Here is a 60,948-nt window from a genome sequence, read left to right as displayed (position 1 = left end):
TGACACTCACTGCATCGCCCTCTTCTCACTTCACCACAGCTCCTCTAACTCTTCCTGCAAAGACATTTCCTTAAGCACTTCCATGAAGAACATTGGTATAGAAGATTTTTTCCTTGTCAACTCAAGTGTTCACACTGTAGTTTGATCATTTAACAACACACTGAAGGCTTGCTCCTTGACACTCCTTAAAAACAAGATTTACAGTTAAGAAACTACTTTCTCATGCAGCCTACTTTACAATCAGTTTTACACTGGCTGTGTTAGTCTCTACGTTTGTTGCTGATATAACTTTTTTGTGAAGGCTTTCTCTAGATAAAAGCAGCCTCCCACCTTTCTTTGTCAAAGACCTTTTTTTTTTTCTTTAAATATAAAAAGACTGATAAACATTTATTCAGAAAACAAAATCATTGCTCTAAAACATTTTTCAAGATATCTGGAAAATTCCTAATTTTGGCTGCACCTACCAATTTTCTTTGGAGTACTCAAATTTTTCAGAATGTTAGATTCACCTTGCATGGATTCTTCAACAACACTATATTGTATAAACATCTACCGTCATCACACGTTAGGATACATGGGGATAACTACAGATTTTCATTATTATTTGGCTTTCTGCCTTTGCCATGCAGTAAGATCTCCCTTTGTGATGCTAAGGCAAAAGTTAATCAGCTAAGCAGGGTAGGTAATTGGTGACAGTGCCTGGAGATACATTATTCTTCTTATGAGAGGCTTACAGTGTCAAAAGATTTTTGTGCTTGTTACTGCAAGAGTTAGTTTAATTTTCTTTTAGCTTTGTTTTTATGCATATGCCATAACCTCCCCACCAGCAGAACTTACAGTCACTCCTGTATAACTGCACCTGGAATAACACGGTTCTATCTGCCAAGTACTTAAACATGTATTTTCTTTACATACACACAAACACACACATCTACATAGACAAACTGCACAAATGGAAGATACACATATTTACACACTGTACTTTATATAATACGTGTCTATACATATATATGTATACACACTTTATGATCTCCTCTTAAAGAGATTTCCCATTGGTTAAGCCTGTCGCTGGCTCTAAACTGCTTGAAAGTTTATATTCTATCCTAAAACGCTATGCAATTCTGAAGTATCCCATTCTTAAGTGATCTTTTGCCTGTCCACCTAGGTAAAAGTATTATCTGGCCTCCTTCATTCTGTTCTTACCCTCCAAGCGTAAGTGTGGAATTAACTATACTCCCCATTACAAAGAATTAATTTAAAATGCCTCTGGAGAATCCTTCATAATCTAGTGGATAGCAGTGATCATTGCCTTGGAAAATGATCAATGCATAGCTGTTATACAAATTTAGAAGTATGGATGTTTATCTCCTTATCAATAAATGAGACACTGTAATTTAAAATAAAACAACAAAAAAAGACAACCTGGATATTCTGATTTAAGCAGAAGAAATGCAGCACTATACATTTAACACCATCATTTTAAGGAAGAAAAAGATTGCACAGGTTTTTAGAGCTCCAAAACTATTAACAGTAGATACCTCTTCAATTTAATACACTTTTATTACAAGTAGGTAAAATTTATTTCTAGAAGAAAAAGTTTATATATAAAAATCCAGTGCAAAATGGAAGCACCCTACAAAATCTGCATCTCTGTTCCCACTGACAGGCACTTAGACCCTGCAAGAAGAACTGTGATCTCAGTGACTTCAAAGAAGTTACTCAACAACAAAAAGATTAGATGGGATTTGCTGAAGTTGTAGCAGTTGACTTCAAAGAAAAGAAAAAAAGACTCATTGTTTGACAGGTGCAAAAAAAAAAAAAATAATACAAAATGTATTAAACACAATATGAAACAAACATACATTAAATAGTTTGGTTTCCTGGTAGATACTTCAGATTTTCAAATGAATTTTTATAAAATTTACATATTTAACGAAATGATTTATCATTGTGAAAAACAGGTCTCTATTTCAAGTTTATATTAACTATAAATATCTAAGGACAGGAAAGGCGCTCTTCAGGTTGCTATGCTTTACTTCCCCATCATTTATGTCTTCTGCTCTTTGCCTTTTGGAGAGAACATTACAGCATAAGGCTGCCGTCTTTTTGGACGTTGGCAGGGCGCGACATCCTCTTTAATATACCCTTAAAAGAATAAGAACAAGTCTGAAGTGATAAATATAATACAACAACAAGCTTCTGTTTTTGCTTACCCTCAAAAAAAATCCTCTGACTATTTTCCCCCTCCCTCCCCTGTAACAAAAGTTACAGATCCCAGGGTGCTGTACTGATAATGAAAACACTCAATTGCGTTCTGGTGGGTGACCACACAGTAATGCAGGACTGACAGGTAAGGCTGAAGAGAAGAACGAAGGCTATGAACTGTTCATTTAAATACAAAACTGCATTTCTCATCATCTGTTCTGCAGACGATTTTACAGAGGAGTAACAAAGTACTTGTTAGTACTGCAAGTTCAGTTGTCTGACAAAATTAACTTCTTAAAATGTATTCCGGTCATATACAGGAAAAATTTAGGCACATGTGTTTTGTGAATTTAGAGTACATCCCTCTGTCTTGAGAGCATTCCCTTTTATTAAAGAGCAACTGGAAAAAAGCCAAACCTACAGATCAAACACACTTTGACAGCTTTCTGATAAGGAAAGTGCATAGGAAATTTCTGTAACACGCTCAACTTTGCTAGCAATGACAATAAGCAGGCACTTCATGCAAACCAGTTACAGCATCTGGCTTGTGTCAAACCTTTACTGTTTATCAGCAGTAACATCTGTTGAGGTGAGAGTAGTAGATTCCTACTTCATAGTTGGAAAATGCTTTCTATACAGTCCTCAGTTATTTTAAAAATCCAATTGGTTCAAGATACCAGGAAGAAATAGAAAATACATCCTACATACATGCACAACTTCTGATAACTACAGTTGTTCATCATCACTGGAACCCTTCCCAGTGTTCCTGCTGCACTGTCACTTTTATAAAGGAAGAACAGATCAGAAGTCTGCCTTTCACATGCTGCTGAGGACCATTAAGAACTGACCAGCTCTTGCTCTAGCAGAGCTAGGAGATTGCTAAGAATCTAAGAAACAGGAGGGCAAGTAGATTCTAAATGAGTAGTAATAGACAACCTCTGTAACAGGATATCTTGTTATAACACAGGATACCTGTGTTATAAAATGGACACTGCTTAGTCTGGATCAGCTTTCTCCTCAGTTGGAACAGGTAAAAGGCAACCAAGGTTGGAAGAGGAAGGACAATGATTTGTTCACCTTAAGAAGATAATCATCTCAAACCATGGAAGAATTCTTGCCACTGTAGAGCCTATCTCATAAACTAAGGTATAGAAGGAATGATTTAGCCACAGCCAAGCCATAGCTAGCTGGATACAGAAGGGAGGAAAGAGATAACTCACAAAGGAAGTGGTGATTCAGCAGTGTTACTGTGGTATAGGCTAGCTGCACTGAAGGATTCACCATTCCATACATAGTAACAGAGACAAATTTATGGGAAAAGGACGGAACATTTTCCTGAAGTCTGATGGCTGGCAAATTTTATAACTAGCTTAACGTCTCACAGCAGATCTTTAAGAAGGGGGAACCTTCAAAGGAAACTTCAAAGAACTTCAAAGGGAAATCTCACATTTGACACCCATGATGTGCAGGGAAACTTACAGTTCTGAATGTTATGCTTGAAATGCACACATTCCTTACAAATTCAGCTTCAAATTTATATGAACTCAGCTCAGTACGTCTTGATTAAGCAGCATGATTTGCACTAATAAAGTTATCTTAAGGATCTGAAAATCAATGCTATTTGTTCTGACAGATTAAGAACGATTTGGTAACCACCACTCAAGAACACGTTCATACCCCTAGCTGTTTTCCTACACCTGCTCTGAAACTGCTGAGAACAGACAAAATCAGTTGAGATTAACATTTTGAGTCACTTAATTCATATTAGTTGCAAAGAGTTCATACAGGACTCCTTATCTCATAGTTTCACCGTTGTGAAGAAACATACATACAGTACAGCACAAACTTAGGTTTTAAAGTCCTTTGCAAAAACTAGTTCTTGTTCTTATATCAACATTCAGGATTTACAGAAATTATTCAGAAAGAACAATCTTCTGTGTGAAGACAAGTCAGAAAAACAGCTTTCGAGTTTCATCGGTGAACAGGGAATGTGTATTAAGAGCTACCTAAACACATCTGACCCTCAACTTTTCCATTTTTGTTTTGTTATAAGGAACTCCCAAGATACACACAAAGGAGATCAGTGGTGCTGCCTGTCTGTCCTCAGCGAGTACAATCTCTCAGCCTTTGCCTCTGAAAACACTGAGTTCTTGCTCTGGTTGAAAGACAAGTAGGGTTTCAACCAAATTCTACGACAACACCATTTACTTCAGCATTCTCTATCTAGTTTATGACAAAGTTTCCCTATATTTAATTCTTCCTAGTAGTATAGCAGCTGTTAAAAACAGGCAATATTCATTCAAAATAACAGTTGCTATTAAGTAAAAGGATCTCAGAAAGGCTAGGTGAAGAAGGCTGCCTGACAGACTAGAAACAAAGCACTTTTTAATGTCCATTTTTTTTCTAAAATGGTTTCCTGGATTTATGAGCCATTTTTTGCACTAACCTCTTTCCATACAAGTTTGAGTGGAAGGAAATCCAACCTCCCAGAAATTTTCAGGTGTGTTTGGTGGAATATAACGAAATCTGTGTCTTGAACAGGCAGCTAGCTTCTTTTCTCTCTCCTCTTCTGGAATATCTGCATAATACTGTATGTGAGATAAAAAAAAAAAATTCTAGTTAACAGATTTATTATGTATAGAGGTACTGCTTTACACAGCGACATTGTCAATGAGTGTTTATTAACACAGTTATCTAGAAGTAATGGTGCGGGTAGCCAAGAGTAAAGATTTGTCATCCAAACGACAAATATCTGGCTGTTATCCTAGAAGTTTACAGAATTTACAGATTAAGCATAGCCTTACAGTGGCACATTTGTTAGCTTTATATCTTTTAGCATACCACAGGTAAAAGGTTTAGCAATGTGTATAATTACTTATGTCAACAGTTTTACTGGCTGATTTTGTGAAACTGGCACAGGTGTCAAGGTAGATATGAGTTTCCTAGTAAACAAAAGTTTCAATTTGCAAATAAAAAAAAAGAAGTAAACATTATGCTACAAAATTCATGCTTCAAAATTATTTCCAGAATCTAAATTTAAAGCTTACAGCAACTTCAAGTCAAAATCCTTCCTGCTTTATTATCTTCAAACTAGGGGCACATAAATAGAGGGCTGGAGCACCTCTCCTATGAGGAAAGGTTGAGAACTGGGCTTGTTTAGCTTGGAGAAGGCTGTGGGGAGACCTCAATGGCCTTCCAATACTTGAAGGGAGCATAAAAACAGGAGAGGGAACGGCTGTTTACGAGGGTGGACAGTGATAGGACAAAGGGGGAATGGTTTTAAATTGAGACAGGGGAGATTTAGGTTAAACAGGAGGAAGTTTTTCACACAGAGGGTGGTGACACACTGGAACAGGTTGCCCAAGGAGGCTGTGGATGCCCCATCCCTGGAGGCATTCAAGGCCAGGCTGGATGTGGCTCTGGGCAGCCTGGTCTGCTGGCTGGTGACCCTGCACATAGCAGGGGATTGAAACTGGATGATCATCGTGGTCCTTTTCAACCCAGGCCAATCTATGAAAGAGCTCGTTTAACACATTGATTGACCACTGAGACTCTAGAAACTACTTAACAGTTGTACTTTGCTTAAAGTAATTAGCACACTGACTAACTACTTTTTATTTAAATTAATAAATACATCTGTCAACTGTGCTAGGGACTGTACTGCGAAAAGTACACACATCCTCCAAGCTTCTTTGCTGCATGTTCCCTTAAGTATAATGAAACAAACATTAACTTTCTAGTGCTTTGACTTGTGATTGTAGTTTAACATCTTCTAAAACAGCAACTGGGCACTTAGCTATCACAAGGTACTACAGCATTTTCAAAGCTGAAAGCATTATATGATTTAAGTGGAAACACTAAGTTTGGACTGCACAAGAAGCCTGCTCCTCATGAAAGTGGTAAAACAATTTCATCAAAATTATAATTCAAAAAATGCAGAATTAAAACCTCATTAAGTCAGCTGGAAAGTAATCTAGAGTGGGAAACGGGAAAAGAACAGAGTATTTCTGTCAATAGAGATTACTTTACTTCCTGTCTCCATCTAATGGCAGCATTTCAAAAAAATCTACTTATTTAGAACAGTAAAGTACACAGATAAATTCCTTTTTTCCTAATAGATAGCAGGCAAAACATAACATACACATAAACATCTGCCTGTTTCCAAACTGCTAACAGCAGAACTCCTTTCAGTACCTGAATCTGGAGAAATTTAGTCTGCTGCTGTCTTATCCATGGTTCCCTTCAAAGCAAAAAGCCTATGGCCAAGGCCAGAACTTGAGTGGGTATCAACAATTCAGGGACTGAGTCAGATCAAGTGGTCTTCAGGGATACAGCTGAGAAAATGTCTCTGGTTGGACTACAGAAGTAGAGACTAATGAAAGAAGAGGAACGGCATCTAGTATGTATATCAGTATTTGCTAATAAAAGTTAAGGAATGATGTGGAGTCAGAGTCCACAAAATTAATTATAAAAATTCTAGAGTATCTGTGTGATTATTAGCTGAGTCTTTTTCAAGGAGAAGTGGTACATATTATGTTTGCCCTTTAAACAGTTGGAATTTTAGAAAGTAGCCTACTGAAAATCTGCAATGTACTGCATTTTGGTGGAGGGGCTAAACAGATCATGACTGGTGGGGAGTATTTATGTATCAAATGATGACAAATACCGTGCAGTTCTGGAGGAACAGAGAACTAAAAAAACCAAATCAATCAAGCTAATCAATCTAAAGAAATTAAAAGTAACTTCCTTATTTTAGCTTGTTTAGAAATGTTTTGAGTTGGTCAAGACTGAAAAAGTGACACATGGCTGCTATTAAGAAAAAATAACTCAGCTGTCTTCTAGATGGACATATTCACAGCGTCCTCAACCCCCACAGAACACTACAGCAAGGTTTTCCTGTGTGGGAAAAGATACACCTGCAGTACATTCATCGTAAAATAACTGTTTACAGAACTTTTATTTGCAGTCTTAAGAGAACAAATCTTTCAAATGCTCTTCCTGTTAGTTCAGCACAGTTGCTTAGTCAGTTCTGTAATCTAAATGTATATAAAAACACCTGACTCTGATTAGTGAAGTGTAGTGAGACTGAATCACACTAACAAGCATTTTATTTTACAAACTCTCTCTGATCTCATTGCAAAGCCATCATAACAGAAGACATCTTACCACATTTTACACTGTGAGATGGGTGAGATCCTTGAAAAAGTCCTATGACCAGGACATAAAGGACTTCAGTTTGCCAGAGCACGTGCAGAAGTCAGATCTCTCACATCAGCTTGCAATGAACAGGCAACCCCTCTGATACTGCTTGCAGCACTTAGCCAGAAACTATTTACTGATTTCAATCCACTCCTTAAGCATTTTCTCAGACTTAAGAAACGTTTCAAAATCTTCTGACTAATAAGCCAAGACTTTTAAAGTATTACTTATGCTTTGTCTAATACTCCTTTTTTTTTTTCCATAGGCATTTCATTGAAAGGTAGCTTTATCATGCATGTTGCAATGCTGTAGCCAAGCATTCCACACATTCTAAGACATTCATCTTGAATGGCCTAGACTTTAAAAAGAATATATACATATTTTTAAAAGTTTAATGTGGAGACTTAATACTGTAAAAATCAAAGCTGTTAAGTTTCCAGAATTACCACTCTAATTAAGTTGTCAGGAAGTAACAAGAACTGGATTGACTGATCCATAGCTTACAGATGCAGGAAACTGAAAGTTAGCATGTAGCTCCTGGGCCAAGAAATAGACTGAAGGTTTTGGTTTTTCTTTCCTTCCCTTCAAACTATCTGAATTAAGCACCTTTTTGAAAGTGGTATTTACAGTTGATGTAAAAATTACTTTAATTTAATGAGTTTTATGAAGGATATTTTTCAGGAACATGTTTTCGACCAAAATATAATCCAATATATTTCTTTAGCTAAGTAGACGCAATTTAGCTGTAGAATGCCCAGCAGCAGAATCTATGAACAGCATTGGTTCCATACCAATACATATTTGTGTGGAAATGATGTGAAAAGACTTCTGAGATAATCCATCATTATTCAGCCATTACTCAACACTCCTGGCACATTTACTTATTAGATCATTGCCTAATTAACTCAGCCTACTCAGAATCAAATTAAATATGTCCTTATTATGCATATAACTATGTCAATACTTTATCTTTCTTCAACTTACATGTAAGCAGTTCAGTAATTTTAAAGGAAGGAAAAACTTGTAGCCCAAAATCCCATACTTTTCTCCTGGTCATATAAATTTTTGTGTACATTTACACATACATTTACATTAGTGCATTTGTTGGTGTAACAATCTGAAAATACAGATGCCTCAGAAAAAAAAAGAAGACACAGAGGTACAACAGGAAACAAAACACACTTATTCAAGTACCCATGAATAACAGTAGAGTGTAGAACTAAAATTTAGAAGCTTACAATTCTTTGATTAGCTAACGCTTCTTTTATTAACAAAAACCATACTGGAATCATACTGCCAGAGGCTTTTGCCTTCATACATAGAAGGTAAAGGCATAGAAAAAAGAATAAAAGTTACATGTGGTTACTATAGATCTAAAAAAAAAAAAAGTAACTTTTGTGAACAGCTTTGGTGAACAACTCTTGACTCCTGTATATACTGAAGATGATGTGACCAGACTCCATTTCAACAGCACTTCAGAATGTAGATAGTAGAAGAGTCAGAAGACCAAAACTACCAATGCTACTTACGATTTCACATTCCTTACAAGTATGGCCAGGCAATTTTCTTCTTTCTTCTTTCTTTCGAATCACCTCAATATGAGGAAAGTCTAACACAGTATTCTTTCTGAAAAGCAAAAGTGTTTTCATATGATAGAACATTTATTTCCTCTACATGTCTGAGTATTTTCTTTTTTGTAAGGATACAATAATGGATAGCTTCAAAAAAAGAAGTCACAGCATCGACAAAACCCAAACATACTGCATTTCATATTCAAATATGATTACTGTCGTAATTGAAACAGTTTCAGAGTTTTAAAAATACAATAAAATCCTTAAAAAAAAGCCCCACACATATACATGTCACGTGTTTATGGCTTTTCATCATAGGAAAGTGACTTGATCTGAATTACTCAAAAATATGAGTTCTGAAGAACACATTCTGGGACTCAGAAGTTCCCACGCTGATATCTGCAGGAGGAATGTCATGCTGCCATTTAAACACTAAGATTTTTTTCAACTAACATGCTCTTTTTTGAAACCACTAAACAAATTTTCATCTACAAAGCAAACAGGCCAATGTAAAAAAAAGACAGTAATTATTTAAGTGAAGAGCTTGGTATCATTATGAAAGGAAGACCCAGACTATCAATGATGATCAGGCAGAAAGGCAACAAAGGAAGCCCTAAGGCACACAGTTATTTCACATTCCTCATTTATTGCCTAGAGGAAGGGAAAAAAGCCATGAAAGATAACTTTTTTCTTATTTATACAAGCAACCCATCGGCTCTTTGACGATAAACTCATGCATGGCTACATGCCCGTAAGAAACCGCACGGATTACAAAACACTTCATTCAACAGGATTATAAAAAGCAGAAACATCATTCCTTACTTTGCAACAAATGTGACTGATGTACCTTAATGTGTGTTTTTTTCCTCCCTCTACTTCAGGTTTTATCTAATTCACAGTATCTTTTTACCTGCGCATTTTCAGATGCTAATAAGTTGCAAATGAACAGGTTTGCTTTATGGCAGAACAAGTTCTCTTCAAGGAGGAAATACCCTCAGAATACCTGTGTTAAACAACTACTTTTATTACTATTTATATTAAGCAAATTACCTTTCATCGCTTTTGAAATATGGCTCCACAAAAGCTTTCTGTTTGGCTTTATCTTGTTTATCCTCATGTTCTGTAAACACACAGAACAAAAAGTCACATGTCACATAAGGTTAAAAGACTGCCTGCAGAAACGTCTCTAAAACGATTAGTAGGCTATTAGATACAAAAAAAGCCACGTTCATGCTGCTCTGAGGTAGAAGATACAAATAGAAAGTAAAAATAATACAGAATTGGTTGACCAGTGATTGCAAAGCATTAGGAGGGAAGAAGAAAAAGAGCAGTGAGATAAGATGAGCAGAATAGGAATGGAAAGGTTACTTAAAATACAAAATATTGAGAAATCTCAATATAACTGGGGAACACAGAAAGCAAGTAAATCACAGTCCTAACCTACAGCCAAAAACTGGTGTGTTTTCCTTAGGAGTGACTCTGTTGTACAGCTTCTATGTCAACTTCCATTACAGGTCCATATTTGTATGCATGTAATATAAATGAACCAACAGAACAATTTTCATATCTGTTTATATTATGTCATGACAATGAATGAATCATCCTATGAACTTATGAACAATGAACTCACAGTTTATTTGGCATATTTGTTCCTATGGAACAGACCCTGACTCCAACTTTTGCAGTCTGACCAGACTAACAAAGAAAGAATAAAATAAATATATATATACACATATATATATATATATCTCACTGTTTGGTTTCTTGCTTGCTACTGCTATTCCTTTGTCCTGCTCTTCACCATGCACAGTTTCTTTTTCATCGCATGCAGAAAGACTATCTTCAGGTAGGCATGATTCATATTCTCCATCAGCTGTCCGATCAAACATTTCTGTTATGGTATCATTCATTTTTTTTTCTCTTCCTATTACAGCAAAAACAAACAAACAAACAACAACAACAAACACTCAAGCAATGACCATTCCAAATCTCTCTCAACAATTTAAGTAAAGAAGGCATGCTTTGACTGAATGTATATTATGAACGGACATCTACTTCCAGCTCTAGTACTGATTAACTCATTAACAGTACGTTTATTCTTTCTGCAACTAATCCAGTGACCTTTAGAATGTGAACAACACTCATATTTTTCATAAAGACATCTTGTTCCTATTTCTAAACTTCAATTAACTCCTGAATCACTTTGATATCCCTTTAAACTTCAACAGTGTGTGCATAAGATTTTGGTTGTTGCAATAATGGACTCTTTCAAGCAGAAGGAAATGCTTTTCTTTGTGTAGGAAACAAACTACAGAAACGTGATCAAGCTGCAAAATCTTGAAACAAAAATAAAGCAACAATAGCAAACATCCCCAAGCAAGCAAAAAAGAGAACTAAAACAACAGAAAGTGACCACCACCACACTCAAAGCAAAAACCAGAATGCAATCACTGTTAGAAGTCGTGGCCCTGCAACCACAGTTCACCACATATCATATGTTAGATGTGATATAAACACATCTGGAGTCATTTTAACTACACTAGTTCTAATTATATGCTATTAAAAATGAGATTGGTCTTCCATAGGAACTCTGATATGATTACCTATCAGCCTTTCAAAGCACCTAGTTGCAAGTGTGCTCATTACAGGCTAGAGCATGGAAAAAAAGTATTCAACTTCTTAAGCACTGTAAAAGCACAGTTCTGGCTTTGTCTTGCAACAAACCTTGTTTAAACCATGTAAGTTTAAATAAAGAAACAACCACCATCCATTGTACTAGTAGACAGGCTGATCTTTATAACCACAAAAAAATAAATGTGTTTTTTGCTGCAAGCCAGTTTATGTTATCTAATCACATATGGGAAAAAACTATCCTTTGTTTTCTCCTCCCCCCAAAAAATAAATAATAATAAAAAAATAAATCCAAAGAGGGTAAAAAGAAGTCTTACTTGGACTGCTTTCCTGGCTTAGCTCTGGATTTTTCATTTTCAGTAGCACACTTTCACTAACGTATGTATAATCCATATCAACAGCTTCCCCTCCAATTCTTGACTGAGAATCATCCTGAATAAAAAAGGAAATTTGACAATCACACTCAGAAACAATTGGTGTAATCAATATTACTATTATCTAAAACCATTTTGTCACTGTTCCTGGAAAATCTCTGGACATTTATCTGGTGAATTACATTATTTGCTAGACAAAAAATTCCTTAAAGTTTTCATGTTAAAATTCCACAAAGAGAAAAAAATTAATCATACAGAAATTCAAAAGCAGTCAGTCTCAATTCAAAACACATCAAGATAGATCTTATTTGAGAGAAAGCCAACAAATTTCAGGAAAATTCTCATAGGCAATTTCTAATTTCTAGTAGGCAACCTGTAATCAAGTGTAAGAGGGATAATTGTCATGATCTGCCCATCTTCCATTACTTAAAGAAAGATGTCTTCATGAAGGCTTTCACAGGAAAACATGAGATTTGAAGCATTTTTGTTTTCAGCAAAATCCCAAGATACCATCAAGTCCTGAATACCCACATGGCAAAGTTGATCAAATACAACAAGACAGCTGAAATGTTACAGGATAACTGAACTACGCTGTAAATAAACATTATACAGAAATGGGAAAAAGCATCAAGTGAGTGAAATTGATTTTAGTTAGCAAGTAGGTTTGGTCTGCCTGGAATAAAGTTCATGAGATGACTTCTAAAGGCTTTTTTCCCAACGCTATGGAACACGCCAACCTGTTGCAACGCGATGGCTCACCTTCGTATCAATCACAGTTACGTCCATTTTGTACTGCGCAAGGTCAGCTCCTGGGTCTATGCTCCACTGAAAGTTTTCTAAAGGTTTTTCTTTCAGGTCTGGATATAGAGAATATGGCAAAAAAAAAAAAACAAAAAACAAATTAGAATCAAATTCTGTAAGTTGCATCCGATATGTGCCATTTAAGTTCAATTTCTGTTCATCTTTGGTTTTAAGGATTGACTTTTCTCAAAAATACAATAAACGTAAATCATGAATTTCTGAATCTGTAAAGAAAACATTTCAAGGTTTGCTATTTTGGTGGGGTTTTTTTTTGGTTTTTTGTTTGTTTGTTTTTTGCTATATTCAGGCAGCACACCACACCTATACATTTCTACAAGGTATTTAATACATAAATAATCTTGCTGATAAAAATCTCTGTACTGTTCAAATCAAGTAATATTAAAATTGCATAGGAGAGACACATCAGATTAATAAGAATACAGCAGTTAATTCGTAGGACACACGAGTACAGTAGTGTCTGGTCATTGTTCTAGGGATGGCTCCCAATGCAGCTGTGAACTAGAAGTTTAGATTTCAAGCTACATGCAACACCAAACACTTTTTTTTTTTTAACTTATAATGTAAACTTTTAAGGATTTCTCCATCAAGTATGCAGTGCAACAACATAGCTAAGGAATATAGGTAATATTACAATCCCAGTTATAAAAATAAAAAAGAAATTAAGACTGGGATCACCTACAGGAAAGAATATACAACTTCCAAGGAAAGTATTTCATGGAATCTGCTTCTCTAATAGATTGTAAGGCATTAACAAAATGGCTTATTTTTTACACCTGAAAACAGTTTTCAAGCATTTGATGTAGACAGTGAAATAAAATTTTAGGAAGCTTGAGTTTAAACTGTCTGTAATTCATGTGCTGCAGTAAGGCATTGTGCAGAAAAACATCCTAAATAAATGAGATATAAGATCATTCATTATTTATTGAGTTTACAGCTGAATGCCAATGATACATTCATTATATAGAGGCAAAAGAATACAGGGAGATACTACTAAAGGAAAGCCTAATGAAATACAGCAGATTATAACTGAAAATCTAAATGTGATCTAGAGAAGCATAGAACAGAAAGAGACTAAATATAAAGCAGAAAAGTGATAATGTGGGAGAAGACAGGATATAAAGAATTCTACTCATCTGTAGCATGAACTCCGAGGATATGGTACTAAAATGAACAATTTCTTTAAGTTACCTTGCTCATTTGGCAGTACTTTATTTTTTGATAGTCTACAAGGGTTTGGTTGAAGTACAGACGCTGGTTCAGACTCTCCATGCCCTGTCCTTGTTTTCTTTCTGTTTGGTACATGGTCACTGGCAACCTAACAACATATTGCAATTTTATTGTTTCCCACGACTTAAATTTGGCATTTCAAGAGAAGAAAAACTGAGAAAAAACATACCTTCACATCATTAAAAAGTTGCTCTGTGTCTACAGTACTTGGCAATGGTGTTATTTTTAAGGGAGGGACTTCTTCTTTCATTTGGATCTGTTTTTTTGTATCTGCAAATGTTTTTGCCAGCACTGCCTCTTGTACATAGGGCTCCCCTTGCATCTCTCCGCCAAATAAGCTCCTCTCGTTGTTGGCATTCTGAACTGACGATGAACCCTCATGAATGGGCTTCCCTAGTTGCAGAAAAACGTCATACAGAGTCACCTGCTTCAGTTTATTCTTACAGGTCTCCTCACTTCCTTGTTTTTTCTCTTGACAACGAACTCCACAGACGCGGTCAGACAGATCCAAGGGCTTATCACCCGTGTGTTCCCCATTAACGTGCTGAATATCTGAACGAAAGGGTGCAGAGTTCTCTTTGTTGAAGGATGCATTTTCACAGCTAATTACATGCTCATCTTCAGCTATCTTTCTCTTAGCACCCCGTCCCTCTGGCTGCTTCTGGTGTATGAGAAGGAAATCGCTCTTGATCACCTCATTTTTAGCTGCACAGGTGTTTCCAACAGAAGTTACAACCTCATTACTATTCTTTTTCAAAACCATTTGCCTGTTGCTAGAGACCTGGCTGATAACTGAATTGATTTCAGTTCCAAGATTCAGTGGTGCGACAAAAGCAACATCTTCAGATTTTGACCTAATTTTATGAGATCTGGAACCGGAAGGATTGTTAAAGAGGTTGATTTTGACATTAGGCTTCGAATCAGAATCTAAAATACAAGATGCATGACTTGTACTTGAGGTGTTCCGCGTATTGCTAGAAGCTCCAAAAACAGGAGAAACTACTTGAGAATCCCAGTCAACACGTGGCGGAGTGTTTTGAGATGGACCTGAAAGGCTGAATACAGTGAGAGATTAAATCATTTTTTGGTGTCTGGGAAAAGAAAGTGGAAAAAAAACCTAAACAATTCCCATCAATGATCTGCAAGAAGCTGTCAGAATATTAACTAAAATGAACTAAAAAACAGAAAAAAAATAAGAACAGGGAAACTTATGGTCTGGGAAGTAAGGAATCTCTCCTACTGAAGGACTGCCTACCTTTAAGTGCTGTGAAATGGTAGAAAGTGGGAAGGATTGAGAAAATAATCTATGTAGGCTCTTGAAAAGATTCTATAACCATGACTGTAGAATCTCAAAGCTTCTGCAAATGAAGGAAAAGCGTGCAAGTTTTGTTTTCGGTTTCTCATGGGCTTTTTGTTTCTTTTTTTGTTTGTTTTGTTTTTTTTTTTGGAACTGCTCTGGTTTTCACTTGTGATCAATAAAACATATAAAAAGTCATTTAGGGAAGGACTGCATACATCAAAAACTCATGCATCACAACTCTGAAAGGGAAGTAAAAGTCCACAGCTTTGCATTTTATCAGCTCCTTTTCTTCTAGTGGTGACTTACGTCGAAGAAAACGGGATAATATGAAAATAGTTTTATTTCTGTGTCTGTACCTTTAATGGAAGACACTGTTTAAAACATTATTTTAATGAGTGGAAACAAACCCTAAACTGTTGTCTTCATTTCTTGATTCAGAAGCTGAATGTTTTTTCGAGTCTTCAGAACGTATGCCCTCTGGAGCCTGGTTCATAGCAGCATGAGTGTGGGAAGAACTCAGTACGCTCTGGGACTCCTTGCAAGTCATGAAGTAAAACAAAGAATGAAAATGTTAAAAGCTGTTCAAGCTTATAAGCATGCTAGAATTACATATAAATACTCCAAAGCCCCATTCAAATATGACCATTCACTCTGAAAAGTAACAAACTAAAAGAAAGATGATCTTTTCACCAGCAGCTTTTAAAAAAAAATCTTACAGAAACTTAAAAATTCCTTCAAGACACATACATATAAACATAGGTACTATTTCTATTTAAAGGAAAAAATTACTATCAACTGTACTTACAAAGCAAAAACATGGAATGCATCAAGAACCTCATCACCAAGTAAGCTTTTTCAGTGTGTTATGACATGATTACTGCACAAGCAGATCCTGAGGTTTATGCCACTACCGTAGTTAAACTTGAAATACGTGTTCATAGCAAGAACCATGGCCCTCCTGCCTCCACTGTGTGCAGACAAGTCAGCTCAGTTATCTCCCCTCTTGCTATAGAAATCCTTTATTACATCAGAAAAAGTAAGCTAGAGTGAGCTTACTGGAACTTTAAATAAGTTCTGAGGAATTTCAATGCCAAATTAAAAAACACTGCTTTCCAAAACAGTTGGCAAAAAAAGTTATGTGAGAAATCTGTAACACTTACGGATTCATCCTGAACAGCAAGTCCAATTGTTTCTGCAACAACCGCAGCCAAGTTAAAAGATGGCTTTGGAACAGGATAACCTCCCATCCTCGGTTTATCTTTATGAATATAAAGAAATTCACTTACTAAATTACATATATAAATATAATATCTTAGTCTACTTACACAAGGAATACAAACTCCAAACTAAAACAAAATAATAGCACAAACTGAAATCTAATTATTATGGAAATAGTATCAGATCAGACCTGTATCAGATAGAATCACATATGGAAGCAATGAGTGGAGTGAAGGGAAAGAAGAACTTCTGATGAGAGGAAATTGCTGTACTATCACAGAAACATATGATTCCTGTGTAAAATTCCCCAGAATTAAAATACAAATCTATGCAGAAGTTATATTTCAAACTCCCAGCCCATGGCATGAGCAACCCGAGAACAACATGTAGAACAGGAAGAGTGAATATTTGCAGAAAAATGATTGTGTTGTTTATTTCCTAGGTGACACTTCTATTATTCTTGTGTTCTTATTATGAAAGCCAAGAAGTGAGTTTCCCCTCTTTCAAGGGGGTAATGTTATTCCATTTATTAAACTGAGACAAAGTGATACTATGATGGGAAAGTAAAAGAACCACAATCCATAATCCTGACCTGCAACGAGTAATTCCAACACCGACTCTCACAATCATTCAAATATAAATACTTCAGAGGAAAAAAAAAATCAGGGGCACAAAATTCTTGTCAAAGAATTGTTTATGCAGAAAGATTTAAGATTTAAAGACTTATAATCAATGCACAAGTACAAAGGGATAATTACTAGAAGCACTTATAAATGTTACATACTCACTTCAGAATAAGTACAATGCTTTGAGTCTTTTATCTCATGTTACAGTTGAAAACTCAGACGTAACTCAATTAAGCAAGTTGACCAAAACAAATCAGCTGTAAGAGCTGGACTGAGGTTCTTTTCACTTCTTGACTCAAAGCCCTACTGCTAAGCTACCAGATCACATTATTCACTGGCATCGAGGTAGGCACTTCAGAAGTAGTTCTGTGATTAAATGTGATTTCCTTTTTCTGGATCCTTTGTTTAAAGAGAAGGATCACAAACTGAACCTCGGTTGTTTCTAACTCCTCAGCTGTAGTAAGATTTCCCTTGTTTCAAACAGAATTAGAACTAAAACTATTAATGCACTTACTTGGTACAGGGGACAGTTGTGGATCACAGGTGTCTGCCACTAGTATCTCCTCTTCATGATGACTGCTTGCTTGTGTGGAATACAGAGGAATTTGAAACTCTAGGAAAAGTTGTATAAACATTATCATGTGACAAAACTACATAGCCTAGTGTCACAGACATGTGCAGACAGAACCAATGTCCTAGTCCTAACACCTAATATGAATTTTGGAGTGTTAGTAGATCCATTCACCTAAGGGCATCTGATTATTTTTAATATTTCATGTTAATTCTCTGTCTCTCAGATATATCCCCTGCTAGTCAGCCATAAAATAATGCTGACACAAAACTATATCACTTTCTACACTGATTGCATAAGCAGTAGGTATCCAATCAATATTTCATTTCTTCATACAGCACTGAAAGTATTAAAGAGTAAATTGTCAAAGAGAATTAATTTCTGCACCAGCTAAGTTAATGAAAAAGCAAAAAAAAACCTGTGATTTGAATAATGACCAACCTTCTGTGTGCCATGCAGCCCTGGACACCAATTGCTTTTCTTAACCATTAACCAAGACAGGCATTACGTAATTTCTTTTACATATATATAGATAGATAAGAATCTTATATATAGAGAGAGAGAGATAAGAATCTTATATACATATATAGATAGATAAAGAATCTTTTATATATATAGATAGATAAGATATATATAAATATATAAAACTTTGCTTTAATCTGATAGCTCAAGTTTTTTATTCAGAAAATTGAGAGAAGTGTATTTAGAAAAGATTAGCTGCTCACAACACCAAAATCAGATGCTTAAAATAAAGGGCATGAATAACCAACTCACCCTATTCCCCCATATTTGTTCTGCTTTTATTCTTAGAAAGCTTTTAGTCAAGACTTATATTTAGATCCAATCACACATGTTTTTAAAATACTTTCAAAAATTATTATTATTTCAGAAGATAAATTAATGCATTAAAAGCACCTGGATTGTTTATTATATTTCTTGTGTATCATTAGAATACTAACCAAAAGTTCCTTACCTCAAAAACATCTGTTATGGTTAAAACACATTAGAGCTATCTGTATGACATTACAGAAGCAACTCTGGAAACCAAATTTGCAAAGTATCTCCAGACTTTGACACACACATGCAAAAAAGCAAAGATTGTATTGGGGCTTAAAAAAAAAAAAAAAAGACTGTATAGCTACTAGAATTAAGATATCTATGGGGTTTAGAAATATTACTGTAAGCGCAGAACAATTGCAGAAAGTGGCTAAATAATTGTTTCACTCTCCACTAGATGGTGATAGAGCTGTACACACAAGTCAAACTCTTTTGGTCAGCCTGGAGTTACAGCAGATTTTAGGGTCAGGAACCTGTTGCATTATAAGGAGGTTAAGACAAGCTTTGAGCTGTGATACAGCAGTTGCTGCTAAAGCTATTTTTCCACTCAACATATTCATATATATATACACATTCATATATTATTGAATAGATTGGAAAAAAAAACTACAAACCAAAAAACAGGCAGAAGAACAGCTGAGACTTTTTTTTTGTTGCTTTTGTTTTCACTCTTTGCAATCAAACTTACGTTTTTTAGTCTTCAATCCTTTAAATTTTTGAAGCAGAGTTAAAAAAAAAAACCCAACCAAACAATACCATCTCTTACCACTGCTGCTCTTTGTCAGTTCCAAATCTGGCTGCGTATGCTCTGTGTATCGGATATGCCTATTCTCTTTTTTCCTCCTCATACGATTTACCATAGAAAATGAAGAAATAAGAACTGGAGAATCTGGAATGACGCCTTCTTCTACATCCATTGCTTGTTGCTTTTGCTCCCTGGAGACCAAATTAGGTGGTCAAATAAATCTTTGAGTTCACAAAATGCAGAGTTTTAGCATGCAGGACAATCACGTGGTTTAAGAAAACAAGAATTTAGCAGATACAGACATCTCAATAATACCACTGTAAAATAAATATACATATACTACTACTACCACCAAGCTTTTTAACAACAAATTCATAATTGCCCCAAGAATTTGCCATAATTTGCCCATAATAAATCCAAGAAGAGCATACAACCCCAGCTCTTCACATCAGAAGTGAGCATCTTACTATTGTACCACAGAAAATGTTTTCCTTGGGAGGGGACGAAGGTGGCAGAAAACACCAGCCAACAAAAAACACCAAACAAGAATTGTGTCATTTGTGACCCATCCTCTGAAGTATATTCTTTAATGAAACATGCTTGAATGGATGCACTCTTCCTGGGTGGAATTTCATGCATACTCTTAAAGAGAGCACTTCCAACGTAGAATGAAGCTTTCAGACAACTTCAAACTGTAATAAACAGTGTTATACCAAAAGCAACCCCTCTCCAGACCATTTGATGTTACCTCTTATTCACCTCACAGAAGCTGTCACAGAGTAGCACAAAAAGCAATGCAAATCACTCATAACAGCAGTGTAAACAGTGCGAAACATGAGTTACCTAACATTATTTTCTCTCACAGTCATCTCTAACAATATATTTTAGAGTCAGTATACAAAAATTTGCTTAACAAATAAGTAGAACTTTCTTTCCAAGAACTCTTATCTAGCCGTGTAAAGAAAGCAAAAACAAAGTTAATTCCAATTCCTTTAACTTTAATTGAGTTTGTTTAGTAGCTAATGAGGGCCCTGCTCCCCGTAATACAGTGGTGGTAGTAGAAAATGGAAGAAGCAGTGAAAGATAAACATAAGGAAATCTAACCCTGCCTGTTTGGTCATCTTTAGTAGCACTCTTCCTTATGACTCTCAGGAGAAAACATGGGCAAAAAGATAATTTCTAAACTATAAAGAGGAAAACGTAAGGTTTTGATCTAGAGGAGGAAGAGGAAACAGAGAGATATTTCTGTTTGCATCAAAATGAATCGTGGTAGCTCACATAAAATAAGTTCATAATATGAGGGAAAACTATCGGAATCTGTCTGGCTTCAGAGGAGAATTTTTTCCAAAGCTTTGCTTTTTACCATGACTAACTGTGAACATTTAACAACAAACATCAATTCATCCATTCCCTTCTCTGACATCTCAATGAATACTATTGTATGATTCTGTAATTCCTCTTTTCTAGCACATTCACTGAGAAAAATCCTGTAACTGGAATGCTGTGCCATCTACTAGGAATATCTTAAATCAGAACATACAGAAAAACAATGTACTCATCTAGTCACAGCACAAATTTATGTCGGCTGATGGAGCACTCATTACATTTGCTGGCACAGCCCTGTACAAACAATTGGCCTGCTATAAATATTTTCCCCATATCTTAGCTCTGTGCAAGTCAAAATGTAGTTCCTAAATGCCATCACAAAAAAAAAAGTTGCTGCCAGAGACATCAAACATTCTCGAAAATGAATTATACAGTAGAAAACAGAAATGTGCTACTAGTAGGTCTTGAAAATGGATACTTCTAAGTGTCATGAATTAAGTTATTCTGAAGAGATGAAATAAACAAGGTGCAGAGATGGGAGACAAACTGAAAAATACAAAAGGAATAGAATCACAGGCCTTTTGATATGAGCTCTGAGTTGTTTGAGTCCTATAACAAAATTACTTTGAGATGAAGATAAGAAAAAAAATGGCATTTTCTGCTGCCTTTTCACAGTCTATTAAGAACACCCTCAAGTTTAAAAGACTTACCAGTCAGCATTTATATTCCCAGACACTACTATCAAGATTCAATAAAGACTAGAGACTCTCAAAACTTACTCCAATTCCTTCTGCAGTTGCTGGAACTGTTCAGATATCTTTTTATTTTCATCCTGCAAGCTGTTTTTCTCGTTCACTGCAATTAATAGAGAACAACAAAATCAACTCACACCCGCTATTGTTGTGTTATATGTGATTTTAACAGGTGTTCTAAGGAACCGAATCAATTCTTAAATCTTAATACCACACACCCTCTATGCCTTACCAAAATGAATTTTCAAGCTAGCCATTAGAAGTGTTATAAAGTGATTGTTAGAAAAGGCAAAGGTGTTGCAATTACTACATCACCACATTACGGAATCACAGAATGGCCAGCATTGGAAGGGACCTCAAGGCTCATGAATCTCCAGCCCCTCTGCCACATGCAGGACCACCAACCTCCCCATTTATACTAGACCAGGCTGCCCGGGGTCCCATGCAATCTGGCCTTGAACACCTCCAGGGACGGGGCATCCACAACCTCTCTGGGCAGCCTGTTTCAGCACCTCACCACTCTCATAGTAAAGAGCTTAAAGAACACATTAGTTCCACAGAATCATTAATTACTCTCATCTGTGTGCACATAAGTGAGCCAGTGTTGTAAAGAGGAGTTAACTGCTCTCTCAGATCCATGGACAAAAATGCCACAGGACACAAGCTTGGCTCAGGCAACTTTTGAACTTGCTACTTTCTGATCACTAGTTACTTCTGATGTCAAGGCTGCCTTTGGAAATCATGTTATCTGTCATTTTATGCTTTAACTCAAGGAACAAACAAAAGCAGTCAGGTTAGCTCCACTACCTCATGCTGTAAGATTTTCTACATCAATACAATTGCAGCATTAGCACTTCAATCTACATGAAGGTGATTCAAATGACAAGTAATTGCCATGTGTTCATATTTTCAGACTGCTGAATCTCCTGACAGAACTCCTTGAACTTACAAATACACACCACATGTACATTCTACAAAGTTACAGGAATTCACATAGTACCAGTTTATAAAACACATCGCTTTTGTTTGCAGACTTGTGGATAAAACTCACTAAGCTCGGTGATGAGTTTAAGATTCTGCTGTCGGATGTTCTCAAACTCCAGCTGTTTCTTTCTCATATGTTCTTCAGTTACAGCACAACGATCACATAATCCTGCTCTTAACCTTCAGTAAAATTAAGAGAATAAAACTTTATAAGAATAATGCCACACATAAAGCAGCTATCCACACTTAACTGAATGAACAGCACAACTACCAAACTGGTAAAATAAAAAGGTCAAATACACAGCTCCACCTGTAACAAAAATAAATGTGAAAACCTTTAACTTGACACCAAATACTTAGAAGTGGAACTAAAAAGGTTCCATGAGGCATTGCCTCCATGTTCTCTGATGGTCTAGATTAGTTGTTTGAAGCTCATCTATGATCAGAAAAAGACACAATTTTTAATACACTTTATCTGACATATTCATTTATGCTGGGAAACGTGTGCTCAGTTTACAGATAATAACTACAAGTATTTTATTTCTGGTATACAACAACAATCTAAGCAAAAGACAGATTATTTTGATTGCTAAATAAGATACCAGTTGGTTAAGAGTTGTGCTTTGCTGCTGTTAGCAGATGAAAAAAAAAAAAAGTTAAATTTCCAATTCTGCAGTTTAATATTGGAAGTAAAAGCTTGATTTATAAGTATTTCCAATATTCCACAATATTAAAAAAGTAAAATACTGAAGATGCCTCTTCATACTAGCTTTTGTCATCTTCCTGAATTCAACTATTTTAAATATTATTTATTTTTTTGTTTGTTTTCCAGTATATATTTCATCTCCAAGGGATTAGAGAACTCTGCTCTCCACACAAATCTCTCTCTACTTAGGTGTCGTGAAGGTTTAATACCTGCCTGGCTACAAGTTTATGCCTAATGCATTTTACAGAGAATCAGAGCTGAAAGCAAGTTTTGAGTACTGCAGCTCTAAGATTTGATGTAACATGGGAATGTGAGAAAATAATTTCATATGAAATGATCTGTTCACAGAAAACTTCTGAGAGCCTTTTAGCAACAAATTCAAACACACACTCACCAGAACAGATACATACATATATATACATATACATATATATATATATATATTTTTTTTTTTTTTAAGAGGATGAAAAAAGGACTGTAATCTCACATCTATTGGTTTTGGTTTGCTGTAACAACAAACTGTTGCTGCAGCAACAGAAGCGGAAAAGCAAAAGACAAAACAGATCAAAAGGTGATCAGAGTGGCTGAATCAGAGTGGCAAGAGACAGAACAACTGATGAAATTTACACAGAACAGGCCTGCAAAACTGAAAGATTTCTTAATGAATCAGTCCATTTGTTTCAAAATACATTACAGAGCTTACCCAAGGGTTTTGTATTTGTATTATTCTATGACTGATAGAAAATTTAACTCAAAAAATGTTTAACTCAAAAACTTGTTAAACTTCAATTTGCCTTTACCAAGCTAAGCATGTAGAAAATAATCTGATTCGCTCATAAGAATTTGAATTCTGTGCTTCTTTAAAACACACTACCTGGCCTGCATTAGAAAAGGACTGGCTTACAAACAAGCAACACCGCAAAATAAACAGAGCTACTCTGAAACAAACCCCCAAACTATAACAAAAAAATACCCTAGTTCACCTGTCTTCTAGAACCTTGATTGTGTCATGAAGTGCCTTTTGCTGCTCTCTGAGCTGTTGGTTCTTGGTGTAAAACTCTTCAAGCCTCTCCGCATCCCTAAAATCAAAAGAAAATAGGAAGTTACTTCCAACTTTAAGTTACAGCTTTTATCTTTTCAATAGAGAATTATCTCTGGTATATTTTTCATATTATTGGGTAAGGCAATAAATGCCCAGTAAGAAAAACTAAGCTGAAGATAAACAAAGTGTTTCCAATGAATGGTAATTTAGTTGAGCCTGAGTTTGAAAAGGAGTCAGCTAGTTTCTAATCCTATCACTGCAGTTGAACTTCTGTTGTTATACCTGTTTTTGGCAGAAGACAAAATTCAATTAACAACAGTGAAGACACAAAATCTAATAGCATTCAAGTAATGAGGTCAGGGAATGAAAGCTTGAGCACTTCCTACATCAGTGTCTTGCTGAGAAGCTAAATGGGGACTTTCACAACCAGGGCATTTTGCTTTTTGTTTGTTTTTGTTGTTGTTTTGGGGTTGGTTTGTTTGTTTTTTTTTAAGCAGTTCAAACTTGTAGCACAGCAAGCCACATTAGCTTAGTAAATCTTCAAATCTGTTAAAGGTTGAATTCCTCAGGCAGCAAATCCAGTACCAAATCTGTACAACACGGATCTCCAGAACACAAATGGGAAGTGAACTCTCTTCCCAAACACTTCAGAAATGGAAGAGCTTGGGGAAAAAAAAAAAAGATTCTCTCTCTACAGAACAGAACTGTTAAAATAAGAAAGACTATTTCCTCCTCAAAAAAGCTAAGGAAAACCAGTAAATTCCCAACTTTAGCTCCCCTTGACTTTTATTATCCGACCATAGCATCCCTAGGATTCAAACGAAGTATGAGCACTTGGCATGATTTTTCTATAAGCTTTCAGAAGAAGTGAAGCAACTGAATGTATGCAAGATGACAATTTCTAACTTCTGAGAACTCATTCCTAGCTCTTCTTTTTAACACTGAATCTTCTGAGTATTGCAAGAAAACAGGTGTTTGTTCTCAGCACCTCGAGATGAATTATTTAAGAAAGCCAGGAAATGGGCTGAGCCAAAAAGATGACAAGAACAAACACAACAGGTAAAGAAAACATATTTACTGACTTGTTTATACAATTCTTTTACACAGATACACTTTTAAATCAGCACTTCCTTTAGGATACATTAACCAAACACATTAGCATACTGCTGGTCACATGATTAGAAAAATAAAAGAAATTAACCATAATGAGTCATAAAGTGAATGGGACAGCAGGAGCCTCTGAAGCATATAGTCCAGACATATGTTATTAAGTCTGAAACTTTTAAAGGAGCTCTTTTATTTTTGCACTACCATCCAGACTTTATTGTCCTTTTCAACTGCATATAACATAAAATGGTTAAATGATAACAGTAAGATGGACTCCTGGACTTGTACTTTGATATAGAGAAGGCAAAGGTCTGTTACTTCAGTTCATTAACAAAGCTGGGCCATGGAAAATGAAACGTGCAGAAAGCAGACTATTTTCTGATGCCTGTGACAAAAAATACCCGATACTTTTTCAGTTTATGAAACTTACAGAAATCTGTAAAAATACTCAGTAATAACTAATACTCAACCTCTTCCACTGAAATCCTACAAGATGTCACAGTAAGATATTGAAACGACAGGAGGAACAAAGCTTTTTGTCTTTCATTCCAGTGCAGTCGATAAACTTAACAGACATTTTTGGCTATGAGGCACTCATAATGAATGGCCCCTCACCCAGCATTTACGAGTCAGCAGACCAACACTGAGGTGGGGTGCAATATAAGGCACTCATTGTCAGCCGATTACAAAGTCTGAAACTTTAAACCACAGGTATTCAGATGCATCAAGGAGAACAAGATCTCCTACATAAGAGTACTGTATCTACAATGCGGCAATCGGATTCCAACAAACAATAATTAAAGCATTCGATGCACATTCAGTCACACTGCTGATAACAGGCAGCATCTTGAGAAATAATTGATTAATTTCAGATTTTCAGGATGTGGAAGCAACTGATGATATACCAGATCAAATTAACAATAACAACAAGAGACCATTTCACCCTTTCAGATTAGAAACAAAACAATGACTTCAATTTGTGAACTGGGACATAATAACAAGTTATTAAACTCTTCTCCCCTCAGTAAAGCACACATAGCCTGTAAGCATAAAACATAACAGCAAATACGTGCTAACTGAAAAGAATCTAATAACTGCAATAGCTCATCCATATGTAGTAACATAAATAGATTTATTGTGATACTGCAGAAAAGTTGACCAACCTTGATCCCGAGGAGCAGGTGCACATGTGGGGGAACTGGCAGTTAGCAATGTGAGTATTCTTGGGAATGTAAGCACTGCTGTGGGTTTGGGATATTGCTGTGCAAATGCAGGAGATGTCTCATGGTGCTGGAATAGGATGAATGCTGTTCTGGGAGTGCTTGTTAACCCTTCCTTTTGTGATCCTGTCCTGCACTGTTCTTTCAGCTGCCACCTCTATCTCCTAGCAGCTTCTCTGCAGCATTTATAAGCCCACTCACTGGTCAAACATCACAGATTTTTGTCTAGCTATCTACTGGAAGTTATCTAGGGAAGGGAACAACACAGGCGTAACACAACCAAGGCCAATTTCTTCCAAAAGCTAAATGAGAGGAAGCAAGGACACTTTTTCTGGAAGTAAGGCATAGATATAATTACTGAAGAATAGTAATAATGGCAGACAACAAACTGAATGTGTCCAGTAGCAGAATAAACAAGCATGGAAAAGGTAGCATTATTTCACATTGCCATAATTTTGCTTCAAAAAACGTAGCCAGGAAAATACAAATATGTATTAATATGTATTAAATACAGATATCTAGTTTAAAAAAAGTCTAAAAAAAAAAAAAAAAAACCATTTGTCTTGCCACTTCTCTTTCACAGATCCCACCTAAATTTTCAAATATCTTCTTAATTAGAAATGTTAATAAACTCAGTGGGCACTCTAGAAATAGGAAAATTTTAGCAGTCTCTGTTCAAGGAAAACAAATGCAGTTTTCAGGTGCTATAAAGGTCCTATTGAGGTCCTATAAAGAGTAACATACATTTTTATACGACTTTAACTGAACTATTAAAGTGAGCAGAATTTTCTGTGTCTGAAAGAAGCCTCCCCGATACCTTAATTGAACCTTACAGGAATAACAGGTCATTATTTGTACTTAGACCCTCCTTTAACAAGTTTGATCATCAGTATGACTACTTACAAGCATCTTTCCTTTTTCAGCTTGGATATTTTCAGTTGTAAGCCTGAAAAGTGGAAAGAAAAAAAATATTACACGTTATACAACACTCTTAGAGGATAAGTCTTGTTTTGCCAATGACATATGTACAAGAGAGAAAGCAGTGACTAATTTGGAGAGAAAAGGGGCAATTCTTGGCTATGTTCTGCAATATCCTGGAAACAAATAAAGCTATTACAATTTCCAGGAAGTGGGGACTTCTTAAACACTCAGGTTTGCACATAACAGCACCCTTTTGGAAAAAGAAGGGAAAAAAAAACCCTAAAACAACAAACCACAAAACCACATACGTGTGAATACCAACTACAGTCAATGTATTTTCAACGCCTCTGCACACATGACACAAAATACATGCTGTGCATATATATATATGCATGATACCACACTTGAAATCTAGCCTGCAATCAATGACTCAAAGAATGTACTACACTAGATATACATAAGGGAAGCTTACTAAAAGTATGTTTCAGAGCTTTAAAGTACCAAAGGACAGTGCACTCTATTAGAGGTATTGCCCAGCTTAAGAGAGATGCAGTGACATTTGTGATACTATCCATATGCAAGCTGGCCATTCCCGTTTTGAATAAATAGCTGTTAGCATCAGACCCTAGCTATTTAACATTTTCTTAATTATAAATGCCATAGTAAATTTAGGAAAACATCAGAAGGCTATGAACAATTTGAGTTTGAGCACCAGGTTTCTTGTGAACTTTCTTGCAAACGCATTAGTCTTCTGGGAAGATGTAATGGCACCAGAATACTTCTAGAACCTCTGGCAATTTTAAATTTAAATCAAGTAACATATCCAATGCGTTCTTACCGTAGGAAAAGCAGGTTAAAGCTGCTGGTAGACTTCTTTTTTCTCCCTTTCACCTTATCACACTTGACTGGGATCAACTCAAAGAGAAAACTACTTGCTTGAGAATGTTCACTTTTCAGGACACTTAAAACATAATGGCCAGGCCAGCCAAAAGCTTGATGAACCCACATCACTGCTACACGACACTACTGAGACATGGAGATCAAGAAATACTTACTGCTTAAAACAAACAAAAAAGTATTAAGAAATATGGCAAGATTTCTTTTATCTCTATATCTCTAGGTGTCCAACACCTGTGAGATGTTAGGTTCTGTCAAGCATATCAGCACAGAAAGAGGGTTTGGGTTTTTGCTTTTTTTTTTTTTTTTTTTTAAAGTAGTTGCTCTTCATTAAGTCAATTAGGCATCTGCAATTAGAACCCCTATAAAGGGTGCTTTAATGCTGCTCCACACCCATCGGAAGGAATGAAGCTGCACAACAATGCATCTCCTGTATGAACAGGTAGTTCGTTCAGCAAGTATTCAGGATTGTAACACTGGCAATCTGAGCCACAAATTGAAGAGGCAGCACTCAAAAGGCTCAGTACTGTGCTGCAGGTAACACAATCTCACCTCTCACCTGAATGCAAGAGGAACTAAAGTAGCTCCTTCGAGGTTGTGTTCTTTCTTAATTCAAATGATTGCAATGAGAAGGCAGGAAACCAGCTTGTTACATTACTCCGAGAACACTGAATTACTACATTTGTTGTAATCTCTTAATTTTGCTTTTCCAGAGTGTTGGACACTTTAACCAAGGTAATTAAGACAGCTTTCCTTTATCTGTTAAGCAACACAAACAAACTTTCACATTTCCTTATTTAACCATCCACTAAGCATATAGTAGATGTAGTAGTAAAAGCATATAGTAGATGGTAATAAAAAAAACCACGCTATCTACATTCCAAATTCAATTTTCTCTTACACAATGCTCCCATGAAAGACAAGCTACAGACTATAGTAAGTTCATGTTACCTAAAGCTCATTAGTGCTTTAGCAAATGACACTCTTTCTACTAAGATGATGGAAACTTTCTTTAAACTGTTATTAAAAAGATTAAATACACAACACTGTCTTTAAAAAAGTTGCAAGTTGACTAAATTATGTACCTGCAAGGTTTCAATTAGCAGACATGACAAATACTGTTCTAGAGAATTTTCAAATGCAATAATTCTATCTTCTTAAAATTACAGTGCTTTGGAAGCCTCCAGAATCTGACTTCTAGGAATGGGTTGGACAAGCTTCTGTCAGCACGGACACAGATAAAATCCTACCTTCAGGGTATAGAAATTGACTGGATGACCTCCTGTGTTCCCTTCTAGCTCTGTTTTCTATGATTATTTAAAGAGCCTTTAGCCATCTCCTTACTGATGACAATCAATTAGATTGCCTTCCTCATAGTTCTCCCACCTTCAAGGAATACAGTTTCCCCCCTATTCCTCCATTATCAGTTTCAGATAAGGAAAAATTGAAAAGAATTAAGCTACATCTTGTACGCATAACTCCTCACATTTGTATGAGAAAAGAGGAAAGATAAAGCTTATACTACAAAGAACAATATCTGAATTCATCCACAGGAACCATGCTGATAAGACATGAGCAGAAAGCATCCATATGATTATTTTGAGCTAGATTTAAGTGTTAGACATCTGCAAAACTTAATCACCGTAGGCATTGGAATGGGCTGCCCAGGGAGGTGGTGGTGGAGTCACCGACCCTGGAGGTGTTCAAGGAATGTTTGGATTTTGTGTTGAGGGACATGGTTTAGTGAGAGCTATTGTGATGGGTGGATGCTTGGACTGGGTGATCCTGTGGGTCTTTTCCAACCTTGGTGATTCTATGATAACACACCATTACCATGCTGCTTTCTAATTTGCATGAGCTATGCTAGTGTTTCACAGGTTCTATAGGTAGGAATAAAAGCAAGCACAGCTTTAATAACCATTATTCCAAGTTGCTGAGCCTGCTCGAAGTCCACGGAAGTCAATCATCTCTGACCATGCCTGGTATCTTCAGGAACTGGGTTGTAGGAGTTCTATTGTTGGCCACGATGATTTGGAGAGAAAATGCTAGATATTTTGTCTGGAGAGCCAAAGTTTGGATTTTTTTTTTTTTTTTTAATAATAAAAATCCACTTTCTAAGGAAAAGGTTGCAAGACGAGGTCTGTTTAGCTAGCACAGTAGAAAAGAGAAACACAGCAACAAAAAGACTCAGCGCAACCCATTTAAGAATGTATGAGTTTGAAGTATTCTATTTGTATACTGCTAAATATTCTCTGTATAATATACCTCATCCCTTCAGGCTCTTATGTACAAAAATTCTGCATTCCATGGATTTGTAACAGTAAAAAAAAAAAACTACTACACAATAGTATCCTGCTCTCTGTGCACACAACACATTTCTTCTCCAACTTTCATTTAATCCAACATCTACCATCTTTAAAAGAAATTTTTTGCTGACATTCAGATTGGAAACTCATGAGTCAATTTTAATTCTTATTTATAGACTTCAGAAACAAGCAAAGTCCAGGCAAGCCTGTGTTTGATGTTTCTAAAATATCTTCCAGTAACATTTTCTATAAGAGGATCCCCACCTTTTGAAAAAATTAACTCTCCTTAAGGCATGTCTTTGATGTTATCATGGAAGACCTAATTTTACCTAACACAGTGCGGGACACACTGACAAAGGGCTGGGCATGAAAAAGTCTGCCTAGTGGCAAAATTATCTGGCCCCACCCAACACACATTCTAAAGAGCATCTTTATATGCATAAAGAAAACCAAAATGCTAAATCACGTGCTGCACATCCCAAGAAACTAGAGAAGGGGTCACTTAACATCACCCTCCACATTAGAGCTTTTCGGTTTTCAAGTTTTTGCTGTTCAGACATGCCATAGATTGCCAGATCCCATTCTGTCAGTAATTCTGCTTTTATCTGTAGCTTACATCACACCCACTCCAAAAAGATTTTTTTTTTTTAAAGTAAAATCTCAAGAACATAGTAATTTTTTTTTGTGATTCAGGATACAGTATAAAATTATATTTAATATGGCTATTTTTTAATGGAACAAAAAGCTACTAGCTGGCATCTCTCTCCTTTAGGTTACCAAGTTGTTAGATTTCTTCTTTCCTGCAATTACTAACACAAAGTATGAAGGACCAGCCTTACACATCGTTGAGTTCTGAGGTATGAAACATCTCAAAGTTATAAAGCAATCCTCACAGTTTTTAAAATTCACAAGAGATGATTTAACTGGACCAAAACAGTCAGACCTACATCAGGTCTGAGGCTTGGGAAAATGACTGAGGCTACTGGAATGGTCTGACTATAAGGATCCACTTGTACAACTAAAGCTCATAATTCACAAAAAAGCTCAACTGCTATTATTCCAGCCTAATGAAAACACTATTTTATGCATAGCAATGTTCTCGTTGAATATGCAAATACTGTTCTAATTCCATTCAGAAAAATGGATTGTGTGACTTCAGATAACCAGATTCAACTTCCAACAAAGTATTTTTAGCACATTATGAATACTACTTGTGAAACAATATTACAGTTATAAATATACGGTGCGATAATTCATCTTTGAGCATTGCTAATTTCCCACACCACTGAAGGATGGAAAGGCACTAACAGTCAAACCATAGTAAAATTAGTATCACACAGGTCACAAAACACATTATTTATAAAAATGTTGCCTGCTCTTATATTGAGGAATTGCAGGACACTGAAAATGTAATACTTTCCACTTCACTAATTGTAATCTGCAGTAGGATTTGGCATATGTCAGATGAAATTACGCAGATATTTGTTCAGTTATCATTTTGATGTACTTGACGTGATTAAAAAAGAACACAAAAACAATAACTTGATTTGGTAACTTTAAATCATAACATTAAAGCTAAGCCTCCACTTGAGTATTTCTTAAGCAAAAAGAGATCCCACATAACATTGCATCTTATCTGATCTACCAAATCATTTATAGCTGTTGGCAGTTTAAATGTGATTCTTTTTAAATCAGGCTTAGGTGGTCAGTCTGTAGCGATCATTTATAATCACCCAGTCCATCATCTTACATAACAAGACGTTAAGAATGCACTGAGTTCCACACACATGGAGCAGCACTCTGGTTTAAATCTCCCCAGTGGTACCAGATAAAAATCTGCTTTCACAGCAAGCTGTTTTACCTTGCACTTCTTTATCATGACATTCTTTCAGTTTGGACCACAGTTCCTTGAAGAAATCTCCAGCAGGTTCTGCAGAACTGGGGCTCCCACAGGTTCCTCCAGACGCATTCATCTTGTTTTTTCTGCTCTCAACTTCTTTGATTTGTTTGCAGAACTGGCGCACTCTCACACTAAGTTTTAAACAGCATAGTTACGGAGCTGTTTCTGAAGACAGGTGTATGCCTGTAATGACAGATCGACAACACTTATGTTTGCATTTATCAGAGCATAACATGCAGCCATGGATGAAAGACAAAGCTCACACATATTCTTGTCAAGTTGCACTTATTCACTGACAGTCACACTCTAACCATGGAAGATGCAAATATTGTGCTGCAACGAATTATAAAATTGTTCCTTCTACCCCCCCGCCCCTTAAACAGTCATCAAATTAAAAATAGATTAAGATATTCGTGTGTTTTTATTCCTCCTCTGCATAAAACTACAGCTGTTTTCTAAAAGTAATCCACACTTCTAAAGTTTTGCTGTCAGTAAAACTGTTTGTCAGACATACATTTGTGTACATGCATTCTTTACATACATAGGATTCAAATGACACTCTTCTGCAAAAAGAAGCCTGGATCTCCTTGAAATCTTCCTGATTCTACTATGAAAGTATTCCTATGCCATAATACAAAGGGACTAGATCGATCTCAGAATTCACAAATCCCCCAAACACCTGTAGTTCAGGATAACCATCAGACTGCTTTGTCTTAAAAAACAGACTGCCTATACAGATAGAACTTTACTTGTAATTCTTCTTCTTAGCAGAGATAATTCCCTCAGGTGAACTACAGAGGAAGCATGGTACACAGATCTAATCAGTGCACTGGGTGTCCAATACAGACACATTCATATAATCACTCTCCTTCAGTTCCCCATGAATATGTCTTCTGGCTTAACTGCTCACTGTGATAACCTGGTGGTCAGCGATCCAGCCTAGGAGCTAGAAGCCTTGGATGCTGTTTCCTTTCTCAAAGCTCTGTGTATAGGGTTAAGTAAGTCACTTTCGTTTCAGTTTGCACATCCTTAACATGGAATAATGTAATAAATGGAGCACAGCAGTTCTCAAACCATATGTTTTCTACAGTGCACTGACACAGAGATGCAGTAACAGCAGGTAACACAACATTCAGCAATGGTTAGACATTGCCAGATTTGCTTCAATACGCCACATCTTAAAAAGTGCAGCAGCCCATTTCGGTGCATGATTTCAAACCGGCTCACGTTCTCATGCTGAGAATAGAACATAAGATTACCTTTCCAAGTCAGCAATGCCTACAGCTCTTCAGCTCAAGTTGGACGGCACTCTGCTCGCATCTCCGTGGCTGAAACACTCTGCTTCGCGTGCTGCCATCGTACAATGCTTCCCTATGGAACCGATGGCCTAGTGACATTGGGAATGGCTCGTACACTCTTATTTCCCTACCTCCAGCCGCACATACTTCAGGAAACATTCCCTTCCGGACCGCGCTCCCCTCCTCCTGTTGCCCCTCACAGGTACCGGGCTGACGGAACGCGCACCTCTCCCGGAGCTCTTCCTCACCCCCTGACCCAGCAGTACGGCACCAGCGCTGCGCCCTCACCCCACGAGCGGAGCTCCCCGCTCCTCCCGGCCATGACCATCGCCTGACAACCGGCCAGCGTCCCACCGCGAGCGCGGTCTCTTAGCAAGGCCAAGCCCCGGCGGCGGGGGGCTTCCCACTGCCGGCCGCGCTGCAGCGCAGCGCCCGGTACCAGAGGGCGGTGAGGCGGAGGGCGCACGCCGTTACCTGGTTGGCTCCCGGCTGCTCCGCAAGAAACGGCGGGAAAAGCGAAAGCTCAGAGCGAGTGCCTTTCCCTGCGTTTGGGGAGTGGCCGGGGGTAGATCTCGCGATGGTTCCGCGCCGCTCTCGCGAGAGCGGAGCTGCGAGGGGCCGGGGGCGCTGTCGGGAGTCTGAGGGGATGGGTTGTTGTTGAGGGGCGCGGTTAGGCGTAGCCGGCAGGGAACGTTATAGGAAGCCGAGGGAGTGTCGGGATTTGTCGTCGGTTGGCTGTTGGGATTTGCGCATCAAGCGTATTTGCAGTGCTTTTTATCCCGTTCTTGATCTCGGCAGATTGCTGTGTTTGCTGCCTTGGCATGTGGCAGAGCAGTCCAAGGCATGCTTTAATGCATCATGTGGCTGTGAAAACCTGTAGGCTCATGTAATTGTCATGGCTTTAGGCAGCAGAGGCTGGCTGATCTATGTGTCACATTGCGTGTCACTTGAGATTTTTACCAATTTTATTTATTTATTTATTTTACTCAAATTGCAGGTGAATGTTCTACGGTTCTTCAGAACCAACTCTGCCCTCTGCCAGGAAGTAATCCCCTCGATCTTTGATTCATAATTCTTAGTCATGAAATAGAAAACAAAACACTGATTTTCTGTACTATTACTGTGCCTTTATGTGATTCCACATCGCCATTTTGGTGTATATAGAAACACTTACACAGATTAGTGACATCCTTACCCTGGTGATCTGTTTGCAAGGGCCAGTGCTGCAAGCACGTGCTTCCCAGTCTATTAATTCGTAGAATCATAGAGGATCCCATGTTGGAAGGGACCCACAAGGATCATGGAGTCCAACTCCTGACTCCACAGACCACCCAAAAATCAGACCCTGTATCTAAGAGCATTTCCAGTTGTTTCTTGAACTCCAGCAGACTGAGCCTATGACTGCTGCCCTGGGGAGCTTGTTCCATGCCCATTGCCCTCTCATGCAAAACCTTGCCCTAATATCCAACCTTACATCTAACCTAGTTGCAGTATTAATTGTTCAGGTGTTCAGTAGATATTAGTAGCAGTTTCACCTTACTCTTGTTACATTACTCAGACCACTCAAATCTCCAGGAAGCATCATATCCAGGAAGAGCTACAGCATAAGTAAAATGGAATCTGAGATACCATTTTAACATTTCTGAAATATCTTGAAATACTGTCAGATAGGAGTTCTAGGTGATTACATAGATTCAAATCTGTTTCCATCTCTTGAGAATATTCTGTTTCCCAACAACTGTATACCTTGAGTTTTGAAGTATTTCAAAAATCTTATTATTAACTCTTCCACTAATTCCTCAGCATTGTTTAACCACTTATTTTCCACGCAACTTAAAATAAATCTAGTGTTCAGTGACTCAGCAGCACATTATCAATTTGGTATATTGTAATTTCAGTGCATTCATCTTACGGAAGAAACTACCATCATAGGTTGCCTTAGATGCTCTGGTATTCTTAAATAATCACTGTAAATACTGTCTTAGTAGCAGCTTTGTATTCTGCTTTTGAAGCTTCTCTAATCTGAAAGTTAGTGATGTAGGAAAGTAATCTTTTCCTTACAGTTAAAAGAAACAGGTGTCTTAGATACATATGAAGACCTGATAAGTAGCAATAAAATTGTCCTCTTCCTTATTCGTTGGGTGCTTTACCATAAATCTTTCTTTCTGTTTATAGAAAGCACTCCAGAAAATAGTGTCATCAATTTTATTTCCCAATAAACTCTTTGAGCAGCTTATTTTCATATTTGTTCATGCTGAATGAACTTTACAGCAATATAATTCCATTGACTTCTACAGTGCTATCCTTATCTGCATAACAATAAGCGATAATGGATTAAGACCAGCAATTGAACTTTACATTTATCTCCCTTCCATATTTATTTGATTTTATGTATTTCATAATCATGTATTTGATCATGAATTACTGCACAGATCCCTGGCTCATTAAACATACTAAAAAACTACTGAAGAGTCATATATTGCACTTATACTGGATGTCTTAAGCTAGTTAGTCTGACTGGAACTCATCTCATTCATCTCCTAAGAGTAAACACCACACCTAGACAATAAAACTGTTGAGAAAAGACTTCAGTGTTCTGCTTGAACAGTGGCAAAACTTTTTGTAGTGTTTTGGCTCATGTTCAGATTTCAAAATAATATGGCACAATAAACTAGGTGACAGAATACTTATCCATGAGCAATTCTGAAGAAGAGAACCTAATTTAATCCCTGCACATCAACCAGTGATGAAAATTCTATTGTAAGAGTACTGCAGTGTTGTAGCACAGATAAAATAACAATCAAGAAAAGCCTTTATGACCCCTCTCTTTTTTGATGAGGCTGTGTCAGTGTCTCTAACCATTCAGATAACACTGCATTCAGATAAGACCTAGCCCACTGCATATGCATACAAAATAGGGTTAAAAGAGATTAGCAGATAACTTATATTTTTCTGTTTCTATAAATTTAGATGCAGAGATTAAAACCAGCTTTGAATTGTAATGGGAACTCTAATTGAGATATTTAATTGCTTTGAATACAACAATAAATATATCACTCTTTTCCTGTATGTATAGATATACATGCACACTGGTGAAGTCCTTATTTATTTACATATGATTTAGTAGATTGCACATATACATCCATGGCCAGCGTACTCTCAACCTCCATGACTTGCAGATCTGCACAGAGGGATAAATATGTTGCTAAACATCTAGGCATGTTCATTTCATGAACTTTATGTTGCAGTTGCCAATACAGACATCAAAGGAGCCCAGCTGCATATGCAGTGAATAGGAGCATGTGGCACTTCAGCTGTTACCTAAACCCCCAAACAGGGTTTGCCTAGGAGTGCAGGGACTGGCGGTCCTCTGAGTGGTATGATTTCTTACATCTGGGAATGCACACAGTGCATACCATTGCTGTCTGGCACTGGTATTATTTGCTTTTTCTGCCACTCCATCACCCCCCACTAGTTGAATGTGATTCTTCTCAAGCTGCTTGCATAGCCACTTTTGAAAAGGAGCCAAGATCAAATTCCCTGATGCCAGTAACAATGTTCACTTTAAGGGACTCTTCTTTGAAGTGCTTTCACTGCTCATCTGCAGTCAGAAACAGCCTGAATTTGTTCAGCTGAAACTCTCAGGTCTTTTAAAGAGTTTTGATGGAGAAAAAAGCCACACCAGGACCTGAGGGGTTCTGTTTCAGGATCACAGTGCAGTGTTCCTGGCCTGTACTCAGACTCTAAAGAGAGCACCTGTTTGAGTGAGTTGCATGCAGAAATGTTTTGCTCTTACTGATGTTTGTCAGGTTGTCATGAGTAGTCTTGAATAGTTTTGCATATGTATTTCAGCCCTGGAGAGCTATTTCAGCTTGGAAGGCTGAAGTAAAAATGTAGAGGTCCGTGTACAGAATCATGCCATCTACCTTCTGCTGTAGTGAATGACAAGAATTCAGGACAGGAAAGCAATCAAAAAAGAAACAACAAATCGGAAACTTTTTACTTACCTTTTTGGGGAAAAAATTCCAAACAATAGGCCCTGCCTTCCTTGCCCCTCTTCTGCCCCTTGTGCCCCCCCAAAACAAAGCAACTAAGGAAAACCCAAATGAAGCAGAACACAGACTGCAGAGAGACAAGATGGCAAGCCATATTTTGTAAAGCTGATTGATTGAGTCTGAATTTTAAAAAATGTACTGTGTTCCAACACTCTAACTTTAGAAATCAAACCTTTCTTGTAGCATTTTATAGGTTCTACAGAGTCTCTGCTCAAACCATGCAGTTCAGCCAGTTCCATTTTTTTCCATTGGAGAACAGTTTATTCCTTAGAAAATTTCCTTCTACATTTAATAAGAAAATCAACAATGATGATAAAATTTAAACTTTTTTTTAAAATGTTTTCATGTTTTGTTGGAGTGCAAAATTTTAGGGAATTTCTGTGTCCTTTTCTGTACGTATACCCACACTTTGAAGAATAATTTTAACACAGATACAATGTGACTAATGAGAAGATCACTTAATCTGCTATTCATTGGGATTTTTTAGCTGCTTAGGAGCTTTTTTAAATAGTATTTTACAGAAGGATAATAATGTTCATTTTTTTCATTAACCTGGAAATAGCAGGCAGTAAATACCTCCATAACTGAAGCTTCCTGTTATGTGACTGCTATAATTTCTTTCTTAGTCCTGTACAGATCTTTTTGTATCTAGTGGCTTATGTCCACTGGATTTATTTTCATTTTTAACATCATGAAAGAAAACTTGTAATAATTTCATTTGAAGACACACGAAATTAAGAATCCCAAGGAGACGGAAGCAACTATGTAAGAGTTTTCAAAAATGCAATTACATGGATGGTGAGAATATTCACATTTACTTAAGGTAAAGAGTTATTTTGTCCTAACAGGCATGACAAAACCTGTCTTCATTCCTTTCTGTTCAGCTCAGCAAGTACTTTTGTGCTCCAGTAGTTAATCAGTTACCAGATTCCACAGCTTTTGTTTTCACACTGTTTAATTTCTCTTATTTGACACCATACTTGTGAATGGACTCACTTGCTGATACAGGTACAACCTTCAGGTCTGCCTACTCTTTATGCCTAGGACTACTTTTTGTTACTGTTGCCACCACCGTTACCCGGTATGTTCTAAACAGGAGAACTTCTGATAAGCATGCAGAAAGGAAGCGGTAAGAATAACAAGTACATTTCCTATTTTACCAGGAAGCCAATTTCTGAACATGTTAATCTAATTTTAATTAACTCACCTCATAAAACTGAACAATTAAAAAAAAAAAAAAAAATCCCAACAAGAACCAGTAGCAGCACATCTTGCTATCAGCTATGCCTCATCACAGCAAGAGTTAGTATGAGAAAGGGATTACAAAAACACTGTATTAAAGAAGAGACCAAGAGGCAACACTCAAATGACATGCTCAATGTACTAAGTCACTGGCAGTGAAGTTTCTCTCTCAATCCATGCTTAGTTCCTTAAACTGTCTCCAGTAAATACTCCTGCAGACAGATGTTGAGCTACGCACAAGAAGGGTCAAAAAGCTGCTCTCCCCAAAATCCTGTCACCAAGCACCACAGAGGCTGGCAGTACCAGACACATTAAGGAGATAGCCATTAGACCATTTCAAGCATCAGATAATTTTTTTCTTAAGGTTATCTTAAATTAATTTTAAATAAAGGCTTTCAAAACTCACCCTTCTCTTTGAATTGTGCAAAGTTCTGCTCTTGATCAGGGTGATAAATGTTTACTATTGACTTCCCCTCCAGCTATAAACCTCAAGCGTAAGTAAGATGAGGAAGTCACCGTGGACCACACTAGAGAGTGCCGAGAGGAGATCTGCTGCTCCTAGGATATATACAATGTGCAATGGATAACCTAATATGCCTTTCATTTAACTGGCTGGGCAGGTTTCTGCATTCTGGAGAGTGTGGAATCATACCAGAATTTGTTGGCATAACAGGCCCGTCGGACCGGTTCCCGGGGCGCCAGGAACCAGCACAACCAGTTCACATCAAAGGCAGCCCAACATGCTGCAGCTCAGCACTGGGGAGGCTTCGTGCCTCACGCCTCCGTCAGCTCCCGGCGTGCTGCTCAGAGGGAATGATGTAGCCTCCAGCAAAATAATTTACAGAGGGGTGAGGGAGTGATACATTCATGATAAGTGTAGCAAGATTGTGGTGTTATACATTTTCTTTCGTTTTATGTGCTGATGCACTGGGCTAGAGGTCTTGCTCAGCATAACTGCAAAAGGAAATGGGACAGAAAATACCTTTTTTATAGTACTGACACCAAATCTCAAGTGTGAAAAGACAGAAATTAGGCTCCAATTCAGCCTTGCTTTATAGAATCACAGAGTTGTTTGAACTGGAAGGGACCTTTAAAGGTCATCTAGTCCCCTGCAGTGAACAAGGACACCTACATCTGAATCAGGTTGCTCAGAGCCCCTCCAACCTGGCCTTGAATGTCTCCAGGGATGGGGCATCCACCACCTCTCTCGGCAACCTGTTCCATTGCTTCGCTATCCTTATTGTGAAAAACTTTTCCCTTGCATCCAGTCTAAATCTTCCCTGTTCTAGTTTGAAACCATTTCCCCCTATCCTACCACCACCGACCTTGCTGAAGGGTTTGTCCCCTTCTTTGTTCTAGCCCCTCCTAGAGTACTGCTCTGAGTGCTTAAGCATACCTACAGATATGTGTAGAACTCTGCATAGCTTTGCTATATGTGAGAGACAGGAGCCTAGGAGCCTGATTGTGAAATGTGCCTTCTATGGAACACTGGGTTGGTATAAGCTGCTCTGAATTACCACAGATGATATTTCAAGGTGAAACAGATTGTAGAACGCCAAGGGACATGCTTCCATAACCATGAGGAACTACAGGTGAGGCAACACCCTTCTCTGAAGGATACAGAAGCTGCCCTACTACAACTGCACACAGGCTGTAAGCAGCAGCTGTGCTGCTTCATATTCATGGCTGGGAGGCAAGAATACTTCATATTAGTCCTGCGTACTGCATATTTATTCAAGCTGTAGGCAGAGAGCAGGATATGCCCCAACAGAATCCTGCATCTGTGTCAACTTATTACATTCTTTCAACTACAAATATAGACCGTAATTTTCAGATCTACTTCTATGATTGTCTGAGATCTTGACTAAGTAGGAGTTCAGCACTTCTGGAAATGTGATCATGGATGCCTATGATCAGCCTCCTGAATTCAGCTTAGGCAGATTCCTTTGTCTTTTATTTAAGTACTTAAATTTAAACACTTGATCTTGAAAAAATTGTCTCTATTTAATGTTGTTGAAGACTCTGAGTAAGTCCTGAAACCTATGTTTGTTCATAAAATTATCCCATAGTGGTATCAGTTATCCTTTTTTAGATCTTCATTTCTAAACTTTAATAATAGATAACTAGTGAGTAGTCAGAATAGGAAATTACCATCAACATCTACCACTGTTGTGCACCATGTTTTTTCATCACTGATCAGAATAGGTAAAAGAAATAATGCTGATATTTGCATATACTCTATTCAGACTATTGCACTAATGTTTCACTACAGTTACCTTTCTTATAAGACCACATTTTCTGAGAGAAAGGCTTAATGCTGCAGAAAGCAACTGGATTACTAACTGAGCTGAAATGACAGATGTACACTGTTTGTGCTTGCAGTTTGCACCACCTTAGGGTATGATTTCATACGACTAAGCAAGGCTGGGCTTGGTCAGTATTTGAGAGGTGATTTACAGGAAAGTCCATGGCAGGAAGTGGTTTTGGTGATTCAGAGGGCTGTACTGAGTAATTGGGCATCATTGCCAAACATGATGGATATACAGGTTCTGTATATGCAATAGTTTTGGTGTCACATGAAAACGAAGTTTTATAGACTCCAAGCCCTTTTCATAGCCACTACATTTGTAACTGTAATTTCCCATCTAGTGTGAAAATACCATGCGTGGAAACAGTGCCTTCAATTTGTTCTAGTGTGCGTCACATAATTGGATAAACTGCCTAAGTGATTAACATAGGTAAATTACAACTCAAAATAGCTGTTAGACTATACAGGGTAGAGAAGGCTCTGCTTGTAGAGAAGACTGAAGAAAAGCTTCAAAGTTGGCCTGCTCCTTCCAGCTATGTCAGTTGATCTCATAAATGATGCCATCTGACATTTTCCATGTAGCATCCTGAGTTCATCATGGCAACAACAGAACTGAGGAAACAACATTCTGACCATTCTTAGATGGGTACAATGAACACCAGCTTTCTTGATACCTTTTCTCCATCTTAAACCTGGATCTGTTATCTGTAGTCGATCTCTTATTCAGCCTTTAAAGCACGTTGGGCTTGCTATTTAACTGCTCACTGGAGTCTGAAGATAGAGGGACAAAAGAGGTCTTTATTATCTACTCTTTGATGCCTTGAACAAGAGTTAGACACCTTTTTACCTCTCCAGCCCCTTGCTCACCTGAAATGAAGCCACCATATACACACTTTACACACTCAGTAGGATCTTCTCATCTAAGGTTGCTGGCAGGGGTGAGGCCTTAAAAATTAGACTTTCACATACTTTTCCACAAGTTGTAAAAATTTAATTGTTCAGAATTTAAAAAAAACACAAAGTTACTGGAGACAAAGATTATTGCATATCTCAATACAGTTTTGGGTAAGCATAACTTGACTGTTCTCAACATTCTAACTCCTGTACTAAAAATACATATACCACAGAAATAGTTACCATGCTATCAGATTTGCTTAGAGCTGTTTGAGAGATTTCTGTTCTTCCTGAAGAAGTCACTATGTTTATCTGAAGTACTGATATTCAAATACTTTTTCATTTCTAATACATTTTGCAATGAGACCTTAAAAATCAGTGCTTTCAAATCAAACCTATTATTAAATGCTTTTCCAATGAAGAACATCTTCAGCTTCAACTAAGAAAAGTCACATAATGCTTATTTGTAAATAGTTCCACTTACACAACGATCACATGAAGTCTTCTTCAAGAGAAGAGTCTCAGAGAGGTGCAATTCTGAAAAGTAGGCAATCTAAATGGTGCAGGCTTGAACTTGTTCTTATAGTAAAGGTATGCACAAACATTCATGTCTACAAGTATTCATTACAGAAAGTTTACAACATACCTCCCGGTAGCTATCAAAAGCTGCTCAGGGCTTTCACAAACAAATTCAGATAACACATATGCCCCCACACCCTATTAGAGTTAGGTAATATTTCTCTTCTTGGCTGTAAGGACAGCAAGACTTCTGCTACCTGAGGAGCAACCTGAAAGAAACACCAAGTCCTCTCTTGGATGGGGCAGGCAGGCAGAAGGTAACTTCTGACCTGGGAGTTAGCCAGAGCGAAACGTCTCTGAGTGAGCCAAAGGATGAAACCAAAAGTGGATTTAGATGCCTTTCTGAGCAAGAAGAGTTTTGGAATTTGTTAGTACTGATTTGCTAACGAGAACAGTTTCTCACCTCAGTTGAAGCAGCAGAGCTGTACGCTGGCAGTATGTAAAAAAATTACAAGAGAACTTTCACTATTCTCCATAGAGGAATATAATGATACAAGAGAGGAAAAAGACTCAAAATGTTACTCTTCTACTTGTCAGTTTGCATCTTTCTCCCTGATTCTGAAGATTGTCATTAACAAATGATCCATTTCAGTAATTCAGTAAACTATCTCAGTAATTTGAGAAACTTTGGATGCATAGAGAGCTTCCTACAGACTACAGTGCTACAGGAATGTTTTGAGGGGAATGTTGTAAGAGCAGGATTAGCTCTTAGGAAATTCCAGCATTCCCTTCTGCTCTCAGAGGAGAAGAGAGAACACAAGTAGCAGAAGCACCTCAGACCATTAGGCTGGATTTGCTGCTCTGGAATGAGATCACACAAATGGCTGGAAGAGGTCATCCATCCCGACATTGTCCTTTCCACATCTTGTCCTATCCAGCACTCAGGGGGATTGGTTATTGTATCTGTTTATTGCCTTAAATATTATTACTAAGCATTGTAGCTTATCCTTTTATAGGATACTTTTAGGAATACTTTGTCCTTTTTTTTGCTTTTTTTGTTAGGAAAAGAATCTTTACAGAAGAGTTAATATTTGTTATAAAGATGATCAATGTCCAGACAGCAGGACACAAAAGTGGCACTGCTGGTGTTTCTGTTTATGTTTTCAATCTGATGAATGACTGTTTTTTTGTTGATATTTTTCTACTTTTTCAGACTGCACCGCATTAAGTTATAGCCCTCCTATGGGTGATGTGAAAGCATGGGATAACAAGGCCCTCTGAGTTAGCTTTTCCCCTGCTGAAAGTTGATATTTTATTTTTGCATTTCATTTTCTACATCTTTACTTTTTTGAGCACAAGAACTGCCCTCCTGCCTTAAAGTGATTGAGCCTGTGCTTACAGCCTCTTCTGCAGTCCTTTGTCAGACCTTGGGAAGTCCAATTCCCAGCTACTCATTTGTCTGCTCTTTTACTAACGCACCACATACTTTGAACAAGGAGCTACAGTTTTCTATTGCAGGAATCTTGTTGAAATGTCCTTACTATATTAGGTTTCTCTTTGTGTTTCATATTGCCAAATGTAATTACAGTTTAAATTAAGTTGCTCCTGAAGAAAAATTCACTACATTTACCTAAGATTATTCACTAGGTCTGTTTTAAAAGAAGAATATATACTTGCTGCTTTTCAGTTCTTTGAGTGAGATATATATTTTTGGTTTAAAACCTGACATTTGTGACATTCTTGTTAGAAACTTTAAAAGCCCCTTTGTTACTAAACTTCCTCAAAATCCAGAACAACAAGATAAAGCCAACAGCTCTTACACACTGTTACTTCATTCAGCAGTTTGTTGTAGCATTTTCTCTTCCAATGCCTAAAGCCTCTTCAGTCTCTCATGTTTCTTGTATTTAGACAAGATCAGGAGAGCGGGGAAACGATAGGTGAAAGTAAATGTAGGCCCCAATTTTATAACTGAAAAACAAAAAGAACCTTTGCAATTAAGACCTTTCAGGTAAATTTCTGAATTTCTTAAGTTAAAGGGAGTTTTGCTAATGACTTTAGCAAAGACAGATTTTGAATTTCCTTTTCCTGCCCTCTTACTCTGTCCAGAATATTTTTCTGGATTGAGACTTTAAGTTTTTTTTCTTCTTTGAGGCAATGGGGAAAAACAAACTTTAGCTAGTTAGTACACATAATATGGGGCCATGAGAATGTCTTCCAGGCCCTGCATGATAAAAGCAGCAAATGAAGACACAGACCCTTCAAGCCTCCAGCTTTGACCCTCAGCCTGTGATTTGCACCATAAATACCCTTATATCAACAGTTCAGTGCATCACTAGCAGATTACTGATCAGCTGTCATCCAGTGACCATCTACCTCTGGTAAACTGGATTCTGTGGGAGAGGTGCAGCAGCATCTGTTGCAGTAAGCAGGAAAGCACACTGCTTAGTGATTTGCTCAGAGAAGCCCATTAATGGCAGACTCCCCAGCAGCACAATAGTGTTTTCCCATCATGATTCTTGCTCCTAGGGAGCACCACGTGTCAAATGCATCCTTTTGCCTCGAAATGCATTTAAGTACTTTGTTGTGTGTTAGAAAAGAGGTATCACAGGAATATTTTTAATGAAATGCTCTTCATCGTATTTAGTGTTTTTGCTTCCTGAGTGACTGCTGCTCTAAGGTTAAATGATGGCAGTTTGACAAGAGCTACTTAAAAGTACATGTAGAATATACAGAATAAGGCCAATCTTCATTCATCAGACTATTTCCAAAGTAGCTAATCTGCTTTTTCACCCACTTCACAAGCTGCAACTTACTTTAATTAAAAGGCACTATGAGATGGGATTCTGAATCTGAAGTTAACTGCTCTTGTTTCAAAAGCAGTCACTCAGAACAAATGAGTAACCTATAGAAAACCTGTGGAAACTAGTGTTTATATAGATCATGTCTGATTCGTTAACAATGTCCCGTGTTTCCTATAGATACTCAACATTAAAAAGAAATGTGCTCTGCTTTCATATTCATTTTATTTGCTCATTATAAGAAGAAAATGATCTGACTTTTTACAGCTGTTTTTGGGGGTCCTATTTGTCACTATTCTCTTTATTAAATTCAGTATTGTCACATCTAACAGGTATCCACTGTTCCCACTGAAGTGTCTGAGCAGTTACTTGAGTCTTGACTTAATCACATTCAACTAAATTAATTTCTATTAAAGGTAATGGAATCAACAGGGAGGTGAATTGGACCTACTTGTTTCATCCAGTTTCCTCTGCTGCCTCTGTCAGTTCCTCAGCTTCTATCATTGGTTGTTTACATTCAGCAGCTCCGAGAGAGTCGTAATCACAGAATCAGAGGATAGCTGAAATACTGGCAAACATTGACAGGGCAGGCAAAAGTGATGGGCCTATAGGCAAATAAAGTCTGCACTTAATTTTAAAACAAAGCCATCAGTAGTTGCCTGTCTGAGGTGGCATGTGCTCAGCCTTTTTCAATATCTGAGAGGGATCAAACTTCTGGGAACATGCACAATAATTCAATTATCATTTAATAAGATATGAATATTGTTCAGCTCTTAATTTTGTGATGGAATACCTTACAGCTACCATGCAGATACATTACTGGGTTAATTCTGGAAACTGCACACTTTCTTCATTCCCTACTTGTTTATAGCTGACTAGATGGGATCAACTAAAAAACAAAACAAAATCATAGAGAAGGTAATTGGGATTTAACAGTGACTGCCAAATTCAGTTAGATTTTCCTCCCATAGGCCAGCTGTATGGCTAAAACATAATAAACTCTTCACCTGCACAGGAAAGATTTATACTTTGAAGTGATCCTTCGTTACATGGTGCTTCTCAGGTTTCTTTTTGAGCTGTGGTTACTGTGCTGTGCATAACACCACCATAAAAAAAAAAAAAAGTTATAACAGACACAATGCAAGTATTGTTGTTTCCTTAAGTATTTTGAGCTTCTGAGAATTCTAAAGGAAATGGGAATTTGTCTTAAGGAAAGCATATGTTTTTTTCTGATACTTCCATAAGCTCCCAAGGAAAGACTGTGGTGTCAGAACTGACTGTTCAATAGGCTCCATCTGAAGCACAATCAGAATCTGAATCAAAGAGTTCTTCAGGATGCTGAATTGTGCTATCTGAGGAAAGGCACCACAGTATTTCAGTGTAGAAGGGTTTTTGAATCATTCTGTTAAACTAAACTAAATTCATCTGCAGCCACTTGTATCCTAGTTAGCTCAGCTAAGCTAAGAAGACAAATCTGGATACAAACTTCAGTGATCAGACAATTTGTTGGATTTTCTAACTGTGATCAGTTTAAATCTCATCTTCATCAGCTGACAGGAAAGTTGGAGGAAAGTAAGCTAAGGTGTTAATTCACAGCTCTCTAGCTGCTGTGTCTTTGTCTTCTTCATTAACACTCCATGACACTGACAGCATTCCCTATTCCACTCTGCAGGAATTACCTTGCATAGCTGAGTTCTAACTGAAACTTGCTCATATTCTGCAGGTGAGATTCATTTCTATTCTCCCATTAACAATAAGTGGGCAGAAAAGTCATCAGGGTTTACATGGAGCATCTTTATAGTGCTGGTGCTAACGAAGCTGAAGTGTCTGAGTTGGGTGCTGTATAATTCTGTGATCTTAAAAGGGCTTTTCTACCATGCTTTATGCAAGTTCTCTCACTATTTTCATGTTAGGGAACTAAATTTTATTTTAACAAGTGATTTTTATAAGTAAAATAATAGAAATTTTTCCAAGTGTTATAGAAACGGATCTACCTGTGCAGTTCAGGGGCCTTGAGTATTTCTGTTTGCAATCAACAACATGTTTTCTTCCTATATTAGCATCTGGAAGTGCAAAATCTGAACACACTGGTGAAGCCATTCTTTGTTTGGCCCAACACTGAGAAAAATAACTTTGATGCACCCGCTGGAATTAACATAACCACAGTTATGAAGGAAAAAAACAAAAGACTCTGACAACTCTAGCCAACACTAGCTGGGTAACCATCCCTCTCCCAGCTGGCCCAAACATAGGCTCTCCACCTCCCTTCTTGTAACTGGGCTGACTCATACACAGGCAGGAGTAGACAGTATGTTCCATAAAATGGTGGCAAGTAACTATCTAAAAGACAGCAAAGAATTTTGGCTAATAACCTCCTTTCAAATTAAGTAAGTGAAAATGCATACGCTGAACAAAAATCTTAAAGAATTTTTGCACACCGTGGGCAATTCAGAGTAGACGTGGCATAGCAAACAATGCATGTGTATTGCCAGTCATAATTCTTTTCTAACAGTCATGTCTGTAGTTCACTACTGGCTCATATTCAAGCAAGTACAGAAATATGATTAATTCTAAGAGGAAATATCAGGGGCTTCATATTTCAGTTGTGTTTTAAGTGACAAGTGAAAAAGAAAAAGAAAAAGAAAAAAAAGCATTAGGTGTTAAACCACACCTGAGGTAGAATACAGGCTCTGCTACCTTTTAAGCAGACTTTCCTGATATGTCTTTAAGTATGAAATACTGAGCTGCTGATGTGCATAAATTTATTTTTCCAGCCTGAGATGGATAATTTTCAGTGTAGGTGAGGGAAGAATTTGTCCTGTTCTGCTTTCTCCTTTCACTGACCTGCTGCTCTTTGGGTTTCATGTTTTAGGATTTCTCAGAGAATTGTATGCCAGTACAGAAAAAAGGAATGGAATGGGTTGCTTTCTTTTATAAATTGGGTTGGCAGTGGATCTGCTGCTTAAATTCCTGTACTGGAAGAAAAAGGCAGTGCTTATTGCCCAAGAAGAAAATTGCTACATCTTCACACAGCCAAATACCTAGCTGCTCCCCAGCAAATGCCAAGGAAATAGCTGCTAGTCTGGGAAGCTAGTATGGTAGCTAGTCTGGGAAGAGAGATTCTCTCCTCACAGAGGCAATCACGACGTCCACTTTCTTCACTGCAGCAGCAAGGGTTAAACCCTCAGCTGCCGAGTTTTGCCAGCACAGGTGAGATGCTTTGTTCTCTTTCTTAGGGTGGTAGGGTCCAATCTTTCCTACATGCTGGGAAGCACTGGGACAGCCCAGTGTCAGCAATGCAGGTTTCTAAGAATTCAGCACGCTTATATGCATACTGTTTAGATGATATCTTCATTGTTTTTCCAGTTGTGTCTGCTTCTTGTGTTTTAAACCCAAAGCAGTGTGAGGATTAATGTAAGTGGAATGTGCGTACTGGAACACGGCCTATTTGTTACAGGAAACTATTGTCACGCATTGCTGACGAGCTGACATAGACTCAATTGTCTGAATTGCAGTGTAAAAAGAAAAACTTACATTTGAGGAAATATAAACCATTTATCAATTGCTAATCTTCAGGTTGTTTTCTTAATGTCAGTGAGAAACAATAATTTGGTGACAGAGGAGCTGCTTTTTGTCATAGGTACACTACGTGAGTCACCACTAATACCAGGTGGGTTTTGTTCAGAAAATAACTTTTCTCCTTGGCCATAGCCATTTACAATGCTAAATAAGAGGAGAAGCACCAACAAAAGGCATTCTGGTCCCAGTGAATTTTGTGGCACAATGGTGTAGACTTCAGCTGGTACTGGAATTGGTTTAAAAAACAAAACTGCTCACTTCTGTTCTCCTTGTCTCCCATTTTCAGGAGTTTCTAGATCCCATTTATGTGCTGGAAAGAAAGCAAAAGTTGTGACCTGGCTCCCTACCATTTTGCTGGTAGGGAGCCAGGTCACAACTTTTGCTTAAAAACAAGGCAGGATCTGGCTCATTCTGTCATTCAGACTGAGATGCCCTTTTAAACAAAAATATAAGTTTATTAGTAGGGCAGAAGTTACCACATTTAATTACTTCACACATTTTCTTTTAGGGGATACCAAAATTACTGAGAATTCAATTCATATTTAGATTCATTAAAGCTAAGAGAATTTGTCTGCCGTTGGCACGACTGATCCCTGAGTGTCCAGGATGTGAATAGGAGAGAGGCTATGGGAACATCAGGGGTGACAGTGAAAGAGCACCTTCTACTAAGCATGTTGCAGTCCTTGGATAAACCAGACAATTCCAGTATCCGAAAAATAGTTGTGTGAATATTTCCAATCACCAGCATTTTTGGCAGTATCAATCAAGCAGCATGCTTAAGAAATCAAGAAAACATCTTTATCCAAGCAAGTTTTTCCCTTGTCAGTTTTGGTTCAGATCTTCCTCAGATTCAGCAGTGGGATAATAACCTTATGTCAATTGTTAGGAAAGTTGGAAAAGTTAAACCAGGGTGAATATGGCCTTTTTGTTTGTTCTATCTGTACTTTTTGTACTCTAAAGCCCAGGGTGACACTTGATATTGTATTTAGTCAAAGCCTTTCAAGCAGTGCTCTCTGTATCAGATTAATGATGCTCTGAGCAACATCGGCAGCAAATCAACCAAATCAATACACATACAATAGTTCAGGTGGCTTTTTGTCAAAAGAATGAAGGACTTGCTGTGACAACAACACCAGAGAGATAGAAATATGTGGGCAGATGGCAGGAGGGCCTCATTAGGACAAGTGAACAGACTGAACCGGTGTCATCTCACATGGCATGTGACCTGAGCTTGGCTCTGAGTTCTTTCCTTCCTTTTGCATGGCTCTTTGTTCATTGTCTTCCAGCAGTGATTGATGTTTGAAATCCATATGTTGCTGCTGCTTACAGACCCTTAGCACCAGAGGAAAGCAACCTGAGCTCTAGATACACTTCAAAAGCAGAAAGACATAGTATCTATCCTGGGACAGCTATTTAGGCTCATTTTTTAAATGAAATAAAGCTCCTGAGAACATGACAGTTGCCTAACTTTGAGCAGCCATAGCATTCCCTTCCTTCTGATGGCTCACCTGTCTCATCTGGGTCTTTTGCAGGACCTTCCATCGAGCAGGCTGCCCATCTCAGTATCTCGGTAAGTATAAACTGAGGCGTGAAAGACTAAAAAAAAGTATTGAAACAGGAAGGAAAATAGGAAGAAATAAACCTGCCCGTTTTTTCTTAAATGTTTGAGTCAGAAGAGAAGGCAGGACTATCTCCAGTGTTGAAGTTGGCAGGATCAGACCACAGGCCTTTCAGAGACACTGTGGGGAGGTAGTTGTTACACATGCTCAACTGTCTTTTGTGTTCCATTTCTTGATTAGTTTATCTGGTTTTATAATGCAGGAAGATCAAAAGGCACATAGACCTTTCGATGAAAGACAGCCAGGAGAAAGTGCAATTGCAGAGATACCTGTTAACGTCTACCAGGTGACTGAACTCTGTGAGGCTGGGCTGGCTTCTAACTGGGCTGGGGCCCAGCTACACTGAGTCCTTGAACACCAGGAAAGGCCAGATATACAGAAAGTGGAATTTCTTTTCTATGCTTCTTGTCCCAGGGTAGCTGAGAGACAGCTGAAAGCATGCATGCTGTTTCCTCAGAGCCTGCAGGAGGAGCTGATTGCTTAAGATGCAGCATGGATGAGGAAAGGACTTGCCTTCCTGCTCTGCAGTACTTTTCCTGACATATAGAGCGACGCTTCCATAATGTTCTTATGTTTTATAACACATATTAACACTAGAATCGAAGCCAAGTGCCCAGACAATTAATTCCTGAATTGCCCGTAAGTTTTAAGTTATGTATGCCAATCATTAAATATGTTAGGAGTAGAGAAAGTGGTTTTTGCCTGGTGTCTCTCTACCTCGCCTACTCTGTTCAGTGGAGAGGAAGCACACCTTTCTGCATGTGTCTGTGTGAGCACAGACCCTGCTGCTGGCATTGCCACCAGGCCGTGCCATGCTGTCGGCCTTGCTGTGCTGGGCAGTCTGCATGGTGAGCTGCTGGTAACTGCTCCCTGCAAAGCTCCTGTTCTGAGAGAAGAGGTGCATGGAACTGAACCCCCCATTTAACCAATATTTCTATTCCAGGACTTACCCATAGAACTCTGTTAAATCACACAAACCTTGTGGTGGGTCCAGACTTCTTTTACAATCTAATTTCCTCATGCTGTTAAGACAATGCCAGTCCCTGGCCACGCTTGCTTTACGTAACTTCAAGGGCTCCAGCAACTTAAGCAAACAAGGAAAACCGCAATCAAAGGGTAAAACATGCTACTCCTTGCTTGGGCTTCTCTCTCCAATTTTTTTTTTTTTTTCTTTCTGGTGAAGGTGCCCAGTTGCTTTTTAATTATCTTACTGTGATTAGCCTTTGCTGGGCCTGATGTACGATAATGAACTGGAACTTAAACCTAACAGCCTGAGGCTGCTGCGTGACTGTGTAGAGTGGTAGCACCTCCCAGTCTGCTTGCAGGGCACACGAGAGAACCTCTGTACCAAAGCTGGTGGGCTCAAACAATTCTTGGTGTTTCCTGTCAACAAATACCAGATGTTCTGCAGTGTGTTTCATGGCCCTGACAGCCATGTGTGCCGGCTTCACCATGTGAGGCCACTGTGCTTGTGAGACTCCTTTGGGCTGTGATTTGGTTCAGTGGTTAATTCCACCCTGGGCTCCCTGACAGACTTCAAGATACAGCTCTCTATCAGCTTACAAGATAAACATGCTGTACACGAGCCATCTGTAATACCTAGACCACCATTCATCCATCCCAGCAATTCATAGTGAGTAGGAAAAACCAGAGGACAGTATATATGCAGGTAATGAATTTGAGCTCCTTCAGGAGCCAGGCAGGGGGGAGTGGGTATTCTCCCAGAATAACAGAAGGGTTGAGGTTGGCAGGGACCTCTCAAGACACGTGGTCCAACCCCTTACTCAGGCAAGGCTGCCCAGAGCAGGTTGCCCAGGACCGTATGCAAACAGCTTTTGAAGTTGTCCAAATAGGGAGACTCCAAATTCTCCAGACCACATCTTTTCCTGCTGGTCTGGGGAGCCACAGCAAAGTGGGGTGGTAACAATCCAGCTCAAAGCTTGTAAAGTTTGTGTCCCTGGAGAGAGTTGTCGCTATTAAAATTCATAAATTAAAACTCATAGCCCAGTAGGAAACTAAAATAGTTAATGGTGAAAAATTAGGGTGTTTTTAAAATTTCATTTAAAACTCTAGGGGAGCCTATAATGGTCTAAATGGACTGTTTAAGAGAAAAGCCTCATGCTTTCCTCTTTTTTTGTGTGTGCTTTCATTTACTGTGTGTAGCTGCCATTATCCATAAACCAAAACTTACAACTCTGTTACAACAGGAGAAAAGAACACTTTATTGTCTGCTGTTGGCAGATCACCCAAGGTCCCCTCCCAACTTAACAAGCTTTAAGCTTCAATAAGACACAAGACACTTCAGAAAAAAACATCGCCACAAGGCTAATGATGACAACAGCTGCCAGCAAACTTTCCATTGCAAGCAAGTAAAGACTTGAAACAAATTTTAGCTCAAGTTTTTGTTTTAGTAGCATCAGTGACATGTCTGTGCCGGCAAAAGCTCAGATTGCATTCCTTAACACTAGGACTGTAGACCTATCTCCTGGAGTCATTGCATTGCAGCAACCTGGTAGTCATGGGCAGAGTTGTGAAGCTTTTAATAAATCTGACCTTTTTCTTCTTTTAAAGAAAGGTATTTACACTCCTAAAGGACAGCGAGGCAAGTCACTGGAGGATATAAATGAGAATTTCTGCATGCCAGAGAAAGTTAAGGTGTCTTCTGTGTTTGGAGGTGAACAAGAGGAAGAGAGCGTGGGTCTCATCAAAGCCAGAGAGCCAATAACTTTGTAATTCTATTTACTTTTCTGATAGTGATTTTCTTTTAAGCAAGTAATTTAAAGCCCAGTCTACACTGGTGTCCTTACATATGTGAGTAAGAACACCACACAGTAGTTGACATCTCACCTCGAGCCTTTCTTCTTCATTTTTTCTTATCTATGATGCAGTGCCAATTTTTCTTGTACATCTCTTTCAACTAGAAGGATCATTAGGTTTCTCTATACAGAAAGCCTTGAATGTAGCAGGATGAAAATAACATCCAAACCTTGGTAAACATAAAATGCTTGAACAGCATAACTGCAAGATAGTACAACAGGGATAGTGAATACTATTTGGTAGGAAGAAGTGTTCACACTTTTCATCACTCTCAGTGTTATCATTTTGCTCAGCATCTTCAAGAACTGCAAAGAAATTATGAACTAAAGTAGTACAGAAAGCCCGTTTGTCATCCTATCTTTTCCATCTTATGAAAAGTATGACCTTTAAATGGGAAGTACAAAGGTGTAATCGACCACTGGGCAAAAATGACACTAGAAAATAGCACTAGTTTAAGCAAATCTACTTCCCATGCCACAGTCATGAACTTCTACATATTGCTTTTCTGACTGAAGTGTATCAGTGCTGAATGCAACCTAACACAGAGGTAGAGATTGCAATTGGTCTAAGAAGAATCAGGAATTTCTGGGCCAAGTAGGTGCTTGTCCCTTCTCTGGTGGAGCACAAGCCAGAAAACTGCCTGAAACTAAATGTACTTTATCTGTATGTCTGCAGTTCTGGCCCTGAAATATAGTTCAGCAACCTGCTTAACTTACAGTGTCTTGCTGCGGACACCAACCTTCTTAGAAGGCTTTTGGGCTGCGTTGCTTATGTCAAAAATGTAATGTTGCTACATGGTGATAAGAGACTGGGTTTACACAGCCTGTGGGTTGGCGTGCGCTTGAATCTGGGCTAAGGGATAGTGTGGCTTCAAATCTCTGCTTGTCTGAAACTCCTGTATTTTGGGTGTTAATGTTCAGATTGTGTGGACACGAAAAGAATTGGAGATTAAGCTTGTGCTGGAAACCAAGCTTGAAATGCAGTCTAGAAGTAATTGTGGTTGTCTCCATAGCCATGCAGATGATAGTGCAAACTTCTGTTACTGAAGCTGCACTGGAGCATTGCGATTTGATCTTCTGCTTTTTCTTCATTTATTGTGTATTTGCTTATTTACTACGTATTTATTACTAGGATAATATAGCTTGTCCTTTGTATCCTGTACTGAACTTATATTGTATGAGGTTAGGAAAGCAGGTTTTAAAGAAAACTTAAACCAAGAATGTTGAGTCACAAAGTGATCATAAACACCAAACCTCATGTTGCTATTTTTAGAGTGAATTTTCAGACCATAAATGTACCATAAAGATACAGTTTGCAGCTGGCCAATAAACAGAACAGAACAGAACAAGTAAAACACTCTACAAAAATATAGACCTTCTAAGGGGCTTCTGCAACGATGATTTATATTAGTGGCCCTATCAGCAGCATGCAAAGAATGGTGCAGAAAAAAAAATGAAGTGTTGTAAAGGAGTTTGAAGTGACTGAAGAAAAAAAATGCAGGCTGTAGAAAGTAAAGAATGTCAGATTTGAGAATTTCTTCTGAATGCATTGTATAGAAATCTGCATATTAAATTGGCACAGAATCCTCATTTGTATTTCAGGGATGTAGTCCTGGCTACTTATATACAAAACATTTGTTTGCCTTGATAATTTAGGGTATATTTCTTAATTTCTTTTAGAATAGAACAAGAGCAAATTTCTATGCTTTTTCTTCAAGATAGAACACCCACTTTTGGCCTAAATTAAATGAACTTGCCTTGATTTATCGTTTATTTATTTTCTATGGGACGTGTTGTGGTATTAATTTAGCCAGGGCTCTCCTCATTGTTTTCACTGGGGAGTTCTGCTTAAAATACAGCTCTAGCTTACACCATCCCAATGATGGTCTTGGAGGGAGTAATCAGATCTGAAGGAAGAGACTACCTGATTTTGGAAATCTGTTACTTTTTATGCATGCTCAACTTAAAACATCAAAAAGAACAAAGAGAGAGATTTTGGTTTGAATTCTGCCACACAAAAGCAGAAAAAAAAAAAAAGGAGGAGGCAAAAAAAAAGAAAAAAAGAAAAAATCCCCTGGATTGCATCCTCCCACGAGGATATTTAATTTAATAAAGGAGCCTCCTCGGGATTGCTCCACTCTTGCTCAGGCGCCTCGGGGGGAGGATTCTTCCTCGTGAGGGGGAGGATCTTGGCCAGGCATGAGGGAGACGCTGAGGCTGGGTGTTAGGGAGTGGATTTGTCCCTGAGGGCAACGTTCCCCTTTCCAAACAGCTGTATGGATCTCTGATGCAAATTCTGTGTTCATTATGAGTGCGACAGGATTTGTTTTTAGGTAGATCAACAGTTTTGCAGTTATTTCTGATTTTTTTTATTGTGAGCTTGGTCTGCTTTCTTCTCCCTTCTGCTTGGTCTGGCACCTTGCACAGCTGCCCACATTCTGTCCTGGTGTTCACCTGCAAGCCCTCCATCCTTGCCCCCAGCAGTAGCATGCCTGATGGTGATAGTGCAAATGAATTGTTGGCAAGTTTCCCAAGGGTCATCTAAACTTTGACTTCGGTGAACCACTGCTGGTGATCCCAGGAAGGACAGTGGAGACCACAACACTCCTTTCAGCACGGATCAGAAGAGGTCTCTGCCCATAGATGGGATGGGGGAGTGGTTTTTCTGGAGGCTGCCCCAGCACCAGTCCTGGGCCAAAAGGGTCTCTCCCTTGTCACATTACTGGCCTGACCCTGTTGCAGCATCAGTTTACATGCTCAGAAGCAAAAGTAACCCCTAAAAAGTTAAAGTTGTTGGAGGTTGACACTTTTGATGCCAGCCTCAACATGAGTAAGACTGAGATGAATCCCTCAGTCTTTCCTGCAGCATGAAATTCTTACAAATGTAAAATGGATGCCTGCTTTTGAAAAACTCGGTGTTTACCTGTTTTACAGTGCCTCCAGCCTGGGAATGGCAGCTGTCCAGGAAATGGCAAGGAGTCATCTGTAGTTTTACATACACAGACAATGCCCTTTTCTATGGAGGAATACTCTGTAGAAGTAAAATCAGAGATTATTTTTTCAAAGAACATTTCAGGTCAAACAAGCTAAGAACGGGGTCTGGAATGAGCAGGTCTGCAGCTTGGAAGAAGAACCTTGCTAGCCAGCCTGTGTGCTCATGCAACATGAGATACCATCCTGACCTTTGGTGAGGTGGGAGAATACACGGATGTATTATATGGGTCTTTCGATCATTGTAGCTCCCATCGCAGCTCCTCTGGTTTGTCCTGCTTAGATCACTTTTCTTGAGGAAGAACAAATGCTGTCTCGAAAACAAAGCACCACCAGATGGCGCTGGAAGCATTGAGAAACCGCTGTGCCCCCCAAAACGCAGTGCCTCCAGTGCCACCTAGTGCCCCCTGCGGGCTCCTGCCTCAGGCCAGGGAGGGACCCGCTCTGAGATGGGGACTGAGTCTGCAGGAAGGATTCCAGCGTGGCGATATTTTGCTGTATTACATGTAGCACGTATATATATTTATGTAGCATGTATGCATATATGTATTATATGTATGTATTATATGTGTCGTTATAGCTGTAGCCATCACACTCTCTGTGCTGCCCTTCAACCTGTGACAGTGAAGCTAGGGAATGACTGTAGATGATACTTACCAAGGATTCATTCTGAGTAACAAATCCCCAGTTCTTTCTGTTTTGCTGCTGTGCTGAGCTTGCAAATACTCCCTGGCAATCTCTGCTGTTCATCACAGGAGAAAAAAATTAAAGCAAATGAACATCAAAGTAGTAGTGAGAGCAGAAGGACTGGCAGTTTCCACATTAGACTATCCCATGTAAAATAATAATAATAATTAAAAAAAAAAAAAAAAAAAAAAACAACCAAAAAAAAAGCAACAAAACCAGCTTCGTTTTATCTCAGAATGGATGGGACTTACTCATCCCTCCCCACCTGCCTGCTTTACACAGTCCTTCAGCTTGCCTGAGCACGCACGTTCTCTGAGTGGGAACATCCCATCCTGCCAGTTCTTTTTCTTCCAAAGAAGAAGAGCTAACACTAACACTCTCCTCTTTCAGATCTATGATTTTCTACACTATGATTTTCTACATTTGGTGGTTTTATTGCACACCAAATACTTGCTCTTTCTAACAGAGTGAAAACCTTCCTAATAGTTGAAGCAGGCTAATTATAATTAATTAATACAACAAATGCTTACAGGCACTACCTATTAGGTCATTATTTTGCGTAGCAACCTATTGGTCTTATGATGTTGTTCTCCTGCCCATGCCAGCTCTCTACTCCTACCATGGATCACAATCATTTACCCACAAGCAATACGCAAATATGGGCGTTGGTTGCATTTTCAGGCATTTTTTTCACCTCGGAGTGGTTGTGTTCTGTTTTCTCTGCAAAGGACACCTGAGCCACCTAGAGGGCCAAGGGCAAGGAGAGGAACAGGTTTTCATGACCAACCGAAGTGCCTAAGGGGACTGTTAGCACAGATGGGAGCCAGGGCATGCATAAGACCCAGCAAGAGTCTCTGGAGACAGTTGGCTATCTCTTACACTGAGTTTTGAGAGCTTAACAGAGTGAGGAATGCAATTCCTAATTAAATAATCTTGAAAAAGGTTGAGAGAAGTAAGTCTTGCCACCATACTTTTTCTCTTTGCTCTATAATTAATACACCTTTTTTGGCCACTGATGTCAAAGGCAAGTGCTACATGCAGGTCTCAGGCCTGGATTAGGACAAGACAGTGACAACCACCGCAGTTCCTCTAGCTTGAGTGGAACTTGAGTGGAACAAGTTCTCAAAATTAAATGTGTACGTGAGAGTTAGGCACTTCTGTACAGAGAGGTCTCCTGCATTTTGCTGAGTGGAGGCCTGGGACACATGTGGGCCTGGACTCGCCTGTAACATAAGGAACATGACTAAGAATGTATTCCCTTGAAGACACTTGGAACGGCTACTTGTGCCTGCAGTAAGATTGTCTGATGCTTCCCAGTGAGAAAATGGGGGCAGAGTAAGTAGGAACAGATGTGGGGATGGCTAGAGAAGCCAGGGAGAACAAGACCAGCAGAGTTTCCAGCAAGAAAATACATTTTTCTTCTGTGATGGAATTGTGCTTTCCAAATTTCATCTTTCATTTGCTGTCTAACAAATAACTTTGAAATGTACTCAGTGAAGATCTCTCTCATATCCCTTCCATGGCTGGGCATAGACAATAGTCTTCCACTGTATCACCAAGTGCTAAAGTAGATTAGGGCAATAGTAGGCTGTGCTGTGAATCTAAGTTTTTGTGATTTGTTGACTACCCATGAAGCCATGAAGCCTTACAGTTCTGTCTCAATCTTTTTTTTTTTTTTTTAAGGGAATTAACAACTCCATTATTTTTCATGCAAGTCCAGCGCTACAAAGTTACAAAATATTTGAAATAAGTTGTCTGCGTTACATTAATTTTTCTCTTTTTCTCTGTGTCCATGACATTTACATGATTTTTGTCTACAGGGTCCTTAGCTATATAGAATGGGTTTTATTCTCAGAACAAATTGACCTTATATCCAACTGATCTCTGGGAAAGTGCGGGAGATGGACCCAAAGTTGCAGTCTGAACTACCAAAAAGCTGCAGTTTGCCAGAGTAGTTCTGTTCAAATATTGCTACAGATTTTTAATGCATGCTGCAAGCAAAAGCAATCAAATTCTTACTGGTTTTCATCTCTCTTCTCTTCTGAAACATATAAAACAATGTGGTTTTGCTTATACTTTTTGAACCAGGCAGGTGGTGAATTCCTGAGCATATTGGATGTTGCCTGAGCCCTCTGCTGTTTGATTTGGCTGATAATTAAAATCTCGGTTAAATTACATGGAAATGTTGTGCTGACTCATTCTTGTCAAGGCCTGTGTAGTCCAGATGGATCAAGCAGCGGGAAGGAGACAGGGGCTTCCCGCCAGATGGGATGTAGTATGTCCTGTGGAGGCTGGCTCGTTCTTTGCAGAAGAACGCACGAAGAACAGAGGTGTCCATTTCCGATGACTGGCTTCAAAACCTCAACGTAACATTATGAATTGCTTTTAATTTTTCTTAGGACCCTTCTGGGGCAGTGGGGCCAACTAGATATTAAGCAGGTGATACTTAATAGATCCCATTTGGTCTTCTTTGTTTTACATTCTTTGCAGACACCAGTTGTGGTTATCTCAGAAAGGATCTTTTGACACTCCTACATGGAAAGTTGAGTGCTGTCTGAGACTCCCTGGAGAGAGGATAGGATGGGATATCTAAGTTCAGCTGCTTCTCCCAGTCAGGAAAAAAGTCTGTCTTTGAGACCTTGGACTTCAAATTTGCCAAGAGCAGACTTTCCTTAACTCTTTTGAAACCTCTTCCTAAAGAAAGATAGCTGGAAAAGTGCTGAGTTGAGCTGATGACTGGAGCTTTTTGTTTCTTCTGAGCTACCTCTGCATCCTTGGGTAAGCTAATTCTGACTTAAAGTTTCCAAAAATATCCCTAGTTCTGATGAAGTTTCATCTTAAGAGCCTGCAAATATATTCCTAATTCTCAGCCAGATGCCATGAGCCAAAGGTTCAAGAAGTGGCCTCCCTATGAAAAAAAATGAAGCAAAGGTTATGGAAGATAATTGGTGTTACTGACTGAGGTAAACTGTAGTTGCAATATATTTGAACTCTAGTACTTTTTTTTTTTTTTTTTTTCCTGAGGAACATAGCCAAAATTTGTTAATCTCATTTAGTTGTGGAATCTCCTGTGGCAAAGAGGAATTCTTACAAGTCTGGTAATCCTTCCCCATTGTAGAAGTTTGTCTCACCAGATAAAATACATTTTTGAATTCATTAGATAACTTTAATTTTTAAAGCATACACTAAATTATTGTCAGTGTAGGAAAATAGGAGTTGGCATTGCCTTATCTTGTCCTGGAAGTTCTTAGAGGCCTCATTTACACTCAACACAAACAGCAAATTTTGGCTGTACAGCCTTTACCACTGCTGTGTGGATGTTTTATAAAGCACTTTTTGAAACTAATATGGCTGTTTGTCTCATTTCAGTAGTGGATGAAACTGCATTTCAGGCAAAGGCTGAGCGAGGAGACATTTTTTTCTAGGACAGAAATGCTGAAGTACTGTCAGTCTTCTAGAATACAGGCATAAGGGAAAACTGAAGCAGAAGATGCGTCCTCCTGTATCCTTCTAGACATTGTCACTTCTCTTGCTCTTTTCTTAAAGAAAGAAAATTCACATAAAACATGAGAGACTCCCTGAAGACACTACAATTGAAATCTATTTATTGTAGCACTTATTTTCTGCTTCGGCTATATCTGCTTAAAGTAGCTTA

General features: G+C 38.2%; 1 protein-coding gene across 5 annotated transcripts; it reads right to left on the bottom strand.

The window, feature by feature from the left end:
- Positions 1-1,541: 1,541 nt before the first annotated feature.
- RBBP8 (RB binding protein 8, endonuclease) lies at positions 1,542-39,550 on the bottom strand. 5 transcript variants are annotated; one of them, XM_042869655.1, is made up of 20 exons: positions 34,260-34,358; positions 33,747-33,858; positions 32,449-32,670; positions 27,367-27,409; positions 24,078-24,173; positions 22,456-22,568; positions 21,432-21,507; positions 19,348-19,517; positions 17,688-17,786; positions 16,490-16,587; positions 15,737-15,864; positions 14,199-15,084; positions 13,991-14,117; positions 12,740-12,837; positions 11,924-12,038; positions 10,729-10,899; positions 10,026-10,095; positions 8,934-9,030; positions 4,652-4,793; positions 1,542-2,145 (listed from the first exon to the last, which is right to left on the bottom strand). In XM_042869655.1, the coding sequence occupies exons 3-20, from the start codon at positions 32,558-32,560 to the stop codon at positions 2,048-2,050; spliced, it is 2,739 nt and encodes a 912-aa protein (XP_042725589.1). In that variant the 5' UTR covers positions 32,561-32,670; positions 33,747-33,858; positions 34,260-34,358; the 3' UTR covers positions 1,542-2,047. The 5 variants fall into 5 exon arrangements, with proteins under 5 accessions (XP_042725589.1, XP_042725591.1, XP_042725590.1 ...); XM_042869657.1 differs by having other exon boundaries at positions 33,747-33,874; positions 34,260-34,325; XM_042869656.1 differs by lacking the exon at positions 34,260-34,358 and adding an exon at positions 33,933-33,942.
- Positions 39,551-60,948: the final 21,398 nt, after the last annotated feature.

The sequence above is a fragment of the Lagopus leucura genome, unplaced genomic scaffold, assembly GCF_019238085.1.
Source record: "Lagopus leucura isolate 7727_CA_CO unplaced genomic scaffold, USGS_WTPT01 Super-Scaffold_100002, whole genome shotgun sequence".
Lineage (NCBI taxonomy): Eukaryota > Metazoa > Chordata > Aves > Galliformes > Phasianidae > Lagopus > Lagopus leucura.
This window is presented reverse-complemented; position numbering and strand designations above follow the sequence as displayed.

What these genes read in the sequence shown, in the direction of transcription:
- RBBP8 (XM_042869658.1), bottom strand. Translation starts at nt 32,560, where the DNA reads ATGAATGCGTCTGGAGGAACCTGTGGGAGCCCCAGTTCTGCAGAACCT. An exon ending in ACTGACAAAGAGCAGCAGTG is followed by an intron (nt 17,787 to 19,347) that starts GTAAGAGATGGT and finishes AACTTTTCCTAG; the next exon opens with AGTTTCAAATTCCTCTGTAT. An exon ending in TATTTCAAAAGCGATGAAAG is followed by an intron (nt 9,031 to 10,025) that starts GTAATTTGCTTA and finishes TTTGCTTTTCAG; the next exon opens with AAAGAATACTGTGTTAGACT.